The sequence below is a fragment of the Scyliorhinus torazame genome, chromosome 5 (genome assembly GCF_047496885.1).
Source record: "Scyliorhinus torazame isolate Kashiwa2021f chromosome 5, sScyTor2.1, whole genome shotgun sequence".
Taxonomy (NCBI): domain Eukaryota; kingdom Metazoa; phylum Chordata; class Chondrichthyes; order Carcharhiniformes; family Scyliorhinidae; genus Scyliorhinus; species Scyliorhinus torazame.
Genome location: NC_092711.1, coordinates 109,474,374 through 109,546,462, shown reverse-complemented (window position 1 = coordinate 109,546,462; position 72,089 = coordinate 109,474,374). Strand labels below are relative to the sequence as shown.

General features: G+C 47.1%; 1 protein-coding gene and 2 non-coding genes across 3 annotated transcripts; all 3 read right to left on the bottom strand.

Moving 5' to 3' along the window:
• Nucleotides 1-43,505: 43,505 nt before the first annotated feature.
• trnav-uac (transfer RNA valine (anticodon UAC)) lies at nt 43,506-43,578 on the bottom strand. Its single transcript has one exon. It is a non-coding gene; the product is annotated as a tRNA-Val (tRNA).
• Nucleotides 43,579-46,439: 2,861 nt separating this feature from the next.
• Nucleotides 46,440-46,512, bottom strand: trnav-aac (transfer RNA valine (anticodon AAC)). Its single transcript has one exon. It is a non-coding gene; the product is annotated as a tRNA-Val (tRNA).
• A 4,381-nt stretch (nt 46,513-50,893) lies between these two features.
• On the bottom strand, nt 50,894-53,501 carry LOC140417851 (probable G-protein coupled receptor 139). Its single transcript, XM_072501296.1, has 2 exons — nt 53,432-53,501; nt 50,894-51,816 (listed from the first exon to the last, which is right to left on the bottom strand). Exons 1-2 carry the CDS (start codon nt 53,499-53,501, stop codon nt 50,894-50,896), a joined length of 993 nt encoding a protein of 330 aa, XP_072357397.1.
• Nucleotides 53,502-72,089: the final 18,588 nt, after the last annotated feature.

Genomic DNA, 72,089 nt, shown 5'->3' with positions numbered 1-72,089 from the left:
TTTATTTGTTCTTTGTTGTTTGTTCTTTCCGAGGGCCGGTGCAGACTCGATGGGCCAAATGGCCTCTTTCTGCACTGTAAATTCTATGACTCTGTGACAATACCACTGCGCCATTTCCACCCCTTTTCTGTTTACTGCACAGTAATCAAACACGGGATTGTTCCTGAATTTGGTTAATTCGGAAAATCAGTTTCTGACAGTTAGTTTAGTGTTGCCATCAGGGGATTGGCAGCCGTGACCCCTGTGATGCTTCGCTCATGAATCACTGAGCCAATTGTCTCACCATGATTACATATTTTGTCGGCTTGGCTTGGACAGCCAGTCTTGTGACACAACGGCAGCGTCCCCAGAAACGACTTATTCATGTCCACCGCGAGGACCTGTTTGCTCCGGAAGGAAAGCTTACGATGCGGTTCAACGGCTTCATATTTACTCTGGAATCCTTTGCTAATATTCCCGAAAGAAAAAATTGTGTGTGAGCATATGGCTAAAAAGAATAGATCTTTCACTTTAGAGCAACGGCACGAACTGTCACTGCACAAGCAACTGAACATTCTTAAAGAATAAACGTTTCCAACTAACGTAAGCAGGATTTCGTTCAGTGGCTCCTTCTGTTTCAAATGGTGTTGAGATGCCAGCGTTGGACTGGGGTGAGCTCAGTAAGAAGTCTTACACCAGGTTAAAGTCCAACAGGTTTGTTGCAACCATGAGCTTCCGGGGCGCAGCTCCTTCATCAGGCGAGGGAGCTACGTTCCTGATGAAGGAGCTGCGCCCCGAAAACTCGTGTTTCCAAATAAACCTGTTGGATTTTAGCCTAGTGTTGTAAGGCTTCCTACTGTTTACATCGATACATAGATACATAGAAGATAGGAGAAGGAGGAGGCCTTTTGTCCCTTCGAGCCTGCTCCGCCATTGATCACGACCATGGCTGATCATCCTACTCAATAGCCTAATCCTGCTTTCTCCCCATAGCCTTTACTCCCATTCTCCCCAATTGCTATATTCAGCCGCCTCTTGAATATATTCAAAGCTTTAGCATCAACTGCTTCTGTGGTAATGAATTCCGCAGGTTCGCTACTCTTTGTGTAAAGAAATGTCTCCTTATCTCTGTCCGAAATGGTTTACCCTGAATCCTCAGACTGTGACCCTGGTTCTGGACACACCCATCAAACGATTAACTTCAATCTGGTTCGTTGTCGTTTATTCACTGAGCCACGGCTCTCGGATTTTGGATACCTTTATGAGAGAAGGTCGTCAGCGCTTTTCAGAAATTCTGCATTATTCTGTTCAAAACCCAGGAGCAAAGGTCAAAGAGCAGGTTCACAGCGTCTGGGGGACGTGTAAAGAGAGTTCTCATTCATTAGACTTTATATCAGCCGCCCAGTAAAACTTTTCATGCCACGTCCACTCGGAGTAGAAATACACAATGTACCCAAATGGTTCGAGTGAAGTAATTCAGAAAACAGGTCAAAGGGAGTCTTTCAGTCTCATTCTCACATCCTTTCCCACATCAGACACGCCTTCCCTCCCTCTCTCTGTGCTCTGACCAATATCAGGCGCAAACCCTGCGATATGAGAATGTCTTCGTGATGATTATTGCCTGCATTAGCTTCTCCAAACCATTGAGGGAAGTTGAGTTCAACCATTAAACCTATGTTTATTTCAAAATGGATGAGTCTTACTCAACTCGCTGCAGGTGCTGCGAACCCCACCAGCGATATTGTGAGCTGCCGGCCTCCCGCCCTCTCGTGGATATCGGATAGATGTTCCGATGCCGGCGGCCTGAAGAGGAAAGATTATGTGGTTATTCATTGGCCTGGGCTGACTATTTTGATATTTGGAAAGCTGGACTTTTGCCTGACTGAAATAATATGCCGAGCAGAAAATTGAGTTTTAAATCATTAATCTAAATATCAGAAGAAAGAAAGTAAAACGATTATGGGTGAAACGTGGGAACTGGCGACTCGATGGAGCAGTGTGGGAAAATAAATGTTAAGTCTCAAGGACAATTAAGGCTGCACAGTTGCCTTTGTGAAGATCATTTTGAATATATTGCGAATTGAAATCATCAAGTATTATAATTTTGCCAGTAGGCGTCACCCGTGATTGTTGCGTTTTGTGTTTATTGCATTTTGAGATAGATTCCTCTGGCTCTCACCCCACAGGTTGAATTATTGCTCCTGTTTGCGAGCGCCCTCTGCTGCGTAGTAACTGGAATTGTCACTGTGTTTAACCTGCTTTCTCTCGATAGCAGCGTGGGGACTCATGGCACGGAAATACACGGCGGTGTCGGAGATCAGGGCTTTGATGACCGTCAGCTCGGTGATTTTGATAATTTTGCTAAACGTGGAATAGAACCGATCAGTAACATCGAGGTTCCAGGTTTTTCTCCCTCTGCAGAGATTATGCATGTGCCCTGGAGGATGATAGCGCTGTTAACACGAACAGAACACTGAACATTCAGAAAAACTTGATTTAAGGTGTAGTTTGGGGTGATATTACTTTCCTTTGCAAGCCTCATTTCAGCAACCCACCGTCCCAATGTGTCTTATTGGCTCGGTTCTGATGGAGAAACAGAGAAAATAGGAACAGAAGGAGGCCATTCGGAACATCGAGACTGCTCAGCCATTCATTATGAGTCATCGAACTCAAGAGCCTAATCCCACATTCCCCCAAATACTGTCATCCCCTTCGCCCGAAGTGCTGGATCTAACTGTTCTTGAAAACAGACAATATTTTGGCCTCAACTACTCCCTGTGGTAACGAATTCCACAGGCTGATCACTCACTGGGTGAAGAAATCTCTCCTCATGTCTGTCCAAAATGGTCGGCCACGTATCCTCAGACTGTGACCCCTGGTTCTGGACACGCCCACCATCGGGAACATCCCTCCTGCAAATACCCCGTTCAGTCCTGTTGTAAGTTTATAAGTTTATCTGAGGTCTCCCCTTATTTTTCTGAACTCCAGCGAATACAATTATTTTCTGAATCCTCCTATTCTAACAGAAATGGTAGTAATGATCATTATTTCATCAGCATCATCAGTATATCCATAACAACTAGATGGCAGGAGAAATGGGCTGAATGGATTTTATCTGGGAAGAAAATATTGATTTAAAAGTGAAATAATGACCAGTGAGATCGTCCCACGTGACGGTTACATGGGTAGCTCTGCGGTCCAATCAATCACGATAGCTTCTGACAGAGCAAAACTATCGAGCCCCATTCCAGTGAACTGCTGATACAACAATGCCAAGCATAGAACAGCCGGAGCACCCTGTCCAGTAAGTGCAGGCAAGACAGCAACATCTGCTGTAGTAAGGGCAACAGCAGATAAAATCTCACACAGAGAATCAACGGGTAACGATCTTAAATCAATAATAACCTTCCCACCGAACATTATATACCCCCCCCCCCCCCACTCTCTGTAACAGAGGCAATACTTACACACCCGTTCCATTTGGAGGAATGCAAAGTCAACAGATGCGTGTCAGGATTAGTGAATTGTTCAATATTGAATAAAATCCGTATTACCGACCTCCGAGAAAACTGAGGATGAATCTATGGGCATCTGGGATGGAATAGTTCTGAATTAATGTCCAAAGAACTATTAATGATCTGAAAAGTTTAATTTAAAGATGGAAGAAGAAAATGTTTTGACTTCTGGGCAACGGATGGAGACAGTTGGCTCGAAAAATCACAGAGGAAGGCATTAAAGGGGGGGGGGGGGTGAATGAAAGCACCATAGAGTGATTGGTAATGTTCACTTTTGCTCGTGTAAATGGCACAGTAATATTACTGCATTTACATAGGAATAAAATGCTGGAAAAACTCGGCAGGTCTGACAGCATCTGTGGAGAGAGAATGGAGCTAACGTTTCTGGATGACTCTGTCAACGCTGGAGCGAACCGGAAATTACGTCAGATTTATACTGTTGTGGGGGAGGGGCGTGGAGCGGATGGGGGAACTAGATAGTGGATCAGTGATAGGTGGAGATTAACAAATATATGGACAGGGGCACAAATGGAATGTATATGCTGGTGATAATGGCTAAGAAGGATACTGTTATTGGCACATTAAGAGCTCAGAATGTGTCAATGGCAGTACAGCGGTAAGCAATGTGTCAAAGGACTACCAAGGTACAGATGACCCCAGTGTCGGGGAGTGGGGGAGGGGAGACAATGGTCAAGAAAAAACGGATCGATGAAAGATATGAAAATAAATTGATCGAAAAAAATGGAGTGAAGGTGGAGGAGAGAGTTCACAGTCCGAAATTGCTGAACTCAATGGTAAATCCGGAAGGCTGTGAATGATATGACTGGAAGTGGTTATTCTCTGTTCTTATAGGGGGTTGCGTTTGTTGCTGTTTTACGATGGTCCCTGACTATGACACTCACTGTGCAGGCTGGATTATAACGTCTGATAATCGGTGTGTGAGCACCCTCTGCTGAGCACTAACTGGAATTCTCACTGTGGGGTTTTTGTAAGGGGTCCACGAGATCGGTATCACTGTGGGCTGCAGGGCGCATAAATATACCGCACTGTCAGAGATCAGGGTGTTGGCAATCATTAGCTTGGTAATCTTCGCAGTTTTATCTAAAGTAGCTGAAAAGCGGTCACTGATGTCGCTGTGTCTGAATAGTTTCCCTCCCAGAATATGAAGCAGATAATATGGAGGGTGCCCGGCGCTTTGACTGTACCAGTACACATACGGATCAGAATCGCTTGTTTTCAAAGTGCAGGTTAATGTGATATTACTTCCTTCTTCAATCGTCATTTTTGCAGCCGGTTGCTCCACTGTGTCTTGGTGGCTCCATTCTGATATCAAAATAGAGGAAAAACAACAACAGTATCAGTCCCATATTCATCTATTGATGCATCATAATCAGCATCACTATTATTTTATCAATAATAACATCTGGGTTAGAACAATGAGGAGGAGACTGAGTGTTACTGGGACTTACTGAAAAATGATATAACGATGAAGATCGGAGTGACACGGTTCCTCATGGTCCTTCTGTAACTGTGCAGAGAGAGAAAACCTCTGTCAGAGACATAAATACAGTTCCCCGCCCCCCTGCACGGCTGGTTCAACCAATGATCGGAGCAGCCAATAACCCAATCAGGGTAGAGCAGCAAACGGAAGCGGTGGGCGGGATGACGCAGACTCAATGTTGAGTGCAGTGTGCGCAGCTGCACTCAGAACTGACGGAGCGGAATTAGCAACGCTTGAGTCTCCAAACGTCTGAGACCATCTTGCAACTGCTCACTGTTCAAATGGCTGCAAATAAATAGACGGTAGAAGAATGAAGGAAGGTAAATATCAGGAAGTCCGAAAATGGCATGCGCCCTTTCGGCCTATCCAACCTGTATCTTATGAGATAATTAACCAATTCGTCTTTCAGCCTAACCCCTCCCGCATTTTTTCACATAGCCCGCCAATTCCCCTTTCCTAGATCATTCCCTTTTGAAAGTTACATTTAAATTTTTTCCTGCCAGCCTTTTTAGGCAGTAAATTCTAGATTTGAAGACATCTCATTTTAATCAAGGAATCTACCATCTCTCTGTCTTTTTCCTCTTAATTAGGGATGCTTGGGCTATCATTTTAGTGGAAACAGTTGCGCCCATAGCGATTCCTAAGTAAGTCTTTCCTTTTACTGGTTTGTCTAACAAGAACAATCTCAGTTTCTCTGCGCCGTTCTCCTTTGTGAAGTCTCCAGTTCCTGGTACAATTCTAGCCTATATCCCCCACACCTTCGCCCACGTCTTCAGATTTTCTTTTCCGAAAAACTAGTTTTACCCATGTGAACACTTATTGAATAACATCTTTTGAAGCATAAACATCACGAGAAGTAAAGAGTCTGTCTCATCAGCTCCGATTTACATTTCCAGGAGGCAATATTTGACACTTCTAAAAAAATCTAAATCAATTAACACTAAATCCACCCAATGACCTCATTCAAGTCCCGATGGAACCGAATCCGCCAGCAGGGGCAGTCAAACTGAAGCATGCTAATCCTAAAGTCCCGTGTGGCCACGTCAACGCCAATAGGGATGGTAACTTCAGAGAATTTACAGTGCAGAAGTAGTCCTTAGAAAGAGCACCCCACTTAAGCCCCACATCTCCACCCTCTCTCCCCGTAACCTCACCTAACCTTTTTGAACACGAAGGGCAATTTAGAATGTTCAATCTGCCTAACCCGCACATCTTTGGACTGTGGGAGGAAACCGCAGCACCCGGGGGAAACCCACGCACACACGGGGAGGATGTGCAGACTCCGCACAGACAGTGACCCAAGCCGGTATCGAACCTGGGACCCTGGAGCTGTGAAGCAACTGTGCTAAGCACTGTGCTGCCGTGCTGCCCTGAGTTTGGTCACAGTGGGTCTGGCCTCCTGCAGTGTGTGGGTGGAACACTGAGCTATAAAGAGGCCGGGTTCCCATCCTCCTTCTCAATCCCTGACTTATTACATTCCCGTTGACTGAGAGAAATTGAGTCAGGCATGTTTCTGATAATACTGACAGCGCTGTTGCATCGTAAGATCACTAGGATAATTTAGCAGATTGACGGAAGAGGTTTTGCTTGTATTTATATAGTTGACCAGAAGATCGATATTGGCGGCCGGTTTAGTTCAGTTGGCTGGAAAGCTCATTAGTGATGCAAGCGCGGGTTCAATTTCCATAGCGGCTGAGGTTATTAATGAAGAACCTGCATTCTCAACTGTCCCTTGACGGACGGGTGGGGATGCTCAGGTTAAATCGCCACCATTCAGCTCTCCCCCTCAAAGGGGAAAGTAACCTATGACAATCTGGGACTATGGCGACTTTATCTAAATATATTATCATAGAATTTACAGTGCAGAAGGAGGCCATTCGGCCCATCGAGTCTGCACCGGCTCTTGGAAAGAGAACCCTACCCAAGGTCAACACCTCCACCCTATCCCCATAACCCAGTAACCCCACCCAACACTAAGGGCAATTTTGGACAATAAGGGCAATTTATCATGGCCAATCCACCTAACCGGCACACCTTTGGACTGTGGGAGGAAACCGGAACACCTGGAGGAAACCCACGCACACACGGGGAGGATGTGCAGACTCCGCACAGACAGTGACTCAAGCCGGAATCGAATCTGGAGCTGTGAAGCAATTGTGCTAACCACTGTGCTACCGTGCTGCCTGGCAAATGGAAATTTACACACACATACAGATAGACACAACTCTCGATCGATCCTCTTTAACACGATGCTCTTATGCTCATTCACATTCACAGGCGGATTGCGTGTAGTTCCCGTAACTCAACCTCCGGTGTCCTTAACTGTGTTAGAAGAAGGATCGGCGCAGTTAGACTGTGAATATGCAGACCAGCTGATATACACCATGCAATGGTATCTACAAAAACAGACACAAACTCCAAAATGGATAATTAGCAATGCGGTAACACTGAAAAAAGATGAAATCTCTGGACGATATCTGGCATAGGCCACGAGTCGACAAAGTCTGGTTACCTCAATATAAGCAGCCTCAGTGTGGAGGACGGAGCGATCTATTACTGCGCAGCGAGGCAGCGCGTCAAATAAAAGACAAGAGCTGGTACAAAAACCTCAGCGAGTACTTACCTCTCGGATAATTAATTGCGATGCCTCGTTGCCTTTGTCCAATTCAAGAGAAATCCGGTCGCCGAATTCCTGGGACCTAGCTCTATGTCCGCAGTTACACATTTCAGTAAAAATCACGGAGCTTACCCCGAATATCTATGTTCCAATGGAGGTCGAAATCAGCCAACAGATATGGAATGAGTAACTGTGCAGTGCGGGCTGTTCTTCCAAACTGGGAGATAAAAAGTAGGAAAGACAATGGCAGATAATGAAAGAGAGACATGAAGGCAAACAGAGCGAGACAGAGAGAGAACGGAGAATTTAGATGAATATACTGTGAGAGGGAAAATGCAGCAATACTGAGAAATGGGAACTAATAAATGAAGAAAAACAAATGACAGATTTACAGGGAGAGACTGTGATAGAAAAAGTGAGCTAAATAGAAAGAAAACGTTCGAGATGTTGGGAGATGAACACGATGAAAGGGAATGGTAGAAATGAGGGAGATAACGAGTGATAATTAGTGGGACAGAATCAAAAAAATGAGGGAGAGGTGAAGGCAGAAAGGGAAAGAGATGAAGATAAGGTGAAGAAACAGTGAAAGGAACAGATGCAGGAATACTGAGACAATACACTTTCTCAGGTGGTCTATGCGCAAATCCAGTAATTTAGTTACTGAGTTACTGGATCTGCGCATCCAGTAGCTCAGTTGCCGGTGACAATAACAGTGTCAGAATAGGATTTGGTGAAGTTAGATTGCCAATATAAAGATCCCAACATGTACCAAATGCAATGGTTTCAGGAGAATCCGGTACAGCCATCGAGATGGATCATCACCAACACCTTAGTAACGATGAAAGATGAAGTTTCAGGACGATATCTGGCGGCTGCTGACGAATCGAAACTGAACGGTTAGCTCAGTATAAGCGCTCTCGGTGTGGAGGACAGGGAGGTCAATTACTGCGCAGTGTGGCACAGAGTTAGAGAAAATCTAAAGTGCCATAGAGAAGCGTCGGTGAGTATTTACAGCTTCACTGAGGTTCCTTTTCGCGAATGAGGTTTTCCTGTGCTCACGGAAGCAGTAGAGTCTATTTACCGAACATTTTTCTGTCATGTAGATCAACCGAGGAAGAGTTTGGGCAATGTTGAGAGCTATCATGCCGCGAATTTTATTGTAACTTTAAAAACCGGAATATCTACCTAGCAGCAGAGGAAATCACTCAAATGATAGGCGAAAATCATGGCCTGCTCTTCAAGCTTAGTCCAAGGGCAAAGACTCCTCATTACCTGTTCCTGTAACGAAATGCAGAATGGATCAATATCTGCTGCGGTACTTTATATACACAGTGGTTAGCACTGCTGCCTCACAGCTCCTGAACCTGTGTTCGATTCCCGGCTTGAGTCACTGTCTGTGCGGAGTCTGCACGTTCTCCCCGTGTCTGCGTGGGTTTCCTCCGGGTGCTCCGGTTTCCTCCCACAATTCCCGAAAAGACGTGCGGTTAGGTAATTTGGACATTCTGAATTCTCCCTCAGTGTACCCGAACAGGCGCTGGAAAGTAGCGACGTGGGGCTTTTCACAGTAATTTCATTGCAGTGTTAATGTAAGCCTACTTGTGACACTGATAAAGATTGTTATTACAATGTACGCTTAATATACAATAACCGCCGAGCAACACGAGAATTACTATCAGTTGGGACATGGGAAGCACAAGATGCCGGGTTTGACTTTAATAGAAATCAATTTGTCGATCGAAAATACTTGAAGTTTCCATTGACACGACATGTCTGATGTTGGATTCCCACGCTGATCAGAGACATACTTCGCTCGATTGAGACAAAGGGGCACTAAGGGCCAATTAACATGGCCAATCCAGATTTCCTAGACATCTTTGAACTGTGGGAGGAAATCGCTTCTCGGCCTTTTGGCTAAGGTGAGCGTGAGGTCAGGTGTAATGCCTGCATCTGGTATGTTTCTTTTGTGGGGACCGTGAATTGGATTAAATTTGAATTGGTTTTTGGAGCAGGCAAGGAGCTGCATTAGGGGTTTGCCCCTGTTCACACTCTGAGCTCTGGCTTTGTAACTCTTGTAAAGTAATGACAATGAAAAAGAAACTTAAACAGCCAAAGGAAACCCTCGCAGACACGGGGAGAAAGTGCAAACTGCGCACAGTCACTCACGGCCGGAAGTGAACTCGGGTCCCTGGCGCTACGAGGCAGCAGTGCTAACTACTGTGCCGCCCCTGTGTCACCGCGCAACCCCTGCTTGGAGGGACAATAGAGGCATAGATGATAAAAGCAGGGAGATCATGTTGGAATTGTACAGAACTGTCGTGAGACCACAGGTGAAGTGCTGTGTGCAATTCTGGTCGCCACATTATAGGAAGGATGTGATAGCACTGGAGGGTGTGAAGAGGAGATTCACCAGGATGTTGCCTGGGATGGAACATTTAAATTATGAAGAGAGGTTGGATAAGCTTGGGTTCTTTTCGCTGGAGCAGAGAAGACTGAGGGGCGACCTGATCGAGGTGGACAAGATCATGAGGGGCAGTGTGGATAGGGAGCAGCTGTTCCCCTGAATTGAAGGGTCAGTTACGAGGGGACACAAGTTCAAGGTGAGGAGCAGGAGGTAATGGGGGATTTGAGGAACATCTTATTTACCTAGAGGGTGGTTACGGTCTGGAATAAACTGCCTGGAAGGGTGGTAGAGGCAGTCTGCTTCACATCCTTTAAATAGTACCAGGATGAGCACATGGCACGTCATAACATTCAAGGCTATGGGCCAAGTGCTGGCAAATAGGGTTAGGTCGGTCGGTCCGGTGTTTTTCGCGTGTTGGTGCAGACACGAGGGGCCGAAGGGCCTCGTCTGAACTGTGTGGTTCCGTGTGTCTGCGATTCCCAGTGCTATAACATTCCTGTCATTAGGTTAATTCCACGAGTTACACACTTCCGGGTTTGCCACGTACACATTTATATCCAGATATTGGCTGCCCAATACTACTGGCCTTGCATTTCACTGGAGTGTCGCTAGCAATCGGAGGAATGCATTTCTCTGCTGCAATGAAGCAAGATGTGATAATTTTCTGATAACAAGTAAAGCGAACCGGCTGCGGCATAGGGTTCGCCACACCATTGAAGGATAATGGTGTGATAATACTGTATTCATAATAAGTTTTGTTTTAGAACTTTTTAAAGGGTTTTAAGGGCGGCACGGTAGCATTGTGGATAGCGCGGTTGCTTCGCAGCTCCAGGGTCCCAGGTTCGGTTCCGGCTTGGGTCGCTGTCTGTGCGGAGTCTGCACGTCCTCCCCCTGTGTGCGTGGGTTTCTTCCGGGTGCTCCGGTTTCCTCCCACAGTCCGGAAGATGTGCAGGTTTGCTGGATTGGCCATGATAAATTGCCCTTAGTGTCCAAAATTGCCCTTAGTGTTGGGTGGGGTTACTGGGTTATGGGGATAGGGTGGAGGTGTTGACCTTGGGTGGGGTGCTCTTTCCAAGAGCCGGTGCAGACTCGATGGGCCGAATGGCCTCCTTCTGCACTGTAAATTCTATGATTCTATGATAACAAACAGTCACTCAGGAAAATGCAGGGCCTTTTCATTGCCATATGAACATCCGACATAGTAGCAGGGAGTCGGTCAATCGGCCGCTCGAGTTTACTCCACAATTCAATGAGATCATGGCTAAGGTGACCATGGCCTCAGCTCCACATTCCGTGTAACCCAAGAACGCTGGCAAGAGGTATGATCAGTAAGTTTGCAGATTCCGAGAAAATTGTTGATGTGGTTAATAGTGAGGAGGAAAACCTTAGAATAGTGGCAAATGGACTCTGAAAAGTGCGAGGTGATACATTTTGGCAGGACTAAAAAGGCAAGGGAATATACAATGAATGGTAGACGCTAGGAATTACAGTAACCAGAGGCACCCCGGGTGCGTATCCATAGACCCCTAAAGGTAGAGGACAAGTGGTTAAGAAGGCTTATGAAATATTTAAGTTTATTTTCCATTGAATATAAGAGCGGGAGGCTATGGTGGAGCTGTTAGGCCACAGCTGGAGTATTATGTGCAGTTCTGGTCACTACACTGTAGCAAGGATTTGATTGCAGTAAAGAGGGTGCAGTGGAGAGTCACCAGGATGATGCCGGGGATGGATTGTTTCAGCTATGAAGAGAGGCTGGTTAGGTTGGGGATGTTTTCCTTGGACCAGAGAAGGCTGATGGGGGACCTGATTGAGGTTTATTAAATCCACCTAATCCACCTGTTCTGCATATTTTTATCCACAGCATATTTTTGGATTGAGGGAGGAAACCAAATCAGACACGGCCACCTCATGCAAATGCCACAAACTCGCCCAAGGCCAGGTTTGAATCTGGGTCCCTGGCGCTGTGAAGTAGCAGTACTAGCTACTGTGCCACCCCAAATAACCAAACACTTTGACCACGTTTTTGACCATACGACCTAAATATTCCTCTGAAACTCCTTGGGACATGTAATGATTTGAAAAGTTCGACATGTATATAAATTGCTGCATTTGTTGTCGTTTAGTGAGACCTGATAGTTTACTGAGTGAGCGAGTCTGTACACCAGGATATGAACATTAAGCAGGAGTTAAGGAATCACAGATCGATTCGTCAATATTATATCTGTTATGAATGCAAGTGGCAATCGTCAACTGGAATAACTGCAGGTGGACCTCACCTCTTGCTGTTTTTGAGTGTTCTTTTCTTACAGATTTTGTCACTCTGAGTATGGAAACTAAACTACCGATGAGGACGCGCCCCCTGCTGAGCAGCAGCTGGAACTGCAAGTGTGGAGTTTTTGTACGGGATCCAGCATATCTCTGTAGCAGTGTGGGCTCCAGGGCACAGAAATACACGGCGCTGTCGGAGATCATTGTGTTACTGATTGTTAGCTCCGTAGTCTTGTTCTGTTTATCAAACGTAGAAGAAAACCGATCATTGAGGTTGGTGTTCCTTTGCACATTCTGTCCAATAAGACGAAACATGTATATTGGAGCTTTCCCGGGCTGCTGACTGTACCAGTACACATAAAGGCTAGGAGCACTTGTTTTCAATGTGCAGGTTAATGTCACTTCACTTTTCTCTTTAACCGTTGTTTCAGGTTCCTTTTGTTCCACGTTATCTTGCTCGCTCCATTCTAACAGAAATAACAGCAATAATGACAATCAGAGTCAGCCTCATATTTAGCAATAAAAGAATCTGCAAAATAATCACTGTAATTTTACCAACAATAACATCTGGCTTACAGCAGTCAGGAAGCGACTGGAGTGTTACTGGGAAGGAAATACTTACTGAGAAGTGAGAAAACAATGAGGAGCGAAGCGAGACGGTGCCTCATGATCCTTCTTGAGTTTGTAATTCTACAATGAGAGAAATCCTCTGTCAGAGACAGAAATACAGATCCCCGCCCCACTGCACTGCCGATCGGGCCAATGAGAGGAATGAACCACCAGCAGCAACCTCTCCAGTAACACAATTGGGCCAGAGCGAGAGCAGCAACCGGAAGCTGTGAGCGAGGATACCGCAGTCCCAATATTTAGTGAAGTGTGCGGTGACTCTCAGCTGCACTCGGAACTGATGGAGCGGAAATAGCGACGGTTGAATCTTCCCTACACCGTGACAACCCTGCACCTGCTCATCGTGCAAGTCACTGGGAAGAAATAGACTTTGAAGGGCAAGACTGGACTAGAATCTAGAATCGTCGAGTCAGCGATGAGGTCACACGATATATATTGCCCGAGACACTTTGAAAGAGTTATATTATTCTTCTTTGAAAAACTGCATTATTTACATATCCCGGTCATCCCCCTTACATTTGTGTACACGTTGCTTCTTAAAGTTATTGTTGAATCTTCTTCTGCCTTTATTTAGACCGCCCTCTATAGTTTAACAAATCGCAGTGTAGATAATAGATGGAATTTTCCTGGTCTTTATTTCTCATCAATCGTTGTATTATCCAAGGATCTGCTGGAGGAAACAGCCCCGTGTGATCTTCATTAACAACCCACTTACATTTCAGCAACTCAGTTCAGTCTCTCCCTCACTTTCTTTGACCTAAGGAGAGGCCGTGTGGCGCCATCGTCAGTTTCCGTGCCTCAGGCCCCTTAGTCGTCGCGTTTTACAGCAAAGACGGGCCCTTTGGCCCATCGTGCTTGCCCCGGCCATCAAGTATCCATCTAGTCTAAAACAATTTCCTAGCACTTGGTCCGTAGCTTTGTATGAAATGGCGTTTCAAGTCCTCATCTAAACGTTTCATCAGTGTTGCGAGTGTTTCCACAGTGTGTTCCACGTTCTCACTCCGCTCAAATTCCCTCCAAATTCCTACTCCTTATCTTAAATCTATGCCCCCCGGTTGTTGACGCCTCTACTAAGGGGCAAAGTTTCTTCCTATCTATGTTCCTCAGAATTTAGAACACCTCGATTAGACCCTCCGCAGCATTCTCTGCTTTAAGGGCAATAATCCCAACCTATCCAGCCTCTCTTCACAATTGAAACATTCCTGCCCAGAAAACTTCCTGATTAATCTCCTCTGCACCCGCTCTGGTGCAATTACATTCTTCCCATAATGTGGTGACCAGATGTGCAGAACATACTCCAGCTGCGGTCTAACCAGCATTCTATACAGCTTCATAATAACCTCCCTACTCTTCAACTCAATGCCTGGGGACTGGGAGGGGAGATCGATAGCAGATGGTATGTGTGGGCACCTCACCTGGACATCAAGGGGTTGTGGTGCTAGGTGCCAGTAAGCTCTGAGGAGCAAGCACAAAGACCAGCACGTGCAAGGCGGCAGCCAGCCATGTGTTGGGGGGGGGGGGGGGGGAGGGCGATGGATTTGAGGGGGGCAGGCGGACCTGATGCCAAGAGAGAGGTGGTAACTTACCCTTGCAGGTCACTGGGGGTCATTGGTCTTTTTCCTACATTGGACGGCGATCCCCCTTGCCATGCTCCCACACTGACAGTCGTTGTCACTGCCTCCCAGGTGGTATTGGTGCCTCTGCTGCCGGCCCTCTAACCCGCCTCCCCCCCCCCCCCCCCCCCCGGGAGAACAGTATGTCCCTTCTCATGCATCCACAGCATCAAGGAACTTGGCCAGGTCGGCATCGCCAAAGCGAGGGGCAGCTCTAGATATTGCCATGCTTGTGTGTTGACTGCAGTGAATGGTGAGGGAGCATTTAAGAGCAGCACCCACCCCCCCTCCTCCTTCGATGAGGTGCGGATCCAGCGAATCTGACGGCGTGGCAGCCAGTAATGGTGAGAAGCTCATGGGGGCTACTTTCCAACACTAAGTGTCCTTAATTACGGGCTGCGATTTCGCCAATGCGGCCTTTGAGAAACATCCTGCCAATTGCGCCCAAAACGACACTTTTTTCCCATTAAATCACGCTATAGGTTGATATATTTTATCATGACACTGCTAAAATAACACTAATAGAAAGGAAAAAAACTATATTCATATATCATGACCTTTTCGCATCTCTCAGAATCACCTCCAAGGACTTAGTACATATCCAATGATTTTCTTAAATATACGTAGTCTCATTAATCTCCTCTGCACCCTCTCTGGTGCAATCGCATCCTTCGCATAATGTGGCGACTAGATGTGCACAAAATACTCCAACTGCGGGCTAACCAGCGTTCTATACAGCTCCATAATAACCTCCCTACTCTTATATTCCATGCCTGGGCTAAGAAAGGCAAGTACACCCTATGTCTCCTGAACCACCTATCTACCTTTCCTGTTGACTTCGGGGATCTACGGACATGAACCCCAAGGTTCCTCTTGCCTCTATACTTCTTGGCGTCCTGCCGTTCATTGTGTATTTTCTTGCATTGTTAGTCCTCCCAAAATGCATCATCTCACCCTTTTCAGGGTTAAATTCCATTTGCCGCTGTTCTGCCCATCTGGCCCGTCCGTCTATATCATGCTGCAATCTCAACCTTTCCTCCTCGCTATTTAGCACACCGCCCATTTTCATGTCTGCGAACGACGGTTGGGGATGGTTCAGGGGACTGGAAAGCCAGAAAGCACTGGATTCCTGTTCCAGCTCTGGGATAGTTGGGACCGGACCTCCAGTGCAATATATTGGACCTGGACCAGAGAAAGAAATAATGAGCAGAATCCAGATTTAAATAGTCAATTCTCATTCCTGACATTGATGTTTTGACATACAAATCAATAATTACAGTGTTAATATAAGCCTACTTGTGACAATAAAGATTACTATATTATAAACCTTAAGTCCATTCAGTAACCCTCATTCTGAACCGGATTGAACATAATTCACCATCAGAGGGAGAAAAGCCCAAACATGATAATTAGAAAGTCACATGAAATCAACAGCAGAAGTATCCTCAGTGATGTCACAATAGGCCTGCCCCCCTGCTGTGTCTCGGTGGAACAATGAGTTGGACAGAGCCCGGGTCGCTCTCTCCTTCTAAAACTCTGACTCATTTCATTCCCATAGATAAGTCCCCTGGGTTGGATGGCATTTATCCTAGGATTCTCTGGGAAGCTAGGGAGGAGTTTGCTGAGCTTTTGGCTTTGAACTTTATGTCATCATTGTCTACAGGAATAGTGCCAGAAGACGAGAAGATAGCAAATGTTGTCCCCTTGTTCAAGAAGGGGAGTAGAGACAACCCCGGTAACTATAGACCAGTGAGCCTTACTTCTGTTATGGGAAAAGTCTTGGAAAGGTTTACAAGAGATAGGATGTATAATCATCTGGAAAGGAATAATTTGATTAGAGATAGTCAACATAGAAAACATAGAAAATACAGCACAGAACAGGCCCTTCGGCCCACGATGTTGTGCCGAACCTTTGTCCTAGATTAATCATAGATTATCATTGAATTTACAGTGCAGAAGGAGGCCATTCGGCCCCTTGAGTCTGCACCAGCTCTTGGAAAGAGCACCCTACCCAAACTCAACACCTCCACCCAACACCAAGGGCAATTTGGACATTAAGGGCAATTTATCATTGGCCAATTCACCTAACCCGCACATCTTTAGATCAACACGGTTTTGTGAAGGGTAGGTCGTGCCTCACAAACCTTATTGAGTTTTTTGAGAAGGTGACCAAACAGGTGGACGTGGGTAAAGCAGTTGATGTGGTGTATATGGATTTTAGTTAAGCGTTTGATAAGGTTCCCCACGGTAGGCTATTGCAGAAAATACGGAGGCATGGGATTCAGGGTGATTTAGCATTTTGGATCAGAAATTGGCTAGCTGGAAGAAGACAAAGGGTGGTGGTTGATGGGAAATGTTCAGCCTGGAGTCCAGTTACTAGTGGTGTACCACAAGGATCTGTTTTGGGGCCACTGCTGATGGTCAGTTTTATAAATGACCTGGAGGAGGGAGTAGAAGGATGGGCGAGTACATTTGCAGATGACACTGAGGTTGGTGGAGTTGTGGACAGTGCAGAAGGATGTTACAAGTTACAGAGGGACATAGATAAGCTGCAGAGCTGGGCTGAGAGGTGGCAAATGGAGTTAAATGCAGAAAAGTGTGAGGTGATCCATTTTGGAAGGAATAACAGGAAGACACAGTACGGGCTAATGGTAAGATTCTTGGTAGTGTGGATGAGCAGAGAAATCTCTGTGTCCATGTACATAGATCCCTGAAAGTTGCCACCCAGGTTGAGCGGGTTGTTAAAAAGGCATACAGTGTGTTAGCTTTTATTGATAGAGGGATTGAGTTTCGGAGCCATGAAGTCATGTTGCAGCTGTACAGAACTCTGGTGCGGCCGCATTTGGAGTATTGCATGCAATTCTGGTCGCCGCATTATAGGAAGGACGTGGAAACATTGGAAAGCGTGCAGAGGAGATTTACCAGGATGTTGTCTGGTATGGAGGGAAGCCCGTATGAGGGAAGGCTGAGGGACTTGAGACTGTTTTCGGTAGAGAGAAGAAGGTTAAGAGGTGACTTAACTGAGGCATACAAGATAATCAGAGGATTAGATAGGGTGAACAGTGAGAGCCTTTTTCCTCGGATGGTGACGTCTAGCACGAAGGGACATAGCTTTAAATTGAGGGGAGATACATATAGGACAGATGTCAGAGGTAGATTCTTTACTTAGAGAGTAGTAGGGGCGTGGAATGCCCTGCCTGCAACAGTAGTGGACTCGCCAACACTAAGGGCATTCAAATGGTCATTGGATAGGCATATAGATGATAAGGGAATAGTGTAGATGGGCTTTAGAGAGGTTTCACAGGTCGGCGCAACATCGAGGGCCGAAGGGCCTGTACTGCGCTGTTATGTTCTATGTTCTATGTTCATTCACTGAGCGATTCAATCAGACACGTTTCTCGGCGGTGCTCTTGCACATTAAGTACTAGATTATACTCATCAGTACAGTTTAACAGATTGATGGGAATTTACACAGACTCATACAATTAATAGAGGTTTACCTCCATCAGCCGGGTTAATTTCATCCAGGCCAATGGAGAACAAACATTGGCAAATGTGTTTATCCTTCTGCTCTTTTGATGCTCGACATTGACAGGCAGACTATTTGCAGATCCAGTGACGCAGTGTCTAATGTCAGAAGCCGTGTTTAAAGGGGCCTCGGTTGCTTTATGTCCCTCCCGCTCGATTTTTTTTCTCAGTGGCTGGAGCAGTGAGCAGGTGCAGGATGGTCACAGTCTTCTGCAGATTCATCCCTTCGTTTTTTCCGCTCCGAGCGCAGCTGAGAGTTACCACACACTCAATATTGAGACTGCGATATCCCCGCCCACAGCTTTCGGTTGCTGCCCTCGCTCTGGCCCAATTGTGTCATTGGAGAAACTGCTGGCTCTGCCATTGGTCGATAAGCAGTGCTGTGGGACGGGGATCTGTATTTCTGCCTCTGACAGAGGATTCCTCTCACTGCAGAGTTCCAGACTCAGGAAGGATCATGGGGAACCGGCTCACTCAGATGCTCATCATTATCTCACTTCTCAGTAAGTATTTCCTTCCCAGTAAAACTCCATTCTCCTCCTGGCTGCTGTAACCCCGATGTTATTGTTGGTAAAAATAATAGTGATGGTGAAGATTAAGTTGATCAATTTGGGGTTGATACTGATTGTTGTTCTTAATCTATTTTTTATGTCAGATTGGAGCCACCAGGATACAGTGGAGCAGCCGGATGCAGAAATAAAGATTGAAGAGGAAAGTAATGTCACACTAACCTGCAACTTGAAGACAAGCACTGCTAACCCGTATGTGTACTGGTACAGTCAGAGTCCTGGGAAGTCTCCACATTACATGCTTCGTGTTCTAGGAAAGAACCTTTACAGACACCCTGACATCACCGATCGCGTTTCAGCAACCTTAAACAAAACTGCGAAACTTAGCGAGCTAATGATAGGCAACACGCTGATGTCTGACAGCGCACTGTATCTCTGTGCCTTGCAGCCCACACTGCTACAGATATAGCGGGTCCCGTACGAAAACCCAATAGTCAGAGTCCCAGTTAGTGCTCAGCAAAGAAACAATAATCCAGCCTCCACAGTGAGAGTTACAGTCGGGGACCATTAGAAACTGGCAACAAATCGCACCCTACTTCACAATATTCCAGATGTGATCCCACGCATACCCTCAATAATTGAAGCATAACCTCCATGTTTTTGTGATGAATTCATTCACCTCACAATAAATAACAATATCCTCATTATTTGCTGCACCTGGAAACTGACGTTTGTGATTCACGCACTCGGACACCCAGATCCCTCCGAATCTCAGTCCACTGCAATTCCTCAGATAATGAGCTTCTCTGTGTGTCTGCTTCGCAAAATTTACAATTTAATATTTTCCACATTATATTCTGTTTGCCAGACATGTGTCCATTCAATTATCCTGTCCATGCCCTTTTATAGGCCCCTAAGGTCCTCTTCAACATTTACTTTCCTACATCTCTCTCTGGTGAGCAGATTTAGCAACTATACCGTCCAAGTCATTTATCTAAATTGTAAACGTTCGAAGCCCAGCACTAACCACATCCTGACAAACTGAAAAAAAACAGTTTGATGTTCATTGTGGATTGCAGGAAAAGGTTACAGAATTACAGATCCCGGGATTCCTGCTGAGGCAATAACAAACTGGGAAAGACCTCCACGATCACAGGGCAGAAAATGTGTATCAGACTTTGAACAAGCTGTTATCGGGACGGCAGCTCGCAGCGTTACCGCCAGTTCTTTGTCGATATTTTATGTTAATAACAGGAAATAATTTGGGACCACCTCGCCCTCTGGCGCGTTTCTCAGTGGGAGGAATTTACATGGTTAGAACTGTGGAAAGGGTGTAGATTTACGTATGGAGCAATATCCAATAGCAGTTCTTCAAAAGCCGTTTTTCAAGCCATGACATGTCGAATTATCAAGGAAGATTGAATGATGTTAAAACAAAGGCCGTTTTACATTATGTCTGAGTCGCTTCATTTATGATTTTACCTGATCCTTCACTCTGTGCATCACACCCGTTATTTCTCACTTTTTTTCATTTCTCTTTTCATTGTTTCAGAACGTGCGTATCTTTACGTATCTTTACGTATTCTTCTTTCACTCATTCCGGTTTGCATGTTAACGCTTCCCCTTCGACTGTATTTCCAATTCTCTTCATGTTTCACCCTCTTTAAATCTTCCCCTTCTCGCTACGTTTTGCTCTCATTCCCCCTTTCCATGGAATTCCACATCCCGCCTGATTAAACGCCGATATTTCCGACACAGCAAAGCGGCTTGGTAAGACGGTGCAGGTTTTTGTATGGGGTCTCCCTCTGTTAGTTACACTGTGGCTCACAGCGCAGAGATAGGTGGCAGAGTCTGTAACTCGCGCGGCTCTCACAGTCAGGATACTGAGCTTATTGTTTCCAGCGATTGAAGCTGTAATCCTCCCGTGTTGGTCGGTTCCTCTTGTGGCCATCACCAGATGCTGGGGTGACTGGTTCGGGTACTGTCTGTACCAGCTTACGAGGTTAAAAGCTATACTGCTGGTGCAGTTCATGGACACGTTACCCGCTTCACTAACAACCATCCACCCAGGGAGCTGCAGCATCGCAGCTTCTCCGCTCACCTCCGTGCAGATCAGAATGAAACACAGCAAAATGCCAGTGTGAACCCGAAGCATTGTCAGTTCACACGCAATACCGAGCTCGGCTCAGAACCAGGAGATGAATACTATATTCTGAAAAATTAACGGGGTGCCAAACACTTACTTCGGGTTCACTCAGTGACGTGTTTCTGTTGAACTAACTAAATGAGCTGAGCATTCCATTCTCCATTCTCCACGTTTCACACTGACACCAGCTCGCACTGAGAGCACACACCTGACCTCCCACGTTAAATACTTTCCATACATCACACTGCTCTCTGGCGGTGTATATCGGTATGTGCACGGTGCAATTATTCACTTGAACTGCCGACAAGTTGCATAGTAACGAATGAGAACATATATTCCCTCCTTCCTGTTATAGCTACTTTCTTGCGGGAGAGACTAAATCTCACCTTCATGTCTGCTGTCCAAGGATTGCGGTGCCTTTTGCTCACTCACTCTTCCTGCAGCGTTGTTGCACACTCCTCACTCACTCTTCCTGCAAATCTGACCACTCGGTTTGACAAGAAGGTCCTGATGAAGGTCCTTATATCATGTTCTAATTTGAACCCGTCAAATGCGAACTCGTCTATCTATCGGACATTTGTAACAGTAATAGCAACAGTGAGAACACATGATAATAAATAACTTTTTTTAAATTTCAAGTTTCATATCAGTGTTAAAATAATGTTTCTGTTTACGCACTGGCTCCCTCCATCACATTTTCTTCACTATATATATTCACCCAGTCTCTCACTGCCCTCTGGTGGCAGCGACAATCATTACAATGTGCGCTTCAAAATACCTGTCCCATTTCTGGAACATAAGGCCATAAGACATTGGAGCAGAATGAGGCCATTTGGCCCATCAGGATTGCTCCGCCGGTCAATCACAGCTGATGTGTTTCTCATCCCCATTCTCCTGCCTTCTCCGTATAACCCTGATACCCTTATTAATCAAGAACCGATCTATCGCTCTCTGGTGTGGGGCAGCTGAGGCGCAGCGAGGTAAGAAGCACGTATTTCTTGCGGCACTAGCTGCCGGAAGGGAAGTGTTTAAAGGGACAATTAAAAAGGTAAGAGAGACAGACAAGGCGTTGGTATCGGACGGGGACGGGGGGGGGGGGGGGGGTATAATGGGGTGGGGGGCCGCGGTGATCGGGGGGGGTACAATGGGGTGGGGGCCCGCGGTGATCGAACAGCAAGCGAGGGGGTCTGCTCAGACCGGGCGTGTGTCGGATCACAAGGTGGGGTCGGGTCAAACCAGAGGGCCTCCGAAGGAACAAAGAAGAGGGTATGGGAGGCGCAGAAGGAGTGTCGGAGCGGAGGGAGGAGGGTCAGGTTGGACTGGAGTTGGGGGGGGGGTGTCAGGCATTTGGCCCATCCAGTCTGCACCGAATGGAAACATTTAGACACACAATGTTAAGGCAGGCTCCCCGGCGTCAGAAGAGGCTAAGACAAAGCAGACTAACAGTCACCAGGACACGCCCAGCGATCAGGGAACCACCCACCTATTGGAGGAAAATCGATACACTGATTGAGAAAGACCCAATTAGTTGAGGTCAAGTTCAAGGCCCGCCCAGCGGACATCCGGGTGCGGGCGGGCTTCCGGGTGCGGCTATGCAGAGCTAGGTCGCATATTCGGTAGCTCCCGCTTGGAACGGACTTTTGGGCTCTTTTACAGGGCCCCCACGGCATTGGTTTGACATTTCCCGGTGTGGCAGGAAGACTGCAACATTCCCCTGACAGTGTCGCCCAGGAACTTTATGTCTTTTGGTTACCAGACCCGGCAGAAACAGTAAAAGATTTGGCTGCAACAGGATAAACAGGGCCTCTTCCAGCATGCAGGCGGGAGAAGGGCAAGCTTAAAGCTGCAAACTGACCTGAGGGCCTTTATCAAAGTTGAATTCTAACAGCAGAGGGAACAACTGTGAAAAGATCTCACCAAGGCCGCTGAACATAGAACATAGAACATAGAAAATACAGCACAGAACAGGCCCTTCGGCCCACGATATTGTGCCGAACCTTTGTCCGAGATTAATCATAGATTATCATTGAATTTACAGTGCAGAAGGAGGCCATTCGGCCCTTTGAGTCTGCACCGGCTCTTGGAAAGAGCACCCTACCCAAACTCAACACCTTCACCCAACACCAAGAGCAATTTGGACATTAAGGGCAATTTATCATTGGCCAATTCACCTAACCCGCACATCTTTGGATTGTGGGAGGAAACCGGAGCACCCGGAGGAAACCCACGCAGACACGGGGAGGACGTGCAGACTCCGCCCAGTCAGTGACCCAAGCCGGAATCGAACCTGGGACCCTGGAGCTGTGAAGCAATTGTGCTATCCACAATGCTACCGTGCTGCCCTTGAGAACAAATAAATCTACACTATATCATTTAACCGTAATCCATGTACCTATCCAATAGCTGCTTGAAGGTCCCTAATGTTTCCGACTCAACTACTTCCACACGCAGTGCATTCCATGCCCCCACTACTCTCTGGGTAAAGAACCTACCTCTGATATCCCTCCTATATCTTCCACCTTTCACCTTAAATTTATGTCCCCTTGTAATGGTTTGTTCCACCCGGGGAAAAAGCCTCTGACTGTCTACTCTATCTATTCCCCTGATCATCTTATAAACCTCTATCAAGTCGCCCCTCATCCTTCTCCGTTCTAATGAGAAAAGGCCTAGCACCCTCAACCTTTCCTCGTAAGACCTACTCTCCATTCCAGGCAACATCCTGGTAAATCTTCTTTGCACCTTTTCCAAAGCTTCCACATCCTTCCTAAAATGAGGCGACCAGAACTGTACACAGTACTCCAAATGTGGCCTTACCAAAGTTTTGTACAGCTGCATCATCACCTCACGGCTCTTAAATTCAATCCCTCTGTTAATGAACGCGAGCACACCATAGGCCTTCTTCACAGCTCTATCCACTTGAGTGGCAACTTTCAAAGATGTATGAACATAGACCCCAAGATCTCTCTGCTTCTCCACATTGCCAAGAACTCTACCGTTAACCCTGTATTCCACATTCATATTTGTCCTTCCAAAATGGACAACCTTTTGAAGAAGAAGGTTGGCCGAGGAGCTGAAGAAGCGGGGACGAGTCTTCCGGGGGCGGCCATGGAGGAGTAGGTCGCGCATTCGGCTGCTCCCGTCTGGAATGGACACTTAGACCTTTTTCAGGAGTTTCCACAGACATTTTGGGGTAGATTGGTGAAGCGAATACTGCCAAAAGGATTCCCTCTCGAGACTTCCGGTTGCGGCTATGCGGAGCTAAGTCGCACATTCGGCGGCTCCCGCAAAAACGGACTTTTGGGCTCTTTTCTGGCCCCCAAGGGCACTTTTTCGACGTTTCCCGGTGTGGGAAGGAGTTAATAATAGCTCCCCGTCAGTATATGGCTTTAACTAGGAGCGGGATGACAGAAATGGTGGTGGTGGACCCGAAGAAGGGAGGGAAGAAGGACAAAATGGCGGCGGGCGGAGACCAGGCAGCGTGGAGGCAGTGGGCGGAGGAGCAACAGGAGGGTATCCAGCGCTGCCTCAGAGAGATTAAAACGGACCTGCTAGTGCAGATGAAGGCTTCTATTGATAAGCTGCTGGAGCCACAGACGGCCCGGGGGGTGGCGATTCGAGAGGCACAACAAAAGGTCTCTGACAATGAGGACGAGATCTTAGTCCTGGCGGTAAAGGTGGAGGCGCACGAGGCGCTCCACAAGAAATGGCAGGAGCGGTTCGAGGAGATGGAGAATCGGTCGAGGCGGAAGAATCTGCGGATTCTGGGCCTCCCGGAGGGGCTGGAGGGGCCGGACATGGGGGCCTATGTGGTCACCATGTTAAACTCGCTGATGGGAGCGGGGTCCTTCCAGGGTCCCCTGGAGCTGGAAGGGGCCCATAGAGTGTTGGCAAGGAGGCCCAAGGCTAACGAGCCTCCGCGGGCAGTGCTGGTGCGGTTCGATCGGTTCGTCGATCGGTAGTGTGTGCTCAGGTGGGCCAAGAAGGAGAGGAGCAGCAGGTGGGAGAATGCAGAGGTTCGGATATATCAGGACTGGAGTGCCGAGGTGGCGAAGAAGAGGGCCGGGTACAATCGAGCGAAGGCGGTGCTGCACAGGAAGGGGGTGAGGTTTGGCATGTTGCACCCGGCGCGACTGTGGGTTACCTACAAGGACAGGCACCATTATTTTGAGTCTCCAGAGGAGGCGTGGGCCTTTGTTCAGGCCGAGAAGCTGGACACAGACTGAGGGTCGGGATGGGCGATTGGGGACTGTGGTGGATATGTTATGCCTATTTTTGGTTCGGGGGGGGGCCTCTGCATTGTTTTGGGTCTCTTTTTCTCTGTGTTTTTCTCTTTCGGGTTGGGGAGGGTGGATGGGGTGGGTTGGGCACTGTTTTGGTTGGTGGCGGGGCCTGGTAGGTGGAGAGCGTGGGATTTTTTTCCCGTGCTGAAGACTGGGGGGGGGGGGGGGGGACCGGGGCGGGGAAGCGAGGATTGTCTCCCGCGCTTAGAACAGAGGGGGAGAGCCTGTGAATGGGGAGCGGGAGAGGAGGGTGTGCCACACAATGGGAGGAGTCGAAGGGGAGGTGGGAATGGCTGGGGTCAGCAGGAGTCAGCTGACTTGCGGAAGTACAATGGGGGGAGTAAACCAGCTAGCATGGGTCCTAGCCAGGGGGGGGGAATCGAGTTGCTGCTGCTAAGATCAAGGAGGAGCTGGAGCGAGTGGGGTGGGTCGAGACGGGGTATGCCGCTGTGGGGAACGGGCCGGGTGTGGGGTGCGGGTGCGTGGCTGGCCGAGGAGGGGTCACGGCTAGTCGGCGGGGGAGCGGGGCTGGTAGCCCCCTGATCCGGCTGCTAACCTGGAATGTAAGGGGACTGAATGGGCCGGTTAAGTGGGCCCGCGTGTTCACGCACCTGAAGGGGCTCAAGGCGGATGTGGTTATGCTCCAGGAGACACACCTGAAGGTGGCAGACCAGGTAAGACTGAGGAAAGGGTGGGTAGGTCAGGTGTTTCACTCGGGGCTTGATGCCAAAAATCGAGGGGTGGCGATCTTGATGGGAAAGAAGGTGTTATTCGAGGCGTCGAGCATTGTGACAGATAATGGCGGTAGGCACATAATGGTAAGTGGTAAGTTGCAGGGAGAGAGGGTGGTACTGGTCAATGTGTATGCTCCGAACTGGGACGATGCAGGTTTTATGCGGCGTATGTTGGGTCAGATCCCAGACTTGGAAGTGGGGGGGCCTGATAATGGGGGGAGACTTTAACACAGTGTTGGATCCTGCACTGGATCGCTCCAGGTCTAGGACGGGTAGGAAGCCGGCGGCGGCTAGAGTGTTGAGGGGATTCATGGACCAAATGGGAGGGGTGGACCCTTGGAGATTTGCAAGGCTGGGGGCTAGGGAATTTTCATTCTTCTCACATGTCCATAAGGCTTATTCTCGAATCGACTTTTTCATTTTGAGTAGGGCGCTGATAGCGAGAGTAGAGGATACCGAGTATTCGGCAATAGCCATTTCGGACCACGCCCCGCATTGGGTGGACTTGGAGATGGGGGAGGAGAGGGACCAGCGCCCGCTGTGGCACTTGGAGGTGGGGCTGTTGGCGGACGAGGAGGTGAGCGAGCGGGTCCGAGGAAGTATAGAGAGGTACTTGGAGACCAACGACAATGGGGAGGTCCGAGTGGGGATGGTATGGGAGGCACTGAAGGCGGTGGTGAGGGGAGAGCTGATCTCCATCAGGGCCCACAAGGAGCGGAGGGAGCGGGGGGAGAGGGAGAGGCTGGTGGGGGAGATGGTGAGGGTAGACAGGAGGTATGTGGAAGAACCTGAGGAAGGATTGTTGAGGAAGAGGCGCAGCCTCCAGGCCGAATTCGACCTGGTGACCACCAGGAAGGCGGAGGTGCAGTGGAGGAAGGCCCAGGGGGTGGTCTACGAGTATGGGGAAAAGGCAAGCCGGATGCTAGCTTCGGAAGTGGGACGCAGCTAGGGAGATCGGGGGAGTTAAGGACAGGGGAGTGAGCATGGTGCGGAGTGGGGCTGGCATCAATGGGGTCTTCATGGACTTCTACGAGGAATTGTACGATCCGAGCCCCCACGGGAGGAGGGAGTGATGGGCCGTTTCCTGGACCAATTGAGGTTTCCAAAGGTGGAAGAGGGACTGGTGGCGGGACTGGGGGCCCCGATTGGGCTGGAGGAGCTGATCAAAGGGATAGGAAGCATGCAGGCGGGGAAGGCACCGGGGCCAGACGGTTCCCCGGTCGAGTTCTATAAATAATATATGGACCTGTTGGGCCGGCTGTTAGTTAGGACCTTCAATGAGGCAAGGGGGGGGGCTTTACCCCCGACGATTTCCCGGGCACTGATCTCCTTGATCCTGAAGCGGGACAAGGATCCCCTGCAATGTGCGTCTTACAGACCGATTTCCTTGCTAAATGTAGATGCCAAGGTGCTGGCGAAGGTCTTAGCCACGAGGATTGAGGATTGTGTGCCGCAGATCATCCATGAAGACCAGACGGGGTTTCTGAAGGGGAGACAGTTGAACGCGAATGTGCGGAGGCTTTTGAACGTTATCATGATGCCGGCGAGGGAGGGGGAGGCGGAGATAGTGGTGGCGATGGACGCTGAGAAAGCCTTCGATAGGGTAGAGTGGGGGTACCTGTGGGAGGTGCTGAAGAGGTTCGGGTTTGGGGAGGGGTTTGTCAGGTGGGTTAGGCTGTTGTATGAGGTCCCGATGGCGAGTGTGGCCACAAATAGGAGGAGGTCCGAGTACTTTCAGTTGCACCGAGGGATGAGACAGGGGTGTCCCCTGTCCCCCCTGTTCTTCGCACTGGCGATTGAACCCCTGGCTATGGCACTGAGAGAGTCGAGGAACTGGAGGGGGTTGGTGCGGGGTGGGGAGGAGCATAGGGTGTCGCTTTATGCGGACGACCTGCTGCTGTATGTGGCGGACCCGGTGGGAGGAATGCCAGAGGTAATGAGGATCCTTGGGGAATTCGGGGACTTTTTGGGGTACAAGCTCAATATGGGGATGAGCGAGCAATTCGTAGTTCAGCTAGGGGACCAGGAGAGGGGGATTGGCGAGCTCCCACTAAAAAGGGCGGAGAGGAGCTTCAGGTATTTGGGGGTCCAGGTGGCCAGGAGCTGGGGGGCCCTGCATATGCTTAACTTTACAAGGCTGGTGGAGCAAATGGAGGTGGAGTTCAAGAGGTGGGATGCATTGCCGCTGTCCCTGGCGGGTAGGGTGCAGTCAATCAAAATGACGGTGCTCCCAAGGATTTTGTTCCTGGTCCAGTGCCTCCCCGTGTTTATCCCGAAGGCTTTTGTCAGGCGCGTTAACAGGAGTATAATGGGGTTTCTGTGGGCGCGAGGGACTCTGAGGGTGAGAAGGGTGTTCCTGGAGCAGAGTAGAGATAGGGGGGGCTGGCGCTGCCAAACCTCTGTGGGTACTACTGGGCCGCCAATGCGACAATGGTGCGCAAGTGGGTGATGGAGGGGGAGGGGGCTGCATGGAAGAGGCTGGAGACGGCGTCCCGTGTGGGTACGAGTCTGGGGGCGCTGGCAACGGCGCCGCTGCCGTTCCCTCCAAGGAGGTATACCACGAGCCCGATGGTGGTGGCGGCCCTCAAAATTTGGGGGCAGTGGAGGCAGCATAGGGAGGAAGTTAGGGCCTCGGCGTGGACCCCATTACGGGGGAACAACCGGTTCGCCCCAGGAAGAACAGGTGGAGGGTTTTCGGGGTGGCACAGAGCAGGGATACGAAGGTTGGGGGACCGGTTTGTGGACGGGAAGTTCGCAAGCTTGGGTGAGCTGGAGGAGAAGTACGGGCTCCTCCCCCCCCCCCCCGGGGAACACCTTCAGGTACTTACAGTTAAGGGCGTTTGCCAGACGGCAGGTGGTGGAATTGCCACGGCTACTGCCACACACAGTACAGGACAGGGTGCTCTCGCGGGGGGGGGGGGGGGGGGAGTGGGGAAGATCTCGGAAACTTACCAGGTGATGCAGGAGGAGGAGGAGGCCTCGGTGGTGGAGTTGAAAGGTAAGTGGGAGGAGGAGTTGGGAGAGGAGACTGAAGAGGGGACGTGGGCAGATGCCCTAGGGAGGGTGAACTCTTCCTCTTTGTGTGCGAGGCTCAGCCTCATACAGTTTAAGGCGCTGCACAGGGCACACATGACCGGGACAAGGATGAGCAGGTTATTTGGGGGTGAGGACAGGTGTGTTAGGTGCTCAGGGAGCCCAGCAAATCACACCCATATGTTCTGGGCATGCCCAGTGCTGGAGGAATTTTGGAAGGGCGTAGCGAGGACGGTGTCGAGGGTGGTCGGATCCAGGGTCAAACCGGGCTGGGGGCTCGCAATATTTGGGGTGGCAGAGGAGCCGGGAGTGCAGGAGGCAAAAGAGGCCGGAATTCTGTCCTTTGCATCCCTGGTAGCCGGGCGAAGAATTCTCCTTCAGTGGAAAGATACGAGGCCCCCAAGCGTGGAATCCTGGATCAGCGATATGGCAGGGTTCATTAAATTGGAGAGGGTGAATTTCGCCTTGAGAAGGTCGGTACAAGGGTTCTTTAGGCGGTGGCAACCGTTCTTAGACTTTCTGGCAGAACGATAGACATTGGCCAATGGCAGCAGCAGCTCGGGGGGTGGGGGGGGGGGGGGGTTTGCTTAATTTTTGTTTATGTTATTTACACTGGAGGGTCTGAGGGGGTGTATACACCTGTTGTCTTAAGTCGGGGTGTTAATGTTAATTTATTATTTAGGTACGGGGGGTGGGGGGAGGAGTTTGGGGGGGGTTGCTTTTTTAGATTGTGTTTTGTACTTAACCCTGTTGGGTTCTTTTTTCTTTCTCATTTTGTTGTTGATATTTTATGAAACCTTTAATAAAAATTATTTTAAAAATAAAAGTTCAATGCCCGCCCAAAAGTGCACGGAGCCCTTTTCAGTATAAAAGATATTCCCCAAGGGAGAATCTTCCTTCTTTGGCTTTGGCTCTCAGCGAAGAGAGAGACGAGCCTAGCAGCTGCACCAGACCAAGTAAGTCCCATGTCAATGCACGCTACGAGATAGACGCTCCTAGTGGCTACACTGTAAACAACTCAACCCATCAGCCTCAGAACCGAGCAACGGCCATTGTTCCTCTCACTGACTGGGCACCCGAAGCTAAGTATAGGCTTTAGTAATAGTGGTAGTCTAGTTTGTAGAGTTTATGCATGAGTAGATTTGACTGTGTGTAAATAAATGAGCATTGCTTTTGAACATACTAACTGGTATATCGTGTCATTGATCAGTATTCGGTTCTGAACCTTGTGGCGGTGTCGAAAGATACCTGGCGACTCTTGAGCAAACATAATTAAACAAAGCCAAATTAAGAGCCAAATAAAGAGAGCAACAACGGCTCAGTATATCATCATATTCGCAAGGCCTAATGTTCATGCAAAATACAGAGTTCTCATCCAAACACCCATTGTTTACAACAATGCTCACCAAATTCATTAGAATTTCATTTGTTCCAGCTCTGGACGAAACAACTGCCCACCTCACATTATAAATAAGCCTATTCCTGTCAACCTATTTAGCATGGAGATGAACAAATTCACTTTGTGGCTTTCGATCTGCGCCATCAGGATGAATTGGAGTCCAATGAGCTGTGAGAAGATTTGTTGAATTGAAGAGAAAAGGAGCTTACAGGCAATTGGATGTGACTCGATGACGTTGTGAGCAATGTACCAATCAGCAGGCACTCGGATGTGACTCAACCTCTTCTCAACTCTTGACGAAAACAATTTCAGCCTCAACCAGTTCTGCTGAAAGCTGCCACGATCTCTCTGCAAACATGTCACCTGTAACTTTGTATTTATTCCTCACAGCGGTCTCGCTTTTAACCGGTAAGTTCACAAGTTGCTCAACTCTTTATGTCACAGCTTTTCTACACATGATATTCTGTCAGGCAGTGCGCTCAATACAAGGGGGGTGGGTGTGGGTGGTCGGACAAATAGATTGACGCCAACTTCGAAAGGTCATCCGAATTTCGCTGGTCCCAGCACGGAACACTGCTGGAAGTCGGCTCATTTCCCGAGGGGATGAGAGCGGAAGAGTTAGGCTGAGATTGAAGCTCCACTGGTGCCAGTGAATGACATTGACAAACAGCAGACTGTCAAACACACAGACCGTTAGGACTTTGCGCTTCCAGTTGCAGTGACTGAAGGTGAGGACCGGATCTCGTTAGAAAGAACGGAATCTTTGTGTTAGAAGATTTATTTAATCCGTCCAAACATTTTCCCGTTGCAACCACTAAGCTGTGGAAAATATATTTCTATTGTCTTGTCTGATCATTCTCTGAGGTTATTATTCAGGATGATGGGACGAATCTGCGGTATAGACTCAGTGAATTCGCATTGCTTAATTTATAATCATTCTGGGTTCTTACAGGACATTGTCGAGGAGATTCCGTTTCACAGATACCGGCTTCAGTCACAGTTAATGAAGGAGATGATGTTCAGTTGTTCTGTAATTATACAGCTACAAGCACGAGCAATCCTTACCTATTCTGGTACCGTCAGTATCCCAGCGGATCCATGGAGTACCTGCTGCAGATTAGTAAATTCACCGGGAACACCGAGAGATCTCCAGGGGACCGTATTTCAGCGGAGCTCAATGATACAATCCGCACCGTCCGGCTGAGCGTGACTAATACAGAGCTGACAGACTCCGCGGTGTATTACTGCGCGCTGAGACCCACAGAGACACAGAGCTGGGCTGAACGTGTACAAAAACTGTCACTACTCAGCATAACAGAGGGTTAGGCAAACACTGTGATCAGCGGCGAGTCTGAAATGGAGCCTGAAATCGAGGTGATATCTCAACTTTTCAATTCTAACATACACTTTTAGCACTAATAAATTTATTGCCAAAATAAAGCAATGGAAGGGGGCAGTTTGGAGAATGAAATTAGAATATTTATAGAGCTTCAGGTTCCAAAGTGTTTCACCGTCACTGTTATAATAAAATGTAGAAAACCCAGCAGCCAATGGAACTCAGCATATCATCCCATACAGTAATATTTAATCGTCTCGCTGTTACAGTAATTGTGATTGGTGGATGGATATTGGACAGGGCGTCTCTCCTGCTCTTTTTTTGGAAATGGTGGCCATGCGGTGTAAATACCTCCATTGGTATGTGTTTCACTGTGTCTGCTTCGCACAGAGATACATTCCGGAGGAAGGCAGTGTCCTCAATTTAACATATCATCCAGAGGCCAGGAACTCTGAGAGTGCCGCATTCCCTGAGGAATGCACCGTCTCCTCGGTAAATTCCAGGATTGTTGTTCCTGACGGACTGCCCGTGTCCTGTTGAGGGGAAAGAACCTCTGAACAGGCTGGAGACAGAATCCTGGAAAATCCCAGGAGGTGGTGACCACTTATTTATCCAATCCGGGAAAAGGAGATTGGAATAAAGAATAGGAAATTAATAACAAATTAATGATCCCCATGGGAAAAGGAGGAGAATTAATTTAACCCCTGGAGTAAAATATCACTCGGTAAGCGAAAGTAAGACTTTTACTGATGTCGCCCCTGTTACCCACTCCGGATGGCCGAAAGCATTTTCAAACCTCAGGAAGTTCATTTCCACTGCAGTCGGTGTCGTGATGTCGGAGTTATTATTAACACAGAGGGCTTTGGGAATGTTTAATTCTCCGACAGAAAGTGTTGTTATCCTAATGCTTGAGCAAAGGGATTTGAGAGTCTAGGCATTTCCCTGGTTACCTTGTCGCAAATAGTAACCAGAACATTCTGTAACGACTTGGTGGACATCCCTTTCTCTTTCTCTTTCTCTCTGATATATTGAAGAATCACATTGATTAGAAACCTGCTAAATCTTAGTCAGACCACCCAGTGATATTGGAATACAATTATTTATTATGTTCACTGTCTCAGTCTCCACTGCCATCCTTCACACCCTCCAGGTACCATCATCGCTGGTTGACCACGGGCTTCCATTAGATTGACCCATGATTATGTGTGACTGCAATGGTTTCAATTGCCTCCTGCAGTTTGGTTGACGAGAAAACTCTCCAGCTCTTACGACCTGTCATTGAGCATAATGGAAGAGTTTACAAGCTGATCATCAGTCGGTTTAACCAGGCTACGAACCAGAAAGTCCTGAAGTGGGACTGGATTTCAGAGCCTCAGGACCAGAAACGTGCTCTGTGCGAGAGCTTCTGTAAGTCATACATAGGTTTTTGCCCTAAATACATGAAATGGCACGAAGCACAGATATTTCCTGTGCTCCTCAGCTGTCAGTTGTAACGGCGGTGAACTGACGCCTCTGTAAGTTTTGAACACAGATAAAGTACTTGCGCGCCATCCAGTGGAGTGTTGTCTGTGAAACATCGATTCTAAATTTATCCTCGAATATGGCGGGATTTTTATTGTGACAGCTTATTACGGGTTTTATTACTTTGATTATTTTATCACCGCATCTGATAGATTTTTCATTGCATTACCGGATCCGCTCTGTGTCTCACTGTGTCTGCTTCACACAGAGATACATTCCGGAGTCCTGGATCGCGCTGCCATCCATAGATATGGTATTGGACTTCTTTGTTCTGTTAAAGGACAGGGTGTAGCGTCCTTTGGTCTGATTCCCCTGGTAAATGGAGGCGATAAATGTGGGAGCTCCCTGTCAGTGTCTGTCTGTACCAGACTATGGAATAGCCATAACCAATGGAGAGCCGACAGTTCATTTCAGCCCGATCCCCTGCCCGAGACACCTCCTGCTCAGGGTGGGAGCTCTGATCCTCACACTGAACGGCTACGATAAAAAAGAAACACGCATAAACCACACGGCATGAAGAGGTTGTTAAAACAATGCATCAGATAAGAAAATGAACTCACCCAACATCAGCAGCATCAGAGCTCCAGCTGGAAACAGCTCTTTCCTGGGGTTTCTGGTCACGATGATGATGGTGGACAAAAGGCGGATCAATCCGGGTCTGATTTCCAGACTGGTGCTTGCTGCCGAGTCCGGGACTCAATGCTGTGCGGGTGAGGAGAGGAGAGAGCTTTACATTCTCCCCCTGAATGTGAGACTGATGGGCCATATTGTCACCGATTGGACTATTATGGGATGTCGTTATCTGCCGTTACTCACGGTGCCACTGTGCGATTTGTTGTTTCTCAATTCATGGACCACGCGAATCGTCACTGATTCCAACCCTCTCTGCTTCCTGTGTGTAACAGCAGGTTAACATGATTCATATAGTCAGTGCTCTGTTGTCTTTATAACAGAACAGAACCGTTCGTTATCTTCGAATCATAGAGTTTGACAGTCCAAAAAGAGGACATTCGCTCAGTACATATGTACTGTCTCGCATAAAGTGTTATCCACTGATTAATCATGATTGTTTCCATACATTTCATCATTTTAAAATTTCTATTTACTGGTCAGATATTTCTTCCTTAAGCTGATTGATAGATTATGTTCCCGGCCCTGTTTCTCGTGCACTTGCTCCAGTTGCTGAAGTCTCTGCTCAGGATTATTGTCTCTTCACCTTTCCCAATCCCTCCCACACTGTCTGTGAAGTTAATACCAAACGAAAGAAGAGTCACAGAACCGATCCACGTGTTTGAACAGCATTTCCATCAGTGATCTGTACATATTTATGTGTGTCTGTATCTGTTCGAATATCTGCAACGCTGTTGATAAAACCGGGATCCTTTACCTCTTTAACGTCATCAGCAACGTGTCAAATTTCTGCATCGAACCCTGAATGCTTTCTCCTCTTTGACTCATTCAAATTATATTTACTTCTTAGTTCCTTCCTCGTTCTATCTACTTTATGTGTGTATATGATATAAACAGACACAACATTTATGGTTGTACTTTAGATCATCAGCTCTGTTGTTTGGTGGTTATTTAATGCAGGAAAAGATATGCTGGAGCAGACATATAGATTCCTGCACCAATGCACTGTTTACAGAACCAATGATAGGAAGAGGCCAGACGCAGCGATGTCTCCACCAGCACAATCGGTTCAGATCGAGAGCAGCAAACGGAAGTTGTGCGGTGGACACCGCAGTCTCTAAACTGAGCAAACTGTGCGGCGGTTACCAGCTGCCGTCACAAGTGCTGGAGCGGAAATAGCGACCACCCCGGAAGTCTGTGACCACCCTGCACCTGCTCGCTGCTCAAGTGACTGAGAACAAAGTGTGGGAGTGATATGAACGGCCCTGAACCATAGAGATTTAGGGAACGGAATGAGGGTTCAGTTTTCCTGTGTCTATTTGAAAACGCTGTCCCAATCGACTTTCACACCCCCACATTACCCATGCTGCTTTCCCTTCACAATTCTCTTTTGAAAGTTGCCGTTGAATCTTCTTCCTTCGTCATTTCATGCGTGGAATTACGGACGGTACCATATCGTAACGTAATAAATAAAATATCTGCTGCTTTTGGAAACAATTAGTTGTGTTCTATACTACCCAAAATACATAATTTTAGAACATCGTTTGAGTGTCGCTTCTACTTTCTTTGTTAAAAACAATGAAGGCAAGCATCTCTAGCCTTGTGCAAAGATGTGCCTCATGCCTCCTATTCTGATATACAACCCGCACTTTCTCCGACGCCTTAACAATAAAGAACAAAGAACAATACAGCACAAAAACGGGCCCTTCGGCCCTCCAAGCCTGTGCCGGTCATGATTCCACCTTTGTTCCTACTTTGTCCTGCACAGGTTTTGGACAGAGCCGGTCAGCAAATAATTCAACAGGTTTCGCGTCACATTTGGAATCATCTGACATAAACATCAACAGCACTATAAGCTGAGTGTAAGAAGCTCCAATTTGCGTTTCTGGGAAACATTCGTATCTTGTGTGTTTCCGTGCACGCGGAATTCATTCAATGGCCGCATTCTAACAGCAATGAGATAAATCCGGCAGCAGAGGGCGCCATGTTCAAGCAGGGGCGTGATGACGTCATGCGACGGAACTGTCAAAGCCGATAGGTTTGGGAGACGAGGCGATGTCATAATGGGTTTGGTAGCCTGGGTGATGTCGCAATGGGCCTGGTCCCCTGCAGTGTGTGGGTGGAACAATGAGCTGAACAGAGCCCGGGTTCCCTCTCTCCTCTCAATCTCTGCCTCATCCCATTCCCATTCACTCACAGAGATTCAGCCAGACATGTTTCGGCTAATACTGGCGGCGCTGTTGGGCGGTAAGTACTGGATAATGTTCACCATGCCTGATTAGCTGATAATAGATTGTAATAATTAATGATCAGAAATGTCTATCTGATGGGTAGAGTAGAGCTTCCACAAACTCACACATTTGCAAACAAATTTAGGTATCTTATGTTTAAACTCTTGATATTTAATTCCGCCACTATCGCAGGCTAACAATGCGCAGATCCAGTAACTCAGTCACCGATGACAAAACCCGGGGCAGAAGGGGATTCGGTGCAGTTGCATTGTCAATATTCAGAGCCGGACACTCGCTACGCCCAATGGTATCAGCAGCAAACGGCACAGCCATCAATCTGGATTATTCGCAATGTAATAACTCTGAAGAAAGATGCAGTTTCAGACGATATCTGGCACTGCTGACAAGTCTGAACAGAACGGTTACCTCAATATAAGCGCCCTCAGTATGGAGGACGGGGCGGTCTATTACTGTGCAATGAGGCACAGCGTTGTATATAATATAACACGCCGTAGAAAAACATTAGCGAGTATTTACTGGACAGCCAAGCTTTATTTAGTGTCATTGCTTGCGGGAATAATTTCACGAAAGCAGTCAGGTCTATCTATTGCAGTTATATTGCTGTCTCTGTTCTTCTCCAAGTCAACACAGAGACAGTTTGGTAAATCATAAGGCTCATCTCCATGCGGCGATTTCTACAGTAAATTTAAACTTGGAAGACCCACGTACTAGCAGAGGTAGTGAAAACTATCTGATGTGGAGCTAATAATACCGACAATTATGGATAATATTTCCAAAACTTAAGGCAGCACGGTAGCCTTTTGGATAGCACAATTGCTTCACAGCTCCAGGGTCCCAGGTTCGATTCCAGCTTGGGTCACTGTCTGTGCGGAGTCTGCACATCCTCCCCGTGTGTGCGTGGGTTTCCTCCGGGTGCTCCGGTTTCCTCCCACAGTCCAAAGATGTGCGGGTTAGGTGGATTGGCCATGATAAATTGCCCTTAGTGTCCAAAATTGCCCTTAGTGTTGGGTGGGGTTACTGGGTTATGGGGATAGGGTGGCGGTGTTGACCTTGGGTAGGGTGCTCTTTCCAAGAGCCGGTGCAGACTCGATGGGCCGAATGGCCTCCTTCTGCACTGTAAATTCTATGAAATTCTATGAAATTAACTCAGGTGGACCAAACGCCACTGAGTCTCGGCCATCCCATCCTGTAATGAATCTAAAAATGTGATAAAGTCTGAAATGCGCAATAACCATTTCAATAGAGCATCACAAAGCAACACGATTATTATTATCGTGCAGGACCATGTGACGTTTTGGTGTATAGTTTAGCCTTCAACAAAAATATAAATTTTTTGGTCGATGTTGATCGATGTTGACCATTTCTGCCCAATGAAAAGGCGCCATCCAGGTTAGGGGCAGACTTCACCTGCTGAGAGACGGAGGGGCAGGTCCCAAGGTGAGTGCAACAACATCCCAGGGGCTATGTCGACTCCACCAGTTAAAAAAACCCTGAAGCGCCGCTGATGTGAATTTGTGCTGTCCCTACAGATCCTCACACTTGCTGCATTCACGCAGCTGTTGATCAATCTGCCCCGACAGCTCCTCCAAACACATCTTTTCATTCTTTGTTTCTTCCATTGCTCCAACAGAGAGCTGGCACAGACACGGCAGCCGGAATGGCCTCATTCTGTGGTGTAATCATTCTCTGATTCGATTCTAACCTCACCCTGTGGCCAGGAACACAAGGCCTTTTCTCATTTAATCTCTCCTGACTTGCGCATTATCAGAGCCCTTTCCTGTTGTTCTGTTTCCTCCCTCAGGGATTTCACTTGGTTAATACATCCTACATTTCTAACCTGTCCCAGTTTAAATGAAAGGTGATGGTGAAAGGCGAGCTTTGTTGTCCTGTCGACAAATGCCGCCTGGCTCCCTGAGTTGTTTAAGTATTTTCCGCTTTCTCCGCAGATGTTAGATCGAATTTCGATTCCAATGACAGTCTGCTTAGGTTATTTTTGAGGGTGTCGTTGGTCTAGGAGTGTGATTCTCGCTTCGGGTGTCTCGGTGTCGAAATTTGCGAGGAATCCCGCCTTCAAATCTCGGATGAGCTCTTTGATGCTGTTTTCTGTTGGTCACGCGACATGTTTTCTTCATTTCTTTGCGGCGCAGACGGCGGGATTCATTCACATGGGGTTCGCTTTGAGAAGCTGAGCTCACACTGCAGGGAGCCAGTACGTTCCCGAGGAAATCGAGACATTTTCGAAAAGCTTGTCTATGTGTGGACATTCACTTATCTCTATTGACTAATTCCAGTGGATTCAGGCAGCTCTCTGTCAGTTTCATTTTATTCAGTTCAACAACATCAGACTGTGTAATCTCTCTTCCCCCTCCACCATCTGTTTCCATCAACTTATTTTCATTCCTTCCATTGCTCCCCTCCCCCCGCCCATAAAATCCTGCTTGAGCAATCTGATCCCTGTTGCCAATTGTTCTCTGACACAGTGCTTACTTTGTTCTCCCATTAACACATTGTGACCTCTTAATGCGCCATCAGCACCTTTCTTAGCCTTGATTAGCCTCATTTACATTGCCTTTTTCTTTCTGTCCGAGACATTTTCGTCATTTTCCACCTATTGCTGACCACTCTATTGAGGCCCAATAGGGCACCCCACCCCCCGCCCATCCACAATAGGCTGAATCTGACCCCATTTCCAGTTCTCCAGCTTTGACAAAGAGTCACCCAGACGCGGAACGACAGCTGCCATCTCGCTCCACAGAGGCTGTCAGACTTGCTGAGATTGTCCAGTATTTTCTGTTTTTGTTTCAGAATGAAGCATCCGCAGTAAGTTGCATTTGTCGTTCATTTAGACATGTTTGAGATGCTGAATAAGTATGTTCATCTGCATTTGTAAATGCATGAAATTATGTTGTGGGTGTACTAGCTCCGAATATCCAAAATAGGAAGATCCTTTTCTTCTCATTGCCTGTCGAAAATTCAGTACTTGTGACTTAATGTGGAATTTATTTGAGTGGCTCATGAGAGACTAAACCTCATAATCCTCGAACATACGAGATCGGGGAACAAAAGTACTTTGTGCAAACATTCAAAGACAAAGAACAAAGAACAAAGAAATGTACAGCACAGGAACAGGCCCTTCGGCCCTCCAAGCCCGTGCCGACCATACTGCCCGACTAAACTACAATCTTCTACACTTCCTGGGTCCGTATCCTTCTATTCCCATCCTATTCATATATTTGTCAAGATGCCCCTTAAATGTCCCTATCGTCCCTGCCTCCACTACCTCCTCCGGTAGTGAGTTCCAGGCACCCACTACCCTCTGCGTAAAAAACTTGCCTCGTACATCTACTCTAAACTTTGCCCCTCTCACCTTAAACCTATGCCCCCTAGTAATTGACCCCTCTACCCTGGGGAAAAGCCTCTGACTATCCACTCTGTCTATGCCCCTCATAATTTTGTATACCTCTATCAGGTCGCCCCTCAACCTCCTTCGTTCCAGTGAGAACAAACCGAGTTTATTCAATCGCTCCTCATAGCTTATGCCCTCCATACCAGGCAACATTCTGGTAAATCTCTTCTGCACCCTCTCTAAAGCCTCCACATCCTTCTGGTAGTGTGGCGACCAGAATTGAACACTATACTCCAAGTGTGGCCTAACTAAGGTTCTATACAGCTGCAACATGACTTGCCAATTCTTATACTCAATGCCCCGGCCAATGAAGGCAAGCATGCCGTATGCCTTCTTGACTACCTTCTCCACCTGTGTAGCCCCTTTCAGTGATCTGTGGACCTGTACTCCTAGATCTCTTTGACTTTCAATACTCTTGAGGGTTCTACCATTCACTGTATATTCCCTACCTGCATTAGCCCTTCCAAAATGCATTACCTCACATTTGTCCAGGTTAAACTCCATCTGCCATCTCTCCGCCCAAGTCTCCAGACAATCTAAATCCTGCTGTATCCTCAGACAGTCCTCATCGCTATCCGCAATTCCACCAACCTTTGTGTCGTCTGCAAACTTACTAATCAGACCAGTTACATTTTCCTCCAAATCATTTATATATACTACAAAGAGCAAAGGTCCCAGCACTGATCCCTGTGGAACACCACTGGTCACAGCCCTCCAATTAGAAAAGCATCCCTCCATTGCTACCCTCTGCCTTCTATGGCCTAGCCAGTTCTGTATCCACCTTGCCAGTTCACCCCTGATCCCGTGTGACTTCACCTTTTGTACTAGTCTACCATGAGGGACCTTGTCAAAGGCCTTACTGAAGTCCATATAGACAACATCTACTGCCCTACCTGCATCAATCATCTTAGTGACCTCCTCGAAAAACTCTATCAAGTTAGTGAGACACGACCTCCCCTTCACAAAACCGTGCTGCCTCTCACTAATACGTCCATTTGCTTCCAAATGGGAGTAGATCCTGTCTCTAAGAATTCTCTCCAGTAATTTCCCTACCACTGAAGTAAGGCTCACCGGCCTGTAGTTCCCGGGATTATCCCTGCCACCCTTCTTAAACAGAGGAACAACATTGGCTATTCTCCAGTCCTCCGGGACATCCCCTGAAGACAGCGAGGATCCAAAGATTTCTGTCAAGGCCTCAGCAATTTCCTCTCCAGCCTCCTTCAGTATTCTGGGGTAGATCCCATCCGGCCCTGGGGACTTATCTACCTTAATATTTTTTAAGACACCCAACACCTCGTCTTTTTGGATCACAATGTGACCCAGGCTATCTACACCCCCTTCTCCAGACTCAACATCTACCAATTCCTTCTCTTTGGTGAATACTGATGCAAAGTATTCATTTAGTACCTCGCCCATTTCCTCTGGCTCCACACATAGATTCCCTTGCCTATCCTTCAGTGGGCCAACCCTTTCCCTGGCTACCCTCTTACTTTTTATGTAAGTGTAAAAAGCCTTGGGATTTTCCTTAACCCTATTTGCCAATGCCTTTTCATGACCCCTTCTAGCCCTCCTGACTCCTTGCTTAAGTTCCTTCCTACTTTCCTTATATGCCACACAGGCTTCGTCTGTTCCCAGCCTTTTAGCCCTGACAAATGCCTCCTTTTTCTTTTTGACGAGGCCTACAATATCACTCGTCATCCAAGGTTCCCGAAAATTGCCGTATTTATCTTTCTTCCTCACAGGAACATGCCTGTCCTGTATTCCTTTCAACTGACACTTGAAAGCCTCCCACATGTCAGATGTTGATTTGCCCTCAAACATCCGCCCCCAATCTATGTTCTTCAGTTCCCGCCTAATATTGTTATAATTAGCCTTCCCCCAATTTAGCACATTCATCCTCGGACCACTCTTATCCTTGTCCACCAGTACTTTAAAACTTACTGAATTGTGGTCACTGTTACCGAAATGCTCCCCTACTGAAACATCTACCACCTGGCCGGGCTCATTCCCCAATACCAGGTCCAGTACCGCCTCTTCCCTAGTTGGACTGTTTACATATTGTTTTAAGAAGCCCTCCTGGATGCTCCTTACAAACTCTGCCCCGTCTAAGCCCCTGGCACTAAGTGAGTCCCAGTCAATATTGGGGAAGTTGAAGTCTCCCATCACCACAACCCTGTTGTTTTTACTCTTTTCCAAAATCTGTCTACCTATCTGCTCCTCTATCTCCCGCTGGCTGTTGGGAGGCCTGTAGTATACCCCCAACATTGTGACTGCACCCTTCTTATTCCTGATCTCTACCCATATAGCCTCACTGCCCTCTGAGGTGTCCTCTCGCTGTATAGCTGTGATACTCTCCTGAACAAGTAGCGCAACTCCGCCTCCCCTTTTACATCCCCCTCTATCCCGCCTGAAACATCTAAAACCTGGAACGTTTAGCTGCCAATCCTGCCCTTCCCTTAACCAGGTCTCTGTAATGGCAACAACATCGTAGTTCCAAGTAGTAATCCAAGCTCTAAGTTCATCTGCCTTACCCGTAATGCTCCTTGCATTAAAACATATGCACTTCAGGCCACCAGACCCGCTGTGTTCAGCAACTTCTCCCCGTCTGCTCTGCCTCAGAGCCACACTGTCCATATTCCCTAGTTCTCCCTCAACGCTCTCACCTTCTGACCTATTGCTCCCGTGCCCACCCCCCTGCCATACTAGTTTAAACCCTCCCGTGTGACACTAGCAAATCTCGCGGCCAGGATATTTATGCCTCTCCGGTTTAGATGCAACCCGTCCATCTTATACAGGTCACACCTGCCCCGGAAGAGCTCCCAGTGGTCCAGATAACCGAAACCCTCCCTTCTACACCAGCTGTTTAGCCACGTGTTTGTCTGCTCTATCTTCCTATTTCTAGCCTCACTGGCACGTGGCACAGGGAGTAATCCCGAGATTACAACCCTCGAGGTCCTGTCTTTTAACTTTCTGCCTAGCTCCCTGAACTCCTGCTGCAGGACCTCATGCCTCTTCCTGCCTATGTCGTTAGTACCAATATGTACAACGACCTCTGCCTGTTTGCCCTCCCCCTTCAGGATTCCCTCTACCCGTTCGGAGACATCCTGGACCCTGGCACCAGGGAGGCAACATACCATCCTGGAGTCTCTTTCACGTCCACAGAAGCGCCTATCTGTTCCCCTGACTATAGAGTCCCCTATAACTATTACTCTTCTGCGCTTTGACCCTCCCTTCTGAACATCAGAGCCAGCCGTGGTGCCACTGCTCTGGCTGCTGCTGTTTTCCCCTGATAGGCTATCCCCCCCGACAGTATCCAAAGGGGTATACCTGTTCGAGAGGGGGACAACCACAGGGGATTCCTGCACTGACTGCCTGCCCTTTCTGGTGGTCACCCATTTCTCTGCCTGCACCTTGGGTGTGACCACACTTACATAACTGCGATCTATGACGCTTTCCGCCACCTGCATGCTCCTAAGTGCATCCAATTGCTGCTCCAACCGAACCATGCGGTCTGTGAGGAGCTGCAGTTGGGTGCACTTTCTGCAGATGAAGCCATCCAGGACGCTGGAAGCCTCCCGGACCTGCCACATCTCACAGTCAGAGCACAGCTCTCACACAACATGAGAAGCACTTGATGTTTCTAACCGGTATGGACCCGGGGACCCGAGTGCATGCATGTTAGGGGAATGTGCTAACCACTACACTAGCGAAACCGCTGGCGGTGCAGTAATCAATGGACTTGTGCAATGTTCAACCTCACTGTGTTGCCGCCTCTTCTCATGGTTCGGCTGAGAGGCCATGTCACTTATTACAAGAAGACAGCCGTTTCTTTAAAACCGATGTCTCAACTTATAAACAATCAGGAATGGAACTTTACAGACCTGAAGATAAGTTATGTTTTGCTTGAAGTGGAAGTTAAATTGAGAAGGCAGGGCTTTCGTAAATAACCACAACCGATACGAGAATGGAAGATGTCCTGCTCACTTTGCTCTGCATCAAGAATCAGCTGTCCCACCCACTGAGTTAAAGCGCAGGCCAAAATTCAGAAGTCCGAGCCAGCCAGGAGTCGAACCAGGTTCGTAGCTCCTGATTCGTAGCCAGGCGCGTTATCCATTGCGCGACTGGCGCATTCGAGTGCATGCATTTGGCTGTTCCTCGTTGATGAAGACCAGTTACGAGATAGTCTGCAGACTAAACCGGAAGTACGAGATGTTTCTGCCCGGTTTCGAACCGGGGACTTTTCGCGTGTAAGGCGAATGTGATAACCACTACACCACAGAAACAGTTGGCAATTAACGGACGTGTAATGTTCAACCTCACTGTGTTGCTGCCGATTCGCATGGCGAGGCTGAGAGGCCAGGCCAGGCCACTTGTTACAAGACGACAGCTGTTTATTAAAAAAAAAACAGATGTTTCAACATATAAAACCATTAGATGTAGAAATTATATCGAACTGAACATAAGTTATATTTTGCTTAGCTCGGTCTTAAATTTGTGCCCTGTGGTCTCGAGGTATGGTTCTCGTTTACGGATTTTTAATCAATGCGAGCGGTCGTGGGTTTAAATCCAGGACAAGCCCTTTACTCCAGGTCAGACATTATGAATTGTTTGCGACGCTGACGGCGGCGTTGGTTTGCATTGGCCCACTCTGAAAAAGGTTTCTCGGGACTCGGGATGTTTACGTCGTTTCTCTCCCCACAGATGATGCTCGAGGGAGACAGTGTCTGAGCTGGAGTGCGTTTAGATAGAATTGATGCTCCAGATCTGCGTTAACTTCACAGGGACTTGACCCATCTAATCCACAGAGCCAAAGTGGAGAATTGAACTGACTGGAGAGCTGGATCTTAACGCTGACCTCCCGGACCTCGGCCTCCTGAAATGTTCCAAAGAGGCTCGACAAACACTCGAGGAACAGCTGCGCATCTTTCCACTGGGCTCAATACAGCTTCCACACTCAGAGTGTGTGCAACAGTCTCACACTGTAAATGCTGCCCCCATTCTGTGTGTTCTTCCATCGCTGATTTGGGTTTGAATCTTGTTTCCACTTGTTCTTTGTATCCGGGCGGTAGTTGTTGAGAGCTGGCACAGACACAGCGGCTGGAATGGCCTCATACTGTGGTGTAATTATTCTCTCATTCGATGCTAACTTCACTCTGTGGCCAGGGAATCCTAGGCCTTTTCTCATTTAATCTCTCCTGACTTGCACCCTGTCAGAGCCCTTTCCTGTTGTTCTGTTTGCTCCCTCCGGGATTTCACTTGGTTAAAACGTCCGACATTTCTAACCGGTCCCGGTTTTAATGAAAGGTGATGGTGAAAGACGAGCTTTGTTGTCCTGTCGACAAATCCCACCTGACTCGCTGAGTTGCTCCAGTATTTTCCGCAGATGTTAGATCGACTTTCGATGGCAATAACAGCATGCTTACGTTACTTTCCCAGGGCTCGTTGATCGAGGGGTATGATTCTCGCTTTGGGTGTCTCGGTTTCGAAACTTGCGGGAGGTTCCGGGTTCACAATCCCGAACGAGCCCTTTGATAAGGTTTTCTGTTGGTCAAGCGATATGTTTTCTTCATTTCTTTGCGGCGCATTCGGCGGGATTCATTCACATTGGGTTTCCTTTGAGAAGCTCAGCTCATACAGCAGGGAACCAACACGTTCCCGAGACAATCGAGACATTTTCTAAAAGCTTGTCTGTGATTAGACATTCACTTACCTCTATTGACTAATTCCAGTGGATTCAGGCAGCTCTCTGTCTGTTTCATTTTATTCAGTTCAACAACATCAGACTGTGTAATCTCTCTTCCCCCTCCACCATCTGTTTCCATCAACTTATTTTCATTCCTTCCATTGATATGTTTTACCCTCAGCATTGCCCCCCTCCCCCAGCCAATACCATCCTATATGAGCAATCTGATTCCTGTCGCGAATTGATCTCTGACACACTGCTTACTTTGTTCTGCTATTAACACATTCTGATCTCTTGAGGCGCCACTGTCAGCACCTTTGTTAGCCTTGATTAGCGTCATTTACATTCCATTTTTCATTCTGTCCGAGACATTGACGTCATTTTCCACCTATTGCTGACCACTCTATCGAGGCCCAATAGGGCACCCCACCCCCCGCCCATCCACAATAGGCCCAATCTGACCCCATTTCCAGTTCTCCAGCTTTGACAAAGAGTCACCCAGACCCGGAAAGACAGCTGCCATCTCGCTCCACAGAGGCTGTCAGACCTGCTGAGATTGTCCAGTATTTTCTGTTTTTGTTTCAGAATGAAGCATCCGCAGTAAGTTGCATTTGTCGTTCATTTAGACATGTTTGAGATGGTGAATAAGTATGTTCATCTGCATTTGTAAATGCATGAAATTCTGTTGTACTAGCTCCGAATATCCAAAATAGGAAGATCCTTTTCTTCTCATTGCCTGTCGAAAATTCAGTACTTGTGACTTAATGTGGAATTTATATTAGTGGCTCATGACAGACTAAATCTCATAATCCTCGAACATACGAGAACGGGGAACAAAAGTACTTTGTGCAAACATTCCTCCCACAACATGAGAAGCACTTAATGTTTCTACCCGGTATGGACCCGGGACCTTTCGCATGTTAGGGGAATGTGCTAACCACGACATTACAGAAACCGTTGGCGGTGCAGTAATCAATGGACTTGTGCAATGTTCAACCTCACTGTGTTGCCGCCTCTTGTCATGGTTCGGCTGAGAGGTCATGTCATTTATTACATGAAGACAGCCGTTTCTTTAAAACCGATGTCTCAACTTATAAAACAATCAGGAATCAAACTTTACAGACCTAAAGATAAGTTATGTTTTGCTTGAAGTGGAAGTTAAATTGAGAAGGCAGGGCTTTCCTAAATAACCACAACCGATACGAGAATTGAAGATGTTCTGCTCACTTTGCTCTGCATCAAGAATCAGCTGTCCCACACACTGAGTTTCAGCGCACACCAAAATTCATAAGTCCGAGACATCCAGGAGTCGAACCTGGAATCGGCTGATTCGTAGTCAGACGCGTAAACCATTGCGCCACTGGCCCGTACGGATGAATGCATTTGGTTGTTTCTCGTTGATGAAGACCAGTTACGAGATTGAGGTAATATTTAGCAACAGACGAAACTAGAAGTACGAGATGTTTCTGCCTGGTTTCGAACCGGGGACCTTTCGCGTGTTAGGCGAATGTGATAACCACTACACTACAGAAACAGCTGGCAATCAACTGACGTGTACAATGTGCAACCTCACTGTGTTGCTGCAGATTCGCATGGTGAGGCTGAGGGGTCAGGTCACTTATTACAACACGACAGCTGTTTTTTTTTAAAAACAGATGTTTCAACATATAAAACCATGAGATGTAGAAATTATATCGATCTTGACATAAGTTATATTTTGCTTCAGCTCGGTTTTAACTTTGTGCTCTTTGGTCTCGAGGTATGGGTCTCGTTTAGGATTTTCAATCAATGCCCATGCGAGCGGTCGTGGGTTTAAATCCAGGAAAAGCCCTTTACTCCAGGTCTGACATTATGAATTGTTTGCGATGCTGACGGCGGGGTTGGTTTGCATTGGCCCACTCTGAAAAAGATTCCTCAGGACTCGGGATGTTTACATCGTTTCTCTCCCCACAGATGATGCTCGAGGGAGACAGTGTCTGAGCTGGAGTGCGTTTGGATAGAATTGATGCTCGAAAAGATGCACACACATCTTTTGTTTCTTTGTTTGTTCCATTGCGCTAACAGAGAGCTGGCACGGACACAGCAACCCGAATGGCCTCATTCTGCGGTGTAATTATTCTCTGATTCGATGCTAACCTCACCCTGTGGCCAGGGAACCCAAGGCCTTTTCTCATTTAATCTCTCCTGACTTGCACCCTGTCAGAGCGCTTTCCTGTTGTTCTGTTTGCTCCCTCCGGGATTTCACTTGGTTACAACGTCCGACATTTCTAACCGGTCCCGGTTTTAATGAAAGTTGATGGTGAAAGAGGAGCTTTGTTGTCCTGTCGACAAATGCCGCCTGACTCCCTGAGTTGTTCCAGTATTTTCCGCTTTCTCCTCAGATGTTAGATGGACTTTCGATGGCAATGACAGTATGCTTCCGTTGCTCGCGAGGGCTTAGTTGGTCTAGGAGTATGATTCTCGCTTTGGGTGTCTTGGTGTCAAAACTTGCGAGAGGTCCCGGGTTCAAATTCGGGACAAGCCCATTGGTGAGGTTTTTTGTTGGTCAAGCGACATGTTTTCTTCATTTGTTTGCGGCGCAGACGGCGGGATTCATTCACATTGGGTTTGCTTTGAGAAGCTGAGCTCACGCTGCAGGGAATCAATACGTTCCCGAGAAAACGGGACATTTTCGAAAAGCTTGTCGTTGTGTGGACCGAATCCCTCAACAGGCCCAAAACCACCTTCGCGTACGGAAGGCCAAGTGCAACTGACAGTATTGCACAGAGTGCATCTGACAAGAAGCACAATAAGGAGGTGGAGGACAAATGGTAACGGTGTCAGGGAGGCGCAGCCAACCACACCTGCATGTTCTGGATATGCCCCATACTTGACGGATTTTGGGCAGCCTTCATTGAGGCAATGTCCAAGGTTGTGAGGGTGGACCCGTGCCCGCGGAATGGCAGTATTCGGGGTATCGAACCAGCCAAAGCTATTCATGGGGAAAGGGGTCGACCCCCTTGCCTTTGCTTCCCTAATCGCCCACCGAGGAATCCTGCTCAGCTGACGATCAGCAGCATGACTCACGACAGCAGACTGGCTGGCAGACGTGTCGCAATTTCTCCACCTGGAGTAAATAAAATTTGCCATTTGAGGGTCGGAGGAGGGCTTCCAAAACGCGAGGAGAGAATTCACCACGCGTTCCAACACCGTTACGAAGCCAACAGCCAAAAGAGCGAGGGGAGGGTAAGTTTGTGTATGATCAAAGAACACAGAAAATTACAGCACAGGAACAGGCCCTTCGGCTTCTCACTCTGCGGTCTGTTTAGCACAGTGCTAAACCACTGGCTTTGAAAGCAGACGCAAAACAGCCAGCAGCATGGTTCTATTCCCGTACCAGCCTCCCCGAACAGGCGCCGGAATGTGACGACTTGGGGCTTTTCACAGTAACTTCATTTGATGCCGTCTTATGACAATAAGCGATTTTCATTTCATTCATTATCTAAACCTTTCGCCTATTTTCCAAGGATCGACTTCCCTCTGTTCCCCGCCCATTCATATATCTGTCCAGGTGCATCGTAAATGATGCTATCGTGCCCGCATCGACCACCTCCAGGCACCCACCACCCTCTGCATTAAAACTTTTCCAGGCACATCTCCCTTAAACATTTCCCCTCTCACCTAGAAATCGTGACCCCTTGTAATTGACACCCCCACTCTTGGAAAAAGCTTGTTCCTATCCACCCTGTCCATACCCCTCATAATTTTGTAGACCTCAATCAGGTCCCCCCTCAACCTCCGTCTTTCCAACGAAAACAATCCTAATCTACCCAACGTTTCTTCATAGCTAGCACCCTCCATACCAGGCAACATCCTGGAGAACCTCCTCTGTACCCTCTCTAAAGCATCTACATCCTTCTGGTAATGTGTCGACCAGAATTGCACGCAGTATTCCAAATGTGGTCTAACCAAAGTCCTAAACAACTGTAACATGACCTGCCGACTCTTGTACTCAATACCCCGTCCGATGAAGGCAAGCATGCTGTCTGCCTCCTTGACCACTCTATCGACCTGCGTTGCCACCTTCAGGGTACAATGGACCTGAACTCCAAGATCAATTTTCCCCAGGACTCTTCCGTTGACCGCTCTTGAATTGAATCTTCCAAAATGCATCACTTCGCATTTGTCTGGATTGAACTCCATCTTCCATTTCTCTGCCCAACTCTCCAATCGATCTATATTTTGCTGTATTCTCTGACAGTCCCCCTCGCTATCTGCAACTCCACCAATCTTAGTGTCATCTGCAAACTTGCTAATCAGACCACCTATACCTTCGTCCAGATCATTTATGTATATCACAAACAACCGTGGTCCGAGCACGGATTCCTGTGGAGCACCACTAGTCACCTTTCTCCATTTTGAGACACTCCCTTCCACCACTACTCTCTGCCTCCTGTTGCCCAGCCAGTTCTTTATCCACCTAGCTAGTACACCCTGAACCCCATTCGACTTCGCTTTTTCCATGAACCTGCCATGGGAAACTTTATCAAACGCCTTACTGAAGTCCATGTATATGACATCTACAACCCTTCCCTCGTCAATTAACTTGGTCACTTCCTCAAATAATTTTATTAAGTTTGTAAGACATGGCCTTCCCTGCACAAAACCATGCTGCCTTTCACTGATAAGTCTATTTTCTTCCAAATGTGAATAGATCCTATCCCTCAGTATCTTCTCCAACAGTTTGCCTACCACTGACGTCAAGCTCACAGGTCTATAATTCCCTGGATTATCCCTGCTACCCTTCTTAAACAAAGGGACAACATTAGCAATTCTCCAGTCCTCCGGGACCTCACTCGTGCTCAAGGATTCTGCAAAGATAACTGTTAGGGCCCCAGCTATTTCGTCCCTCGCTTCCCTCAGTAACCTGGGATAGATCCCATCCGGACCTGGGGACTTGACCACCTTAATGCCTTTTAGAATACCCAAAACTTCCCCCTTCTATATGCCGACTTGACCTAGAGCATTTTAACATCAATCCCTAACCTCAACATCCGTCATGTCCCTCTCCTTGGTGAACACCGATGCAAAGTACTCATTAAGACTCTCACCCATTTCCTCTGACTACGCATAAATTCCCCCTTTTGTCTTTGAGTGGACCTATCCTTTCTCTAGTTAACCCCTTGCTCCTTATATACGAATAAAAGGCTTTGGGATTGGTATGTGTGTGAGGGTGGGTGGGGGGGGGGGGGGGGACGGAACGAACGAGACAGCAGGGAACAGTTAGGGAGGGGACGAGATTTGGAGGGAGGCTCGGGAGAGAGGACGGGAGGCTGGAGCACCGCCAAAACGGATAATAGGGGGCCGAGAGCAAGGCCGCAAAGAACAGAACTCCTAAAGAAACACCGAAAACGAGACGAGGGCAGGGGGCGGGGGGGAGGGGGGGGGGGTGGGGCGGGGATTGTAGGGGATCGCGGCCAATCTACCAAGTGGGAGAAGAGAAGGCGAAGGGGAAAGAGCTGCATATATGTAAATAGATGACAATCGCCTATTGTATGATATCTGATCGAATAAAGTATCTTTACACAACAAAAACGGGGGGCAGAGATGGTCAATGAGTGGGTGTGTGGAAAGTTCTTGTATATTGTAATCGCTTCACATACCCTTGTTTATTGTACAATGTATGAAATAAAAAACTGCAATAAAAACATTTTTAAAAAATTGTTACATCTTCCATTGAGCGTGCAGTATGGTTTGTTCGACCACTCTTTGCCTGCTATTTCATCTGTACCTCATGTTAGTTCCGAATGCTGGAGTATACAATTTGTCTTGTAAATGGTTTATTTTGTTCAGGACCATGAAATATTGTGGCTGCAACATCTTTGTAAACAAGCATGATTGCAGATTCTGCCTAATTCTGGATATATTAATAGTCCTTAACTTGACCATGAAGCACTGTTTAACCTAAAGCAACTCGTGATAACGGCGAAGGGAAAAATTAGCAACTTCTTCAGCTCATTTCGGAACTTGGTCTGGGCTACTGCATAGATGAAGGTGTTGTTGCAGGAACTGAGTAACTGAAGCATGTTGGTCGTTTCTTGAAAGATGAAGTGTGGGTCGTTGAAATCCAGACCGGTGAAGTACGCCTCAGCTGTAACCCGAACGTATAGGAAATGTCCAACATATGTGACCCAGAGGAGGAGGAAGCTGAGCGAGATGGCGAAGAGCAGGACAATCGACTTCTTGCGATTGGCAATCTCTGAATCTCCGTCACTCTCGGAGCCCATCAGCCTCCTGCGGGCTCTGCTGGCTTCTACAATGTGTCTTACAGTCAGGGCGTTGAGCAGCAGAATGAAGAAGAACGGGAGAAAGGGGGTTAATATGTGGTCGAGCCAGTCATAGGCTTGCCACGATGGGATAGTGTAATAGCTGGATTTAATATCACAGAACCAGGGCACCCCGTCCAATATGTACAAGGGCTGGTAGGTGAAGTAAAAGGGGACGTTCTTGACGTAGCTCAGGGTGATGAACATTCCTATGACCAGCAGTGCGGTTTTCTCGGTGCAGTATCTGGTCTTCAGTTTCTGATAGCAGATGGAGACAAAGCGGTCGAAGGTGAAGGCCACGGTCAGCCAGACTGAACCATCACGGGTCGCATACACGAGCACGGTGCTGACAGCGCATCCGGGGGTGATCGATAGGACACTGTACCTAAAGTAAATGCCACCAATCCGGTTGAGGATAACAGCGGTGACCATGACAAGGAAGTCAGTCACTGCTATCGCTACCAGGTAGTAGGTGATGCACCGAGAGAGTCCGCACCGTCCTCGGGATAGGATGCTGATCGCCACCAAGTTGGCTGTAATAGAGAAAAGAGAGGCGTCACTGAGCAGATTCCAAAAACCAGCTACTCCCTGGTCCATTCCGCTGCTGAATCCCTCCTGACCTGCCCATTTCGCACCTCCAGATTTCAATTAATCCAAAGGCATTACTACTTGATGCTAATCCAATGCTGGATTAAACGTTTGTCAATTCACAGAATATCGCAATCAGTCCCTGCAACAAACTCCGCTCTCCACTGGGTCCATTCCCGTGGCTGGCCCTCTTCTGAAGTTACAGACCATTTACAATATTCAAGTCCTGTTTGACCGTGGGCTGAACTTCCAAACGCCCAGATTCCCAAACCGACCATAAGGCCGGACACTGCAAACTTCTACATTTCTCCACAGCCCATTGAATCGCCCGTCCGAAAGTCTGCCTTAGCTGAAGAGCTACTCAAACCCTTATTGACCACTTTCATATATCTACGCTCACGATCATTGTAATAGTTTTTGTGTGTCCGCTCCCAATTTGCATTGCCAGTGAACTCAACTGAAAGGGGCGGCACGGTAGCATAGTGGTTAGCACAGTTGCTTCACAGCTCGAGGGTCTCAGGTCCCATTCCAGACTTGGGTCACTGTCTGTGCGGAGTCTGCACGTTCTCCTCGTGTCTGCGTGGGTCTCCTCCGGGTGCTCCGGTTTCTTCCTACAGTCTTAATATGTGCAGGTTAGGTGGATTGGCCATGTAAAATTGCCCTTTAGTTTCCAGAAAGGTTGGGTGGGACTACTGGGTTACGGGGATACGGTGGAGGTGTGGGCTTGGGTGGGGTGCTTTTTCAAAGGGCCGGTGCAGACTCGATGGGCCGAATGGCCTCCTTTTGCACTGTAAATACTATGATTCAATGATCCAAAACGGTTGTTCCCAATGATTAACTCACACCACATCTCGTTCAGCCATGACAAATGTACTGTCTTCGATCACAGCGCCAGAGCCCCCGGGTTCAATTCTGGCCTTGGGTCTCTGTCTGTGTGGAGTTTGTACTTTCTCCCTGTGTCTGTGTGGTTTCCTCTGGGTGCCTCCCACAGGCCAAAGATATGCAGGTTAGGTGGATTGGCTATTCTAAATTGTCCCTTCGTGTCTGCAACAGATGTGTAGGTTAGGTCAGGCTCAGGGGTTATTGGGAAAGCGCAGGGGACGGAGCCTGGGCGCAGTACACTTTTCAGAGGTTGGTGCAAGTTCGAATGGCCTCCATTTGCACTGATTCTATGATTGCCTAATAACGCCTCTATCTCAGCATTCTCCCGATTGTTTCAATTGCCTCATTGCCTTATTAGACTAGTCCCTCCCCATTCCTGTGCCACCCTGCAGCCCAATAACGATTTGTACCAAATGGTTGCAATGCTTAACAATATAACGTCCGTGCAATGCTAACCATTATAACTCATATTTCTACAGTCTAATAAATAGTTGTTCTATAAGTGTGACGGGTAATTTATTGACCATTTATTGTTCTGCTCTGTAATCAAAAATTAGTCGATGCACTCTCATATATCATAATGCAATAACCCTTTCAGTACGATCCTTAAAGGGAAGAGACAATAATTCTGGAGATTCAGAAGAAAAATAAACATTGCAGTTGAGATTCCTCTCTTACCTGGGACACCAACAATAGCGAGTGCGGGGTAATAAACGGCATAAAATGGTCCATTCGCTGGTCCATGCATCGTCTTTCAGAAACCAATTGAATTATGCAAGGTGTACATGCTCTCTCTGCAAGACGTCCAAAGGGTCCCTCATTTATAACAGTGAGAGTCTCCGGACGGGCAATTAACTTCCAACATGCACTTTAGTTACAGATCGGTGAACAACCAAATTAAGAAACGAGTCCATGCCTTTCATTTGTTCCCTTAGGAAGGGGGGTGAATTCATTGCCAACGTGGTGAACTGCTGACTGCAGCTTCTGCGGTCCCTCCTAGCCTCAAGATAATTCTCTGCGTCTCCATCAATCAGAACTCCTCTTGTTAACTCTGAGCTGAAGTTTGATCTCTGATAAAAATCTGTCTCTTTCAATCTCTGACATATTGTGCTTTTAGTTGACGGATACGTGGTTTGCGTATTTGTAAGTGTTCTGGTGTTGAGTGCTGCATTAATGCACTAATATTGAAAGATATTTGCAACAAAAGAACTTGAAATAACTCATCGCTAACATGGGAGGGCGGATGAGGTCGAGCCGATCGCAGGCAAATGCTTTGTCCTAACAAACCGTGCATACTGAAAGTGCCTTAAAATGGTCCAGTATGAATTTAAAGTTTTTAGTGAAGGAACAATTGATACCTGGCTGGTTGAATATCAATTCCGATATCACTGGGGCAAGTAATTACCGAGACATGACTCAGAAGCAATAGCGCCAAGTGCAGTGAAAATGGAGGCACGATCTATAAAATCTAGAAATGAACATTTTTCGGACATGGGCTGTGGTGGCAAAAAGAAGGATATCGATTTCTGAACACTAAATGTGTCAAGGTGTATGGGGAATGTGCTGGGGTATAGTTTTGATAGAGAACCAACCTATTGTGATCATGTTGGATGGAGGAACAGGCTCCAAGCGCCGAATGGCCTACTCCTACTACTATCTAAACTGTTTTTATATTTCGATGATACACTGTTCTGTGTGGCAATACCTGAGATTGCACCTCATAAACTACAGAGGCATTGTCCAGCTTAGTGTATTCCCGTACCAGCCTCCCTGAACAGGCGCCGGAATGTGGCGACTAGGGACTTTTCACAGTAACTTCATTGAAGCCTACTTGTGACAATAAGCGATTTTCATTCCATTTCATTATAGTAGGTGCAGTGTCAGTTCCTGCTGCAACACACCATGTCACTGTTCATACCGCACTTGATTTGGCCACTGTTTATACAACACTGTGTTATGTTGTTATTAATACTCCAAGAGGGAGGCATGGTGGTGACAGGATCTAATGCAATATAAAAATGCATATGTTCTCGTGGACTTTAATTTTTTTTTTTTCCAATTAAATGGTAATTTAGTGTGGCCAATTCACCTATCCTGAACATCTTTGGGTTGTGGGGGTGAGACCCACGCAGACACGGGGAGAATATGCAAACTCTACGCGGACAGTGACGCCATGAGTTCGAACCCAGGTCCTCGGCGCCGTGCGGTAGCAGTGCTAACCACTGTGCCAGCGTGCCACCCTCGTGGAGTGTCAATAACAACTGTCCCACCACGACACCCTGGTCTCGGTGCACTTCCCATTTTCCTAAACTACCACCATTCTGAGAATAATCTGCCTTCCTGTTTTTGCCACCAAGGAGGGTAACCTCACATGTGCAGTCCTTGAAGGTTGGCATGCAGGTACAACAGGCGCCGAGGAAAGCCATTGGTATGCTGGCCTTCATATAAAGAGGGTTCAGCATAGGAGATTGCATGGCTTTCTACAGTTATACGGAGTCTTGGTGAGGCCACACCTTGAGTGTTGTGTGTAGTTTTAGTCTCCAAGTTTGAGGAAGGACATTCTTGCTATTGAGCGTGTCCAGCGAAGGTTCACCAGACTAATTTCCGGGAAGGCAGGAGTGACATATGAAGAAAGACTGGATCGGCTGGGCTTGTACTCACTGGAGTTGAGAAAGATGAGAGGGATCGCGTAGAAACATATACAATGCTGAAAGGATTGCATGGGCTAGATGCAGGAAAAATGTTCCCAATGTTGGGGACGTCCAGAACTCGGGGTCACAGCCGAAGAATAAGGAGTTGGCCATTCAGGACTGAGATGAGGAAGAACTTCTTCTCTCAGAGAGGTGTGAACTTGTGGAATTCTCTACCACAGAAAGCCGTTGGGGCCAATTCGCTGGATATATTCAAGAGCGAGTTGGACGTGTCCCTTGCGGCTAAAGGGGCTGGTTTAGCACAGTGGGCTAAACAGCTGGCTTGTAATGCAGAATAATGCCAGCAGCGCGGGTTCAATTCCCATACCATCCTCCAAGAACAGGCGCCGGAATGTGGCGACAAGGGGCTTTTCACAGTAACTTCATTGAAGCCGACTTGTGACTTTAAGCCAGTATTATTATTATTATTATTATTATAGGGATCAAGGGGTATGGAGAGAAAGTGGGAGTGTGAGATGGAATTTGCATTATCAGCCATGATGATTAGAATGGTGGTGCAGGCTCGTAGAACCGAATGGCCCACTCCTGCACCGGTTGTCTATGTTTCTATGTTGATATATATCAGTAACCGAACAAATGCAGATATGAAGTAGAAGAAATTTAAACACAGGGTTGTGAGAATATGGACCCTGTTGCCACATGGAGCTTGGAGCAGAGCGTATTGATACATTTATGGGAAGACTTGGAAATACTGGAAAGAGAACAGAATAGACCGACACACGGACTGGATGGGAATGGTCAGTTAGATGTCGCGCGGGAGGGGACAGTCAGGTCTGGAGCATATGCGCAAATACAATTTAGTTGGGCCGAATGGTCTATTCCTCTTCCGCAATTTCTATACTATGCAAACCGCAGATAATACTGCGCACAGAGAACCATGGAGAGAATCAGTCAATGGGCGGAAAGAATTGTAATTGGCAGAGAGCCGGAAGAGGCAGTTCCCAGTGAGTAGCAGTGAAACCCACTGCGGTAACTGAACAGACTGAACCCAGCCGACAACTGTGAGATTGGACAAGTTCCCACGATGACGAGAAACACAAACAGCACAAAGTAAATTTCGACAAAAATCGAAACTAACTGTAAATACATAAAGTTAAAGAGAAACTGAGAAAAAAATGTTATTGATAGAAGAACTTAGTCAAATCGATGAAAAGGCAATCAGAAACTCCGGGAAATGTTAAACTGCAGTCAGTGAGCGACCGCTGACCACCGATGTTCAACATCAGTTGGGCCCCATTGCTGCTGATGAATCGCAATCAAATTCTGTTGGATCTTGCTGTGCGAAATGATTAAATCCGTTTGGGTTTCTCTTGGCCAATTATTTTTCGAACTGATTGGCTCATGGATAAAAAAAAATCCATCGGGTTTGTCTCTCAGCAAGGAAAATAGGAACTGAAAGTCACATCCATGGTAGAAACAAAGAGAAATAAGGACGACATTCGGTCCCTAGTGTAAATGCCGTGCCTTAATAAATGAACTACTATCCCTCCATGATATTCCCACGCCCTGTTATTATCCTTTTAGCGGATTTGACCTTTACCCGTTTGTAAATCACTGTTGAATCAGCTCCCACCACCCATTCTGACAGTGCATTCCAGATCGTTAGAGCTTACTGGGTGCAATAAAATATCCATTCCCCACTGGTTTATATTGTAAGAATTGTATTGTGACAGTGAATACAGTTCAAATGCAATTAACGTGATAAAATTGCCACTCAAACTGAGCAATTCACGCAATTGGCAAATACCCCAGGTTAATCAGTGGCTAAACCATTTTTCTTGATGATCCAGATTGAACGTGGTGTGGATTACAGACGCGGTGAGCTGTCTGCTGGTGTTTTAACCTGAGGATCACCACACCTCAGGCGAGAGACAAGATCGCGAAGGCGGGGCCTTCACAAATAACCTTAGCCAATATGGAAATTGACCACATGATGTTGGCCATCACCACCCAGCTTGCCAGCCAACGAAGCTAAACGGGCCCAGACACAGTGATTACCGAGGCAGTGATAGGGAAGGCAGTGGCCTAATGGTATTGTCCCTAGACGAGTCATCTCTGGACCTAGAGTCATTTGCTGGGAACTGGGTTTCGAATCTCGCAATAGCAGATGACGAACTTCGAATTCAGTGGAAGAAATAAATCTGGAATCAAAAGTCTCAAGATGACCATGAAACCATTGTGGATTATTGTAAAGCCCCATCTGGTAAACGAATGTCCTTTCAGGGAGGAAATATGTCTTCCAACCTGGTCTGGTCCACTTGTGACGCCAGACCCACAGTGGTTGACTCCTTTTTTCCCCACAATGAATGACTCTTAAATGCTATCAGGGATGGGCAATAAACGCTGGCCCACCCTACGAGGTCCACATGCGATGGGCGATATAAAAAATATGCAGAGCTGGAAAAAAATCTGAAAAAGGCAAGGATTAAAGACAGACAGAGATGCATCACAGAGCGAGCTGTGTGCGAAATTGGGTCTGTCCTCCTCAACATTTTTAGATGTTTCTAAAGCTGTTTCCGTGCTCTGTATCACTGTGTGTGTAATCCTCACTATGTTCAGGTTTCTGTACAGCTTTCCACGTGCTCGGTATCACTGTGTGTGTAATCCTCATCATGTTCAGGTTTCTGTACAGCTCTCTCCGTGCTCTGAATCACTGTGTGTGTAATCCTCACCATGTTCAGGTTTCTGTACAGCTCTCTCCGTGCTCTGTATCACTGTGTGTGTAATCCTCACCATGTTCAGGTTTCTGTACAGCTTTCCACGTGCTCTGTATCACTGTGTGTGTAATCCTCAGCAAGTTCAGGTTTCTGTACAGCTCCCTCCGTGCTCTGTATCACTGTGTGTGTAATCCTCACCAAGTTCAGGTTTCTGTACAGCTCTCTCCGTACTCTGTGTCACTGTGTGTGTAATCCTCACCATGTTCAGGGTTCTGTACAGCTCTCTCCGTGCTCTGTATCACTGTGTGTGCAATCCTCACCATGTTTAGGTTTCTGTACAGCTCTCTCCGTGCTCTGTATCACTGTGTGTGTAATCCTCACCATGTTCAGGTTTCTGTACAGCATTCCACGTGCTCTGTATCACTGTGTGTGTAATCCTCACCATGTTCAGGTTTCTGTACAGCTCTCTCCGTGCTCTGAATCACTGTGTGTGTAATCCTCACCATGTTCAGGTTTCTGTACAGCTCTCTCCGTGCTCTGTATCACTGTGTGTGCAATCCTCACCATGTTCAGGTTTCTGTACAGCTCTCTCCGTGCTCTGTATCACTGTGTGTGCAATCCTCACCATGTTCAGGTTTCTGTACAGCTTTCCACGTGCTCTGTATCACTGTGTGTGTAATCCTCAGCATGTTCAGGTTTCTGTACAGCTCCCCCCATGCTCTCTATCACTGTGTGTGTAATCCTCACCATGTTCAGGTGTCTGTACAGCTCTCTCCGTGCTCTGTGTCACTGTGTGTGTAATCCTCACCATGTTCAGGTTTCTGTACAGCTCTCTCCGTGCTCTGTATCACTGTGTGTGTAATCCTCACCATGTTCAGGTTTCTGTACAGCTCTCTCCGTGCTCTGTATCACTGTGTGTGTAATCCTCACCATGTTCAGGTTTCTGTACAGCTCTCTCCGTGCTCTGTATCACTGTGTGTGTAACCCTCACCATGTTCAGGTTTTTGTACAGCTCCCTCCGTGCTCTGTGTCACTGTGCTGTGTGTCGGCTCAGTGCACAGTAATACACAGCGGAGTCGCTCAGTTGAATTTCGGCGATCTGTAACCGGCTGATTTTGTCGACATGATCGATATAAGCAGCAATATTTCCTCCGGCAGCTTTTCCTTTATTCTCCTCTCCTGAACTGTGTCTCTGAAGCAGGTATTCCAGAGCCTGTCCTGAGGACTGACGGTACCAGTGTACTGTGTACTGACAGACCCTGAATATTCCCAGTTTAAAGTAACTGTGTCACCGGCACCAGAGGTTTGGAGAGGTAGGTTCTTGGACACCAGGGAACTGGAATCTGGAGGATTAAAAATGAACATTGTTTGTTTGCTTCGCCGCTGTTAACCCCGGACGTGTTAGTCGACTGTGTGAATGGTTCCTCTTAGTTTGATTTGCAGCCAATTAGAATCGCATTCTGTATTTGAAAGTTGATCATAGCGGGAGATGAAACGATATTATCTTTTTTTAATGAATTGCACTGTCACGGTCAAAGATTCATAGTAACTTTCAAAGGGTAACGAATCGGTGTTTGAACGGATAAATCGCATGAGTACTGGGAACAATTGTCTGTCATATTTAAAGAGGCAGAATGGCCGAATGTCATCCTTACCTTTGTTCATGGGATGTTACCCAGCTCTTAATGCCCACACCTAATTCCGTTTGAGTGCAATTCAGAGAGCATTTTTAAAGGACTCAATTGCTGTGGATCTGGAGTCACCTGTAGATCTGGTCAGGTTGGCAGATTTCCTTCCCAACAGGATATTAGTGAACTCCATAGGTCTTTATGACAATGGCAATGGATTAATGGCCAATATTATCATTTTACTGCACAATTATGTTGGGAGTGGAACCCGGTCCGCAGAGCGTGCCCCTGGTCTCTAGATTACCAGCATAGTGACAATAACACTGTAGCATCGCCTCCCTTTGATTCTATGATCTACATCACATTTCTGTTAGTTTTCTTTGTAAGAAACAAACTCACTGGAAAACTTTAATCAGTGAGGTCATCAGTTTCCAAGAAGATAATGGCTGAGTTGCGGCATCGAGTCGGCACCGGCTCGTGGAAAGAGCACCCTACCCAAGGCCCACACTTCCACCGGATCCCCATAACCCAGTAACCCCACCCAACACTAAGGGCAATTTTGGACATTAAGGGAAATTTAGCATGACCAATCCACCTAACCCGCACATCTTTGGACTGTGGGAGGAAACCGGAGCACCCGGAGGAAACCCACGCACACATGGGGAGGATGTGCAGACTCCACACAGACAGTGACCCAAGCCGGAATCGAACCTGGGACCCTGGAGCTGTGAAGCAATTGTGCTAATCACAATGCTACCGTGCTGTTACTGTGGGAACTTGTCCCAAAGCCTCACAGTTGTCGGTTGGCATCTGTCTGTTCAGTTACCGCAGTGTTTTGTCTGTTACTCACTGGCAACTGCCTCTTCCGGCTCTCTGAACATTTCAATGCTTTCTGCCTATTAACTGATTCTCTCCCGGCTGCTCTGGGTTGACTGGGCTCTAACTTTAACATTGTACAAGATTGGCAGAAGAGAAGTAGATCATCCGGCCCGACTGCTTGATGTCTGAGTAAATACTCCAGACCAACCTGCCGCAGCCCCAGTCTAATTGACAATTTCTTTCCAGCTCTCTGTGTCGGTCTATTCCGCTCTCCTTTCTGTACCTCCAAGTCTATCCAAAATGTAGCAATATTATCTCCTCCACACGCCATTTGGCATTCGCCTCCGCATTCTGACCTTCCTGTGTTGACATTTGTTCTACTTATATATGTAGTTGTTTTTGTTACTGATATACATTAATCACTCATTGCTGCGGACCCATCCACAAATAAATACTTGTTACACATTCACGAAATCGAAGCTGTTCATAATTCCAAAACAAAATGTCTGAAGTCTCTCTGTCTTCCAGAGAGCGGGGTCTGGCCTATTCACTTTTTCCAGAGAACCATAGATTTTTGCTGGTATCCTTTATCATAAATGTACAATCAAAGCAGAGTATATTAGATATTGGAGGAAGAGCCGACCACATCATCAATCAGAACTGGCTCGTCAATTCAAGAATATTGTGACACGAGATCACATTCCCTCACTCTGCCTATATCCGTGATAATGTCGGCATCAGGAAATCAATCGAAATTGCCTAAAATACACTCAACCACAGAGCATTCACAGCTCTCTGGGGTATAAAATGCCACAAACTCACAAAACGGTTTTACTGAAGAAATGTCTTCTCTTGGCTCTCATGGCAGATCCCTCATTGTGAAACTATGGACTCTGGTGTTAGATTTTGCAGCCTGCGGAAGCACACACTCAACATCTTTGTCAAACCCCTTCTCAATATTATATAGCTTAATGAGACTTCTCATTCTCCTGAAATCTATGGGCTATAGGCCTAGACATCTTAATCTATTCTGATGGGACAATCCCTTTCTCTGAGGGTTCATTATGATGAACGTTTGGCACAGTCCGTCCAAAGCTTGTAGTTTCCTACCTTAAGTACCCAGAGAAAAACTTTACACATTATTCAAGGCCTGGGTCCATTGCAGCCCTTCCGACCACCACTCTGGATTCAGATTGTACTCTGAACGGCCACCAGAGATCATCCAAACCGTCTCTCCCTTCCTTGCTGATTCTAAATGCACATTCCCCCAGTTTATAATGGTTCCCTATTGTTTCTGTTCACTTTTATAATATTGATATGTCTTCCTCACTCTCTCACTGCACGGTGCTCTTTCAATTAACAGTGATTCGGGACACAGATAAATTACAGCAATCCCATCACTCAAACATCTACATTGTAGCTGAAACGACATCCTGCTGCCCAGGAGAGAGCTCTGCGACCTCGCACCAGTCAACTTACGGACGGATAGCGTTCACTTGGTCACAGATATCTCCGTGAGTGGCCCGGAGGGTCGGTCATCTGCTCATTAAAATGAATTAGTTGTGTGCGAGTACGCGATGTTCATGTTACCCCTGATGTGCCCATTAAGCCAATAATGGTCCAAATACTGTCAGCCTCCATACCCAACCCAACAGTAACACCCCACTAATCCCCCAGAACCCTGACACTGCTGACTACCTGCTCCATTGGGTCTCACAGACATTTCCCCCAGGACAAACCTGGACCCGTCGCCTCAATCATATCCTAACCCCAAATCCAAATCTGTAACGGAGAATATTCTTGAGAGATTTGTATTATGCTGGATAGGATGAAAACGATACAGACCACAATAATAAACTGACGTTGAACATTAACCAGGACCAGGCTGTAACACGGTGGGGTTTGAAATCACTTACCGGCTGTGATAGTGACCAACGTGCCGGATCCATCCACATCGCCATACTTAAGCCACAGTGACACCGCTCTCAGCCTCCCCGGTACAAGAACTACCGACAACTCAACCTTCCAGAAAATCATCGGCAGAAAGTCGGAACTGCCCGAATAAAGCGGATTTAAACAAATAAACAACATTCACGGTTTCAAAGTCTCCCTCGCTCTTTGTGGGGGCCGGAACTCTTGGTAAATGGCCCCTGGTAGAACATGTTCACTTCATGTAACCCGAGAAAAGTGTCTAAGGAAGATGTGTGTGGTGGAAATTAGAATTAAATTAAAGCAGATTACAGCGATAATAACATCAACCCGATAATCACCTCTCCGCACATGGGGAATTTATATTTAAATTGTACAGAGGTATTTGCTCCGGTCTCTCCCACTGTGACTAACCCATTATAACACAATGTTATAAGTCAGTATCAAATCCCCCGGATATTCGGTGGGATGTGAGACATTCGGTTAACAGCGAGGACTGCTGTTTCCCGTTCCAGATGTTCGACCAGGATCACATCTGGTGTTGAGGTGTTGTAACTGGAATCAGCCATTCCTTGTCTCCATTCACTGACATCAATCCGGGAAAGGCATCACCATCACAGACTCGGCATTTATAAAACTCAAAATGTTAACGGTAATGGTCCAGTCTCATTATAAACCAGAGTGTGGGACAGACCGTGTGAGGCGGAACTATTGGGATTTCAGGCAGATTAACTCCGCTTCATCATTTGATTCTGTGATAATCCGCAGTGAGGGATTTTGTATCGCGGGAAGCCGAGACCCATCATTGTGTTTCGTCTCTATAATGAGCTTTACAGTAATAGGTGGCGCTGTCTTCAACTTTCACATCCCGAATTTCCAGCGAAAATGTATTTTCTGCTTCATTCACCGACACAACAAACCTCCCTCCGCTGGAGATCCGCTCCCAATCTGCCACGGAGTGGGTTTGTCTGAAGAAATGCCCATTTTTCAAATAATAATAATAACCATATAAAACACAGGTGATGGTGAGGGACTGACACTCCTCCCTGGTCACCGTTGCCGGCCTCTGTGTCACTGACTGACTGAAACATCCTGGAAATTAAACAGTGACAGTTTAATGGACCATCAGAGCAGAAGCGAACATCAGGCTAAAACCACAGACAGGGTCCGTAACTGGTTTGGAGTGGGCAGTTTTATATTAAATCCATACAATATGGGTTAGTCTGATCGGTACTCACGGGGTAAACAGACACACAGGGCGATAACAAGGAGGACTCCCATTGTTCTGCTGCCTGGATCTGATGGTTTATACAATGAAGTGATGGAGCCTGCAGACCTCGTCTCATCTGGAAGAATAGAGTGGGACTGAAGTATTTTCAGACACTTAAATCGGTAAATTTAGCCCCGCCCAAAGGTTTTAGTAAACTTGAGGATTTAAAGGGGCAGCTGGCTGTGAACATGACGTAGAGCCGCAGCTATTTCTGCCTCAGAGCTCTCGGCCCGCGACCCCACTGGCCGCTGCGACCCACAGTTTGGCAATGCACCGCTTTATGTGATCTGGAGATGGTTGGCAGAGGGTAGTGTCCACAAGATTGTCAATGAATCCTCAGCGATCCCGCTCTCTGGTTGTGTGTTGTGTGATTGGCCCTCTATTTGAAAGAGGGAGCCTAGTTATTCCCGCTTTCTTGGCTGTGTGATTGTTCCTCCATTTGAAGGAGGGAGCTTAGTTATCTCTTACTTTATTGGATCTGAGAGCTGGATTAGAAATCCCCTCCCACCTCAGTGTATTGAATAGGGGATGGGGAAGCGTGCTGTTGTGTCAGTGGAGGCTGCCACACTCCTTTCCCTCCAGTAGCGTATTGGGAAGTCACTTCACGCACGTGTATTTATTGCGTGATCGGATTTCCACTCATTTCCATGCTGCTGGGAACATCTTTAAAAAAAACTGATGGTATTGATGGGACCTCGTTAAAATGCTTGATCAGAATTACGGAACCTCAGAACCGGCAGCTTCAGTCAGCCTAGCAACTGAGAATTAGAATACAACATGATGCGGCACATTGACAATACTCACGCAGACAGAAGCCTAATTTTTAAACAGAGTGAACACTCATTTAAACCAATGTATCCTGCCCCATACACCTTCTGACTTTTTCATTTAATATTTGAATTGAATTCATTTCCAGTTCTGTCATATTGATTGTTGTCATTTGCAGTGACACAGAATGACTTGCTTCAATATAGGCAAAGAAAAATACAGACATTTCAAAATGTTTATTAAAAATGGTGCAATGGCATTTACGTTGTATACATAGATCAAGTTTCACTCTAAGGTGCTGCAACAGAATTGTAATACCTGTAATATTCACTGTATACATTCACTGTGAGTCATATAGCCCGAGGGGGATCTATAGAAATCCCAGCCCTCAGTTCACTGTGGTTAAAAGGTTTTCGACAGTGACCTTCCCCGTTTGGCCTATCGGGAGCTGCCTCAAGCTATAGTGGATCCGTAAGTACATAGTCCTAGACCCTGGAATGTGACCGTCTGCAACACGCGGTCGGGGACAACTCTTTGCGCTCTAAAACCAACAAGACTTGGGTCGATCAAAGAGCGTCTTTCACGGAGTTAATGACCCTCCAGCAACAGTTGATGTTTGTCTCGGTGTGTGTCGCTGGGAACGACCCGGAGAACATAGAGGCCTGCATCATGGATCTGCTCGGGGTGAACCTCGACAAAAAATACCTCTTCTCACTCCAAACCTTATTTGCAAAGGGACATTCCACAAATTATAGACAACGGACTCTTTGACCTCACAGTAACCTGGAGGGCAACGTTCAGATGGGGTGAGACTCCGGTTGTTTAGGAAGGATCTACCGGAGAGGGCCTTTCTCACCACCAACCAAAATGTCTTGGTGTTTTTTCAAAGTTCTCGCGCTGAGGCATTCTGCCAAATAACTTTCACAGTCTGCTTTGGGAACTAGCGGACAGGTTCACTCATCTCCTTTTCCCCAAGAGCCTGTAGGGCCTTAAGTGCAGACGACTGCCTGATGGCCCTGTGGTCAAATATGTTTCTCTGCAGACGTCTTTCCACGAGGGACAGGTTGTACAGCACTGTACAGCTACTTTGAGCGTTCCCGGGTACCGTGGCCAAACCCATTCTTCACAACACTGGGAATAGATAGAACCTCAGCAAATAGTGACACTTGGCGTTTGCATTCCGAAAACATGCCTAGCTTGGTGCAGCCACGATTAAAGGTGACCGTCGGGATTAGGGCGGTGTTGGGCAAGTTTTACTTTTTTCTGGAGGTTTGCGCATTGTGCCCCTGCGAACCTGCTCCATTTCTGACCCCTAGATGAAGCGGAATATGGACCTGGAACACGCAAACAGTGCAGGAATGACGAATGGACCAGACCTGCGCCACGTACAGCAACACCGAGAGCAACTTGCACCCGATGAACATGTTGGTATCAGGAATGGAGAAAGAGCATCCCTCCCACATACCCAGGTTTCGGATCATCATGCCTACTCCCTGCTTTCAGTTTCGAACGCATGCCCTGATTCCTCCGAACCATCTGCTAAGCTCCTTCAGGCCATCTTAGCTGGCAGCAAACTGAACATGCGATCGGTCAGCCCAGTTCCCAAAGACCATGGCCTCGCTCTTGCCACAGTTTACCTTGGAAACCGAGGCCAAGCGAACTGATCGCACTGACAGCGGATTCAAGCAGAAGAAGGCGACTTCCTCCATGTACAGAGAGGCTTTGATTGAGAACCCCCACTACCTCGGATCATCAATCTGCTTCTGTCCACATCCTGCCTGATTGACTCAAAAAAGAGTTCTACACAAGACACGAATAGGACGGGAGATAGATGGCGGCTCTGCCTGTCTCCAGATTTAATTAGAAGTCTTTCTGATTCCCACCCATTGATTGAAACTGCGCTTCTGATGCTTGTGCAGTGCAGTTGGATCCAATTGTGGATTTCATCCACAAACCACATTTTGGAGATCATATCCATCATGTATGTGTGCTATATTCTGTCAAAGGCCTTTTCCTTATCCTGGCTGATGACGCAGGTATCCACAACCCTGTTCCGCCTATAGGCGATCGTATCTCTGAGTAACACGGGACTGTCAGAGACCTTCTTGCCTGGTACAGAGCAGGTCTGCCCAGGGTGGATCACCGACTCCAGAGCAGACCTGACTCGATTGGCAATGACCTTGGATAGAATTTTGTCGTCCACATTTAACAGTGAAATGGATCGCCAATTTCTAATTTCTTCCCATTGCCAATTCCGCTTGTAGATAAGGGTGATGATGCCTTTCCGCATTGATTCTGGTATTCTCCCGACCAGCATACTACCGTACACTTCAAACAGGTCTGGGCGGATCAGTCCCACAGAGCTGAATAAATTTCAGGCGATAGTCATCGCTTCTGGAGTTTTAGTCTTCTGGAAGGACTCGAGCGCCTTCGTCTACTGATCCAGAGTTAGCAGAATATCCAGGCTCTCCCTTTTGCTATTCTCTCAGACCCCCGCGAGAAAGGATGGAGCAGAATGTCTGTGGGCTCCGCCTCATTAGATTCAACATAAAAGGATTTGTTGATCCTCAGAATGAACCGTCACCTTCCTTCAGGCTCCTGATCACAGCGATCTCTCTGTATACCTTCGTGACGAAGAAACGCGAGCCTTCTCAACACCTTTGACAATGAAAAGGTGATGGTCTGTCTGCTCCTGTAGATGATTTCTTGCACTGTGGAGTTACAGACTCGGGAAATATCATGGGGAACAAGTTCAATCGAGTCCTCAATATGCTACTTCTCAGTATTTCCTTCCCAGTAAAATTCCATCCTCCTCCGAACTGCTATATCCAAACTATTCCCATGATTTGTTCAAAGACCCCAATCACTATTTTGTGTAATTGATTCATCTTGTTTTAATTATCTCTGAACCCACCAGTTATTCTGAACAAATTGACTCTCTCTACTTGTGGTGACCAAAGATAATGATAAACTGATGGAACAATGGAGTAGGTGCTGAACAATCATTCAGAAAGACAAGTATATAACATCAAACGGCAGAATTTTTATAAAGGTGACAGAAATCAATTTGGAAAGCTAATATTATACATAGATCAGAATTAAAATAAGCAAATGCAATTCGACAACTGAATATCACCGGTTTTGTTGTGTTTTTCGTTGAACAATAATGATCTTTATTCGTGTTACAAGTAGGCTTACATTAACACTGCAATGAAGTCATCTGCCGTTTCTCTGTCAATTTTGCAGCCTATTTATATCCTGTTGTATTCTCTGACAATCTTCATCACTATCCGCAACTCCTGCAATCTTTGTATCATCTGCAAACCTGCTAATCAGACCCGCTACGTTTTCTTCCAAGTCATTTATATATTACAAAGAGCAGAGGTCCCAGTACCGATCCCTGCGGAACACCACTAGTTACAGACCTCCATTCGGAAAACATATTTCCACTACTACTCTCTGCCTTCTGTGGCCAAGCCAGTTCTGGGTTCATCCAGCTAGTTCGCCCCTGACGCCAAAATCTCTTGCACCACGCTGCAATGAGGGACCATATCAAATGCTTTACTAAAGTCCAGGTAGACAACATCCACAATCCTTCCCTCATCAATTATTTTTGTCACCTCCTCAAAAAATTCAATTAAATTAGTGAGACATGAACCTCCCTCATGCTGTCTATCGTTAATAAGACCATTCACTTCCAAATGTGCATAGATCCTATCTCTGAAAATCTTTTCCATCAATTTCACTATCATTGATGTCAAGCTCACTGGCCTATAATTACCCGGATTATCCTTGCAACCCTTCTTAAATAAAGGTACAACATTGGCTATCCTCCAATCCTCTGGGATCTCACCTGAAGGACTGTGAAGAGCTCTAGATTGAAGCTGAAGGTGAGAGAATTAGTGATAAAACAGCCAGAGTCATTGTGCTATTTTTTTGCCTAGATTAGGCAGGAACAGTGGGAAATGGAGGGATATGTAAGGCACTGAACTATGTTTATATTTGGAATTGTATATTTTATTGTTATAAAACCATAAATGCCTTAATCAAATGTTTGTAAAAAAACAACAGCCAGAGTTTTGCGCAGAAATCAGAAATTCCAGGGGGAAAGCTGCATTAATTTCAAAGGGAAATGAAAGCTCCACCTTCGGGCAGCACGGTAGCATTGTGGATAGCACAATTGCTTCACAGCTCCAGGGTCCCAGGTTCGATTCCGACTTGGGTCACTTTCTGTGCGGAGTCTGGACATCCTCCCCCTGTGTGCATGGGTTTCCTCCGGGTGCTCCGGTTTCCTCCCACAGTCCAAAGATGTGCAGGTTAGGTGGATTGGCCATGCTAAATTACCCTTAGTGTCCAAAATTGCCCTTAGTGTTGGGTGGGGCAACTGGGTTATGGGGATAGGGTGGAAGTGTTGACCTTGGGTAGGGTGCTCTTTCCAAGAGCTGGTGCAGACTCGATGGGCCGAATGGCCTCCTTCCGTACTGTAAATTCTATGATAATTCTATGATTGTGGTCGAAGAGGGAAGTGCACTGATTTGTACAATCTGTGTATAGCACCATCTGGTAGCCAGTGATGGGAGTTGCACTGACTTGGTCATCCAGGGTTTGATACGCCGTGCCTGCGGCTAACTGCTGACGGCAACGAAGAATCCCTGCCGTTGCACGACGGAAAAATCTCCGATGAAGAATTTTAAGAGGCAGTGAAGTAGTGCTCTCATGAGTCCGGTAGTAGAAAACAGTCCCCCAACACTTGGAAAAGCAGTAACAACAAATGTCCAGACACAGAAACACCTGATCTGGCATATCAGTGACTCCAGACCCACACAATGTGGTTGACTCTGAAAATGCCTTCTGAAAATTCCTAACGAGCTACTCAGTTCAAGGGCAATACGGTATGGACAATAAATTCTGGCCTAGTCAGCAACGCCCAGAGCTCATGAACGAATAAAAAAACGCCACTTCCGGATGCATGCACGGTCAAACATGTACAACTGCACTAAACCAATCACATGCACACGATACAAAAAGACTCAGATAGACATTTATACATGGACAGATATTGAAGTACACACAGCTTAATTAAAAACCAAACTGTCGCACCGGTTAACTACGATATAACTGGATCCGACAAACCGCATGGTCTAATTCTGCCCAAGACTTAGGCCCTTCTGGTGAGGCCATGCTCAGGGTGAGGGTGTTGATATTGCCAATCTGCGGCAGTCTTCAGATTATCAGAGCATCCAGACCTCTACACAGGAAAGGGGGAGAGGACGCCCAGGCTTACGCCTCACTAATCGACAGGTGGAGATTTCTCCTAGGCTGGAAGTCAGCAGCATACCCACGGCCTCGGAGTGTTTCTCAGACCTGGCCGGGGAACTGAGGGAAGAGAAGATAAAATTCACGATCAGAGGGTCAGATGGGAGATTCCACGATACATGGAAGAATTTCACAAACCTCTTTGAGGAACTGTTCGCAACTAGCAATCAACTCGCCTGTTTGAAAGGGGCGGGAACCATATGGAGATTGAGGGGAGATAAAATAGAGGTGCAGAAGATTATGTTCGGTTTAGATAAGGGTGTTAAACAAACGCTGTTCCTATCAGCTGCTTGTAAAATGATTGCAGAACCCATATTTACGATTTGGAGCAATATCTCCAAAGGGAGATCTAGAGGGATCTAGGTGTCCATGTACATAGATCCCTGAAAGTTGCCACCCAGGTTGATAGGGTTGTGAAGAAGGCCTATGGAGTGTTGGCCTTTATTGGTAGAGGGATTGAGTTCCGGAGTCGGGAGGTCATGTTGCAGCTGTACAGAACTCTGGTACGGCCGCATTTGGAGTATTGCGTACAGTTCTGGTCACCGCATTATAGGAAGGACGTGGAGGCTTTGGAGCGGGTGCAGAGGAGATTTACCAGGATGTTGCCTGGTATGGAGGGAAAATCTTATGAGGAAAGGCTGATGGACTTGAGGTTGTTTTCGTTGGAGAGAAGAAGGTTAAGAGGAGACTTAATAGAGGCATACAAAATGATCAGGGGGTTGGATAGGGTGGACAGTGAGAGCCTTCTCCCGCGGATGGATATGGCTGGCACGAGGGGACATAACTTTAAACTGAGGGGTAATAGATATAGGACAGAGGTCAGAGGTAGGTTCTTTACGCAAAGAGTAGTGAGGCCGTGGAATGCCCTACCTGCTACAGTAGTGAACTCGCCAACATTGAGGGCATTTAAAAGTTTATTGGATAAACATATGGATGATAATAGCATAGTGTAGGTTAGATGGCTTTTGTTTCGGTGCAACATCGTGGGCTGAAGGGCCTGTACTGCGCTGTATTGTTCTATGTTCTATGTTCTATCTGCATGGGAGGATGTGAGGAAGAAATTTTACACAGTGAGGGGTAATGACTTGAACTCAATGCTTACATTCAAAGGAAGATAATATTCAGCTCCTGGTGAATCGAACGATAGAGTCAGACTGAAATGTAAGATTTGGTTTGAATTTCCTGTCTGCAAATCCTCTTCTAATATCCAGTAAAATAAGTTTACAAAAGCCATCACTGTGAGACCAAAATGAAATTCAGAGGAGACAAACATTTCTCTTGGTTGCAGTTTTCTTTGTGTAAATCCTTCCCTTGTAATCCCCTGTCAGTCCAGGATAGAAATTGACAACATTCACTCCTCCTGCTTACAAGCATGACAGTCGTGTTCCCTCCTGCACGTTTCCCCGAGCCATCGTCATCAGCATTCCCTCGATTCAAGGATGAGATCTCCTCAGAGTCCTGCGTGGCCGGGAGGATTCATAAACACCCGCTGGAGGCCCCAAACCTCCAATAAGACCCATTGATGTTGTTGTCAGTCTGCAGACAGGAGCTGGAGAACTGAACCCAGGCAGAGGAGAGGGAGGGAGAAAACTGGGAGTGGAGGAAAGAAATGGTGCAGATGGCGAGATGGGTTTGGATTTCAGTCCAGGGAGGAGGGAGAGTGTGTGGGACTGGGATTGACAACTTTGGGGGAACATGAGAGGAAAATATGTTCCAGAGAAACTAGAACTGTCTCTTCAAAATTACTATTCTGGCCCTAGCGGTGGGTTTTGTAAACGTATTTGGTCCAGGATATTAGAAAGCACAATTTGCAGTCGTCAGACAGAACCTGAATCTCATCATACTTCGTATACAGAAGGAGAAATTTTTGTTCCGTTGTGCCTGTGGAAAATCAGTTCAAACGTCAAGTGTGGCTGAAAAAGTACCGGGATACAAATACCCAAGAGGGAGTTTCCAATGTGCTGAATATGGAAAGAGATTGAGCCAGCCTTAAAAGCCCCACAACATTCACAGTGTGTAGTGATCCTATACATATTCTTCAGCAGGTGTTTGTAAATGATGCATCAACTCATCATACAACCCGGGGACACACAAGGTCACTCGCATCATGGGGAATCCTTTGAAATATGGGGACTGTGGAAAGGGATTCAATTTCCCATCTGCATTGCATATTCACCAATGCATTCACACTCGAGAGAGGCCGTTCTCCTGTCCTGTGTGTGTGAAATGATTTGCTTA

Excerpts from the sequence above, each read along its gene's own strand:
- LOC140417851 (XM_072501296.1), bottom strand. The coding sequence starts at position 53,501 with ATGCATGGACCAGCGAATGGACCATTTTATGCCGTTTATTACCCCGCA. Across the intron at positions 51,817-53,431 it reads CGCTATTGTTGGTGTCCCAG|CCAACTTGGTGGCGATCAGC; the intron begins GTAAGAGAGGAA and ends TCTCTATTACAG.